We start from the raw sequence: 64,814 nt of genomic DNA, 5'->3' as shown, positions 1-64,814 counted from the left end.
TCTAAAAACCAATAGTTCAGCTCCCACCCAAGAGAACTGTTTTATCACGGGAGAGTTTGCCGGCTAAGGGTCTAAGATTACCTGAAGAGGCTGACCTAGAAGTGATCTGACAGAGGGGCAGGAAGGTTATAAGAGGGCAGGAGCTGATCCATTCAGTGTCTTTGGCCATTTTCACCTGCTGCTCATGATGGAGGAAGCTGCTGTGGGAGCCTGATGAGGCAGGGGAAACTCTGACTACCTGAATTCAGATGGTTGCCTATGGAGAAGGGTGAGCTAGAGTGAGGGGTATTACTCTGAGGATGTTTGATGTTTTTCTACACAATCTGTATTTCTCAGGCAATTAAGTAAAGAGCAATAGTGCTGTAAATCACACTTTTAGCTGGAGTTCTGGAGGAGGATGTGTTTAAGCAAGGGGGTATGTGCTGGTCCTGGATGCCTAAGGGCAGGTGGGCTGCAGGGCTCCATTTCTATGAGGGGGTGACAGATAGAGCTGGTGCCCAAGAAATGTTCAGGAGAGGCCAAGAGAAGCAGCGGTGCTACTGCCTGCTGAGACCCAGGGAAGCTTACAGAACATGGGGGATTCACTGTCCTGACCTCCTCACAGCAGTCTGGTAAGTGACCGGAGGGCAAGGGGAGACCGACCCGATCTGTGACACTTCCCAGGGTCACGCTGGAACTCTGTGGCAGAGCCACAAATTGAACCTAGATCCTCTGAATCCCAGTCCCGTGACCTAACCACAATACCAGTCTCCTTTTTAAATTAAAATCTGCCATTGGGCTACACTGCTGAAGTCTGGCTTTACAGAACAAGAAGTCTAACTGTTTTGTAGCCTTAGGTATTAATTTGCTATTTGTTGCCACTGAAAAATGAATTGGTCTCTTTATTACTCTTTGAATATGTAGCTGCCCCATATCCCACATTATTTTGATCTTTGGATATTACCACCAAATTTGCTGAAAATTCCCTTTAGCCAGAATCATATACTTTTTATTCATTTGAACAGTCTGCCAGGGAAATGTATGACCTGCAGAGAGTTTGATGCAAAAGGGCAACTAAAATGATTAAGGGTTTGGAACGGGTCCCATATGAGGAGAGATTAAAGAGGTTAGGCCTCTTCAGCTTGGAAAAGAGGAGACTAAGAGGGGATATGATAGAGGTATATAAAATCATGAGTCGTGTGGAGAAAGTGAATAAGGAAAAGTTATTTACTTATTCCCATAATACAAGAACTAGGGGTCATCAAATGAAATTAATAGGCAGCAGGTTTAAAACAAATACAAGGAAGTTCTTCTTCACACAGAGCACAGTCAACTTGTGGAACTCCTTACCTGAGAAGGTTGTGAAGGCTAGGACTATAACAGCGTTTAAAAGAGAACTGGATAAATTCATGGTGGTTAAGTCCATTAATGGCTATTAGCCGGGACGGGTAAGGAATGGTGTCCCTAGCCTCTGTCTAAGGATGGAGATGGATGGCAGGAGAGAGATCACTTGATCATTGCCTTTTAGGTTCACTCCCTCTGGGGCACCTGGCATTGGCCACTGTCGGTAGACAGGATACTGGGCTAGATGGACCTTTGGTCTGACCCGGTACAGCCTTTCTTATCTTATGTTATGTTATGATGCCGAGAACAGAGATAATTTGTACATACTGAACTATCTGGGGTAAGTTTCCATACTTGCTTACAAAATTCTTGGTTTATGGAGTGGGGAAAGCCTACCACTTGTTTGAACAGCCACGCTGGTTGTGAAATACCATTTTCTGTCACCTCAGTTACTTGATTCAGTATTTCTGCTGTACATAATGTACCGTCCACTCACAGATGTGAGAGATCCGTAGGTCCACATGGTATAGAGGCAAATCAGGGTCTAAAAGCATCCGTTGTAACAAGGGACAGCAAAACACCTGGTTCTGTGTCATGGAAAGATTGTCACATCCCTCCCCAGACAGAAGTTTAAAGTCCTGAGAGACTCAAAAGTGATCACAACTGTCCAGCTGAACACACTCTGCCAAGCTTATGGTGAGCGGGGGCATGCTACATTGCTTGAGGCACTAGAAATCAAAGGCCGTGTCCCAGGGAAAGTCCAGTACCCCAGAACTTCAGGCATAAGCTCCCATTAAGCAAAGAAAATACTGTGCAAATTATGCTTATGTAGCACCTTTTATGCAAACATCCCAGCACACTTAACAATCAAAATCAAACAGAATCAATCACTGAGATGTAAGCAGCGTGAACCAAGGAAAACAAAGAGCAAGAAGGACTTGGCCAAGCTCCTGCAAGAATGAATTCCCAGTTTAAGTAGCTCAGCCACTAAAAGCACATGATGTTCAAATGATTATCATTTTAAAAACACAAGGGGGTATGAAGAGAAAAGCAACCGGGGGAAGGAGCTGGCAGATAATGAGTGATAAGCAGATCCATCTGGGTTGCAGGTGTCCTTCTGGGAAAGATCAGCAAACCGGGGAGAGAAATAATAGAACATTTCACAGGTGACTTGAACAGAAGTCTAAACAAGGATGGGATATATGTAGACTGGGCAAAACTACTTTTTAAAATAATTGATAAATAATATTGATATTTTAAGCTGTTTTAAATTTTTATTCATTTAAATTTTCAGTTGTGCAAAATTATGGGTTTTAAGCATTTTCTATTAAATTTTCACAATTGTGGGATATTATGGGAGAATCAGACAATTATTTAATGACAGTAGATGTTGAGATTCAAAAATTTAAAGATCTGTAACCATTAAAACACAAGTTGTCAATATCACATGTCAAAATATACAAAGTAAATATCCCTAAATCAGAGTTCTCAAGCAGCATTTTTCTTACTTTGCCTTTGAAAATTTTGATTACAGATGGAAATATTTTTTAATCCGTTTCTGTATGTATGGTGAAACTGACATTTACCAACCTTTAGTGATTAAAAATCTAATCCTTCCAAGCCTCTGTACATGGTGTGAAAACTATGGATAGACCAATGTGTTTGGAGACCATAAGAATCAGCCTGTACCTTTCCCCAAAACTCAAATCAAACAAGAACCAACACTGGTTCTAATAGTAGATGAAGGTTTGTATGATGGGGACTCTATTTTATCTGAACCAGATTGCCAATCCTGACTTCATATGTTTTCTGAGTTCTAGTTCAGAGTCAAAGAAGCAAATGCCAGAGAGGCACAAAAGGCAAAGAGGCATTGGGAAACTTTCTGCATAACCATGGCCACTTAGAGTATACCTGCACCATATGCACATATAGGAGCAGCAGCAGAGATACTGAAGCTTACTGAGAATCCAATAGAACCCCAAAGTGATTAACAGGCCAAATACAGTGTAACAAGCACATTCTTTGATACATTAACTTTCCTCATTACAATACAATGCATTTTATTATTTATAAGCGGTGTGGGCCGAAGGATGTGCTGGCCACCCTTCCCACAGCCCCCATTGGCTTGGAGCAGTGAACCGCAGCCAGTGGGAGCCATGATCGGCCTAACCTGCGGACGTGGCAGGTAAACAAACCAGCCTGGCCAGCCAGGGGCTTTCCCTGAACAAGCGGTGGACCGGCTTTGAGAACCACTGCTTTACAGGGACTCAGTGATTGGTTCTTCTAAAGGAGTATTGGCATCAGTTGGTGGCCCCTGGCAGCAGACACAGGTGGGATGTGGAATACCCCATCTATAAAAGGACTCTAAATAAGGAGGTGGAATTGTTCCAAATCTGCACAACACCTGGAAAGCATCAGATTTTTCTCACTGAACATTCTAGAACTCATGACCTCAGAGATGATTCTCGTGTTTCAATTTGGAGTGAAGATAAGGGATCTCAAGCCCATGACATCAGCTCTACTCATCTAAAACTGGTGCCAAGCTTATGAAATTCTACTGCAGATGCCACAGTATGTTTCATTAGCAGCCAATCAAGCAACCAGTGAACTTCAGCTTACAGTGCACCTCTTTGAAAAACAATCTGAAGGTGCCAATTTTCCAATGTGGGGGGGGGGTGCTCGACCTCTGGTTCTGCCCCAGGCCCCACCCCCACTCCACCCCTTTGCCCAAGGCCACACCCCCACCTGCTTCTTTCTGCCCTGTTCCACCCCTCCCCCGATGCATTCTCGCTCCTCACCTCTTTCTCCCTGTCCCCCCCAGCCTCCTGCATGCTGTGAAACAGCTGATTGCGGCAGGCGGGAGGCGCTGATCAGAGGGGCCGGCCAGCGGGCAGGAGGCACTGGGGCAGAGGGGAGGTTCTGATAGAGGGGCTGCTGGTGGGTGCTCAGCACCCACCATTTTTTCCCCAATGGGTGCTCCAGCTATGGAGTCGGCACCTATGTCAGCACTACAAATCTGGGAAGCAAAGAAGGAAAAGTTTCAAAGATGGCTGCGCCCTAGCATAAGGGGTTTAAGCAGACTACACTTAACTCTGTGGAACCCATTCCCAGCCCCTATTATCCTCAATAATTTGCATGAATGCAGCTGTATTTTTTTAATTCAGGGATATGATGTTGTGACTAGTAACACTAGACATGGTCATGGCAGTATTGTCACTAACAACATATAATAAATCGTCAAATGCCATTATCCTGGATTGCCGCCTTAGCTGAAATTCTCAGTACCAAATGAAGACTTTCTCTGCAATGTAAGCGAACTCCAACGTATCCTTCTCTTCTTTCAGACTGCACATTGTCACAGATTTGCTGATGACGACTTTGAAAAATGCTTTGAGAAACGCTTTCTCCTTCTGTCTTATACAGGGTCTGCTCTCCCCTCCCCCTCACCCCACCTTGTTTTTACTACTAAGGATATTTGTATGAAAAACAAGATCTTTGTTCCATAGCAGTACCTCTGCTCCATGCTGCTTTTTAATTTTTTAAAATATTGATTTAAAATTACTTCCACAACAGCTGTTTGACAAATTAAATCGCTCATAAATATGATAAAATCACAGGGGGCCAAATCCATCACTGATGGAACTCCATTGCTTTCAGTGTAGTTCCACAGCAAGCCATTTGGTTTTGTGTGTGTGTGTGTGTAGTCATAAGATCGACAATCTTTTGAGCTCCAAGAATTCACTGAATGGGTCCTGTTGGTATCCAGGAAGTGTGGTATCCACTGTGAAAGGACCTCCCCCCAGCCTAAGGAGAGGATCCACAGGTCCGTGATCTGAATGGGTGAAAGGCATGCACATTATCTTAGGAGGGACACAGGTGAGTTGGAATACGTGCTAATGGTTGCATAATGTATCCCTTAGTCTCTCTCGGTTTTTGAGGTGACTAGTAACTTATTTGACATTCTAAAGGGACCTCTCTGACTGGTTAGAGAAGTGAAAGAGTCGTCTTTATCACTTTAACAGGTTAGATTGTGAAGCTGAGGTAGACGAGAGCTTTTTGATGTACAATGCACTTTATTCTTTGATGTACATCAAGGAGCCCACTATGTTTCAATGGAGTGTCCCAGCATGTGATCCCCTCTGAAAGCAAACAAAAACTCTGTACAAACAGCATTATGCATGCCATCTGCCCAGGACATGAACTATTGACCCAAGGCTGACCAGAGATACTATGACCATCAGAACATGTGTGGACAGGTCTTAGCTCCTGCTAGCAGCTCCTGATATTCCCAAGTGCGGAATACTACATGGAGAGGTGAACAAGACAAGGAAATCTCAAATTTTGGAGATTACGATGGACATAGGCCTACATAAGGATCTTAGGACAACAATGTTTATTTTTATTAAAGACTTTGCCTTTTCAAACTCTGCACAAGTCTAGTATTCAGGCTCCTTGTCTCTGCAGCTGGACAGCCTTTCCTAGCCCTAGAAACATGGCATTTCACCAGAATTAATTGCCAATTCACTTCTGCATCACCACATAAAAATGAAGACACCTTGAAACAGCTAGCAAATGGGGTGTTCTGGTTCTTCCTCTTTGTCCCTGCTGTTCAGAAAAAAGCTCAGCTCTGTGGTCAGACTCAGACAGACATGTCCATCAGTGCAGGCCTAGTTGATCTGGCCTCTGAGGTTCGCAAGAAGTTCCTATCTAGGTCAAGCCAAAGGAAATGTATTTGTCAGACACTATCACCTACTATATTCTGCTACCTTAATATATCTCAGGGGCTCAGCGACAGAGCTGTGTGATACAGCAGTTCCTGTTTGTGGAGAGTGTGCCAAGGTAGTCTGCTATCGAGGGTGATAGCACTGAGTTGTCAGCCCACCCTACCCCCTGGCATGGCCCTTTAAGGCTTCAGAGGGTCCAACAGATCTATATGAGACTTAAGACTTCATGGAATTAATTGTACTTGAGGAAAGAATCTGGACACTGTAGCCCTCTTGCCCAACCAACTGGGAAGGAGTTGGGACCCGGGGAGCTGTCTCTGCCTTCAGAGCAGGCCGACCCTCACAGAAGGCTACCCTGCTGAACACTCCAGAGTGGAAGGTAAGGGTGTTCAGCTAAAGGGAACTGGGAATTTAAATCACAATCCCAGCTCCAGGAAAAGGGCTGGGGAGGTAATCCCTGCTTAAAGGAGGGTAGGAGTGATTAACCTAAGGCAAAGGGGCCTGGGAGAGAACCCTAGCTCCAGAGGGCTGACAGGGACCTTCTGCTCAGAGGAGGGTAGGATTGACTCACCTAAGCCAAAGAGCTAGGAGTTACTTGTCATCTCCCAGCTGCTGTGAGTAAACTTGAGGGGGTAAAGCTGTAGAGCCAGAGAAGCAGTGGTGAGGAACCAGAGATCCCAAGTAAGGATATTAGAATCCAGAGATGGGGGGGGGGGGGGAGATGTTGACAAGATAAGTAAAAGATAGGAGCAGCCCAGGAAAAATGGCAGAGGGGTTGAAGGAACAGTCCTTGGCTACCTAAACAAGGTGCTAGGGCTGGAAACCAAAGTAGAGGGTGGGCCTGGGCTCCCTTACCTTCCCTCTTGGTCTGGGGAATGGTAAGAGCATCAGAAAGAGAAGAGGTCAAGTACCGTGGGCCCCAGATGCAGGTTGAGGACTGAGCTCAGAAGCCCTCAGACTTTGGGATTTCCTATCTGGGACTTTTCTGTTAACCCGGAAGGGGAACAGACTGGACAGTGACCTGGTTGGAGGGCTAGGCTCTGTATAAAGATAGATGTTGTGACACCAGAATGACTATCGGAGGGCATCAGGCTGAAAAAAAGCCCTGCACCACCACACCCAGACTCAGGGAAGTGGTCTGGAGGTGAGAGGCATGATGACAGGGGGCTATAAAAACTTTGTAAAGTTTCTGGCCTATGTTAAGTTCACTACCCTTCCCTTTGAGTTCTGAATTTGAACCCAAAACCTCAAACCTCAGTCAAAACCATCAAGTTTTATCTGGTTTCCATTCAAAACCACAAAAGTTCCTGAGGTTCATTCAAAACTTTATTCAGATGTTCTTGCTTGAAACTTGACCCAGGTACACTGAAAGATTCATGAAGCTTAGTAAAAGTCATGTGAGCTTTGGGTCTGTAATAAACCCCCAGAGGAGGTGAATTTTGTGCCCAGTTTCTGATTCATTATTAAAGGCTCACATGGGTCTGCTAACTAGTGAGATAGTAACAATCTATGGAGCAATTCATTTCCCTAAATGAGGCTGGAGTCAAAGGTGGAATTCCCGGGTGTGCAATAACATTCTGCTCCATTTGTTGGCATTCGTATGAACAACAGAGGATTTTTTCCAAACATCTGGACAGTGATGCATATTATTAGTGACTTTTTCCAGTGTAGGAATATCAAGAAAGGTTCATATTCATTTGGATGATGTTGAAAGATCTGGGAATGATTCATATTTCCTCAGTTTGACCCAGCCTGCTTCATCTCTGGGCCTTCATTAAATCAGATAAATTAGAAATGGAAAAGGCCTACTCGATCAATCAGATCAGCTGCCTCTCTTACCACTTTCTACAGTTCTTCCACAGCCTTGAGGTTTACACATACCTTTCAGATATTTGTGGATTCTTATCATGTCTCCCCTCATCATTATATAGTCCATCAAGATATAATTAGCTTTTTATACTTTCTTTGTAAATCTCCAGTTTGCAACCATATCCTTCACCAGCTGAAGTGTATCTTTTTCTATTGCAGGAGTAGCTATCACAGCCATTTCTACCATATCCTATTTACCTGTCTTCATATAGCAGGGGAGAGGTTTCTGTGGCAGCTTACAGAACTGTCTCCATAGGAGTCCTTTATCTGCTTTAATAGGGTTGGTGTGAGCCTCCTGATCAACACAGGACAACAATAATATGATACAAATTCCTACAGGGTAGCTGAATTCTCTGATTCTCAGACTGTGGACTCTCCCTAATTGTTTCAATGAGAGTCAGTCCTGAACTCCCCTACATCTGGTCAGCTCACATAAAAGCTGTGTGTTCCCCAGAGTAAAACAATCAATCACTTTAATATTGGATGGAAAGGCAGACAGAGATAAACACACAGATGTTTGGGTTGGGTGGGCTGTTTTTTCTTTTTCCAATTAACCTTTTGCCTATCTAAGGCAGTTTCCAAGGAGACAGAGGAATTGTTCAACCCCTTGATAAATGGTTCTCAGCTGACACTGGAAATGCTCTCCCCAGAGTGGGGCCTCTGACAGCCACATAATATGATTGTACTCAGCAGAGCAATTCCTTAAATTTAGTGTGTGTGTGTGTGTGTGTGTGTGTTGGGGGGGGATGTCCCAGAGATTTACTCAGCTGTAGCAGCTGACATGTTTACCAAATGAGGTTCTGCCATACAGTTCTCAGCAGGACAAACCTCTGTATGGGGTCTGTAGCTAAGCATTATAAATTATTTGGACAAAAGGGAGAAGAGGTTGTTTTTGTGTGTGTGTGTGGGGTAACCTAGTAGCAAGCCATACGCTCCAAACCACTGTGACAGACCCAGCTTTGGTACCCAAACCTGGTCTCCTGTGCCAGGAGCCACTGGTGTCTGGCAGCACTACAAAAAAAATTCTATTTAACCACTAGCATGGGGGAACATGGTGCCTTGTTGCTCTACAGTACTTTGTGCATCCCAAAGAAGAGTAGCATTGATGGACCCTGAAAGGGACCTATCAAGCCATTCTCAGCCAAAAATACCCTCCTGAGAACTTGAGATTAATAGGCATGTACTTAGACTGTAAGATCTTTGGGACAGGAACTGTTTTTTTGCTCTGTTTGTACAGCACCTAGCACGATGGTGTCCTCCATCCTACAATAACAATAGGCACCTATGCTCCCTACACAATGCAGGAGAGATAGGTACCTAAAAATGGGATCCACAAAAGCCTGCATGCTAGATGGAGAGATGCCAACCTGAGGGTGTATCCTAAGCCCCACCCCTCTCACAGAGATAGGCACCTAACTACAGGCTGAAGGCAGGTGCCCTTTTCTGTTTGTGATCTACAGCCAGGAACTCCTCTCCTGGAGTGGAGCACTTTAGGTGCTTAAGCTGCTTCTTAGGAAGGTCAGGCACCTGCCTAATTTGAAACAAAATGGCTAGAAGAGGAGAAGGTGGTACTACCACCCCTGTAACTTTTAGCCCAGAGGTTAGCACACACCTGGGATGCTGGAGACCCAGATTCAATTCCCCCCTCAGCCTGATCAGGAGAAAGGATTTGAACAGACTCCCACCTCTCCTGAGAGTGCCCTACCCACTGGGCTATGGGATGTTCTGAGTGGGTGTCCATGAATCTCTCCTGTTGATGCTGTTTTTGGATAAAATAATTAGCCATTGGGCCACTGAGAGAAAGTGAGAATGATTCCATAGCATGGTGGTTAGTCAACCCAGGTGGGAGTGCAGAGGGACTAGAGCAGGGGTCAGCAACCTTTTGGAAGTGGTGTGCCAAGTCTTCATTAATTCGTGGTAATTTAAGGTTTTGTGTGCCAGTAATACATTTTACATTTACAGGGGCTGGCGGATGGTACCCCAGACTGGCAGCGGGCTGAGCAGATCGGTGGCTGGGACCCAGGCCTGCAGTGGCCTGAGCCGCTCAGCCTGCTGCTGGTCTGGGGTTCCTTCCGCCGGCCCCTGCCAGCCGGGGTCCCGTCTGCCGGCCGGGGTTCCATCCATCCAGGCCGGCAACAGGCTGCGCGGGGCCAGCGGCCGGGACACCTGGCTGGCAGCAGAGTGCCACAGGTTGCCGACCCCTGGACTAGAGCATCCTGAGTGAGGCAGCAGCGGGAATACCAAAAAGCAGAAACTTAGGTGGGTAAGGAACTTTTACAGCAAAAATAGGTGGCAAGTGAGTTTAGGCTCTGGCCTGGGGAGTTAGATGGCACCAGAGCGGAGCAGGGCAATGGTGGCTAAATCCTTTTGGGGATTTGGCTGAGGTGTCTAGTCACTTGAGGCCACACGGAGCTTTTCAGAGCCAGAGTGATAAATGGAAGTGACGCAGGTAAACTGATGCAACCCCCTATCCAGGATCTGGTGCTATCCTGAGGCTGTCAGGAGTAGCCGAGTTCCTTCCTTTCAACAGGCATGTGGTGCCACTTAGTGGAAAGCTGTGAAAAAACTCCGAGTTTATTGAATTGTATCAGCAAAGGGGCCCCGGCTGGTGCCAGCGAAGGGGGAGCAGGGCTCAGGCTGGCTTTAAACAGCCCCATTCCTGAGGTAAATGCTACCGCTCTGCTCTGCCCGCGGTGCTGCCCAGAGCCTTTGCCCCCCGGCCTTGCAGTGACTTACTCGCCCCCAGCTGGAGAGGGGGCTGTGTTTGTGCTGGAGCCTCTGGAAGGTGCCCGGGGGCCGGGCTCCCCTGGCGGGTGGGTGGGAGTGCCCTGGCTAGAGCCGCAGGGTGGCCGTGCCGTGCTGGTGGGGCCCAGCCACTGCTTGGCTCTGGTAGCCGCCTCCTGCAGCCCAATCTGCCTTGTGATGAAGATAACGACGCCTCCCTGGGGCTGAGGGACGGGACACGCGGCCCCGCCAGCCGCCCCCCAGAGCCCGGCCTGTTCACTCTGAAGCCTATTGATGGGAGCCGGTCACGGAGGGCGGAAACCCCAGAGACTCGCCCCGGCGCGGCTCCTCGCCCCAGTCCTGCACGGGGCGGGCACAGCCCGGCCGCGGCGGTGCCTGACCAGACCCGACCGGCCCTGCCTGGCAAAGCTGCCCAGTCTCCCGAGAGAAATACCCGACTCCGCCTTTCACAAACAAGCGGCTCCGTCAGAAGCGACTTGAGCTCCCTCAGCGGCCGCTAGATGGCGCCGGCGCCCTTGTACCCTGGACTCCAGTGGGAGCGGCGCGTCGTGACGCACGCACGCGCGGTGACGCAGTACGGCGGCCGGGAGAGGCAGGCGGGCGCCGCCGGGGCGGTGTGATCATCTCGTCCGGCTGTGGCTGCGCTGGGAGTGAGCGTACTCGCGATGGAGCCGCTGGATCGCTGCGCCCGGCCCCTGCGCACCGCCCTGGTGCGGAGCTCGATGCGGCTATGGCTGCCCTGGGGCCTGCTGGGCCTCATGCTGGGCGGCTCCCTCCTGAAGGCGCTGGGGCCGCTGCCCGACTCCTACATGAGCAGCAAGCGCAACCTGCTCAACATGTGAGGGGCGGGGCTCCGGGGAGGGGGCGGGGCCTGCGCCTGCTGGGGTGTGTACAGGTGGGGGAGGGTGGCCTGGAGGACAGTGCTGGGGGTGACCCTGCTGGGTGGTGTATGGCTCGGGGGGACAGCGGGGGCTGGTTGAGCCCTGATCCAAGTGGCCCCAGCAGGCACTGTTGTGATGGAGCACAAGCTGGCCCACCAGCAGTGCAAACGTGCCTCCTTTCATGCAGGGCTGCAGAAGGATACTAGAGAGTCCGGACACGCATAACACGCTCATCCTGTTGGGCCTGGTTGCTTGTAGGACACAGAGGGGCAGGGGAGCCCGATGCAGGGAGCCAGCCAGCACCGGCCGTCTGTGAGCAACAACATTGGGGGAGGGATAGCTCAGTGGTTTGAGCATTGGCCTGCTAAACCCAGGGTTGTGAGTTCAATCCTTGAGGGGGCCACTTGGGGATCTGGGGCAAAATCAGTACTTGCTAGTGAAGGCAGGGGGCTGGACTCGATGACCTTTCAAGGTCCCTTCCAGTTCTAGGAGATGGGATATCTCCATTAATTTAATTTAATTTAATGTAATTAAAGGGACCTGTGAACCTAACAATCATGCATCAGCCTGCTTGTGCTGTACCCGCGAGTGTTCCCGAGATCCCTGAGGTTCCTGCAAAAGACAGAGATGAGAGAGAAAATAGTTCTGTGTTTTTCCCTTTTACATTGTGCATCTGGCAGCCTTTTGTGTGCCGTCATTGTCGCTCTGTTAGTCTTTCTCCTGTATAGTAAATCAGTTTTGTCTGTTTGGATCTTCCACTCAGAAACAGGGAGACATATTTTTTAAATAGAAAAACATAGTTGTAAAGCCCCAGAAATTGGCAGGGAGACTTGGGGACAGGATCTGAGAGCGATTAGATCAGATGGTGCTGACTCTCCTTCTTTCTTCTAGCTCCTAAAACACATTAAATATTTGGCTAAGCTTGCAAGGTCTTACATTCAGTTTGATGACATTTGTCTGTTTAGTTATATAATGCAATAACTTCTGAATGTTGGAAAAATGGAGGACACTTGAAGCCCCTGCCATATTTTCAAGTATCTCTGCAATTGTTAGTAGATCAAAGAACTGGTTGATGGCAACAATTAATACCTTCCAGCATAACAATACCCCTTGTCTCATCCCTGTTCATCAATAGTTTAATGTGTTGACACCCCGCATGATTTTTCTCCAGACAGAAAGAAGTGAAATAATGATAATGGGCAGCCCCTGGGATGAGGGGAAGGGACAGTAAACAGAGCTCTCGGTTTGGGGGGAATGGAGGATCACACAAACCCTGGGGGGGTGGGGAGGTGAGGAGTGGGAGGCACACAGAATCCCCAACGTGAGCATGCGGGGGAGGTTGCAGAGAATCCCTGGAGTTGGGAGAGTGGCCCACAGGGAACTTGTACAGGAGAATGGAAGGATGCAAAGAGCCCCTGGTGTATGCAAATGAGTGGAGCCTATAGGAGCAGCAGAGTGTGCAACACCCCCCCCCCCTCTAACCCCCAGGTTATTGATATTACTTTTTCACGTTAGCAGTTGTAGTTGCCATGGGGATGTAAATCCGTTGTGGATTGGAGGGCAGGGGAGCTGGTCCAGACAGTCATGAAGAGGGAGGGATGTGTCCACAAGACAGTCTGTTTGGCTGTCACTTGAAAGCTTAAGAACCCCCGTTCTCTAGGGTTCTCGATTAGATGCTGTGGTGTTGGGTGCTGTGTAAATAACCAAAGTAAATAGCTGTGAATGATGTAATTTAGAAACCTCTTCCATGTACACCCCTAATCCCTACCCCTTCCGTGCTGACTTGAAGGCTAATATACTTATACGTTTCCTTTGACTTCTCCCTGGCAGCTATTTTGTCAAATTGGCCTGGGCCTGGACATTCTGGCTGCTGCTACCCTTCATTGCCATCACCAACTACCGTCTCAGCCGAAACGTCCTGGGGACGCTGCGGCGTATCAGCACCCTGCTGGTGGGCACTGTGGCCTGGTATGTCTGCACTAGTCTCTTCTTGCACATAGAGGATTTCACTGGCAGCTGCTACAAATCGCCAGCACTTGATGTGCTGTTCCAGGAGCACCTCAGCAAGTGGCAGTGCCGCCAGGGTGGTGGCTTCTGGCACGGCTTCGACATCTCAGGGCACTCCTTCCTTCTAACATACTGTGCCCTGATGATTGTGGAGGAGATGGCTGTGTTGCATGTCCTGAACACTGATCGGAGCCCACGATTACATGCAGTGGTCAATGCCCTGTTCGTTGCCTTGAGCTTTCTCACCCTGATCTGGGTCTGGATGTTTTTTTGCACTGCTCTATATTTCCATGACTTCTCCCAAAAATTGTTTGGCACCCTAGTGGGTCTATCAGCCTGGTATGGAACATACAGGTTCTGGTACTTGAAATCCTTTTCTCCCGGACTTCCTCCCCAAAACACTAGCTTGAGTTCAAAGAAGCCTAATTGTAGCAGATAAAAGTTTCTGTGTTTCAGATTTTGTTTTAAATACAGGAATATTAGTTTGTCCAATGCTACTTTTTTTTTAATAGTAAAGAGCATATTTAAGGGGATGGGAAGAAAGGCCAGTAGTCTTTACAGTCTGATGCCTGGCTTGTGGCTATGATATGGTTCCTGGTGAGCAAATGTTGATATCACAGAACTGCCTACCGTGATTGGGTATAATTGGCCACCTAACTGAAATCTGAGCAGAGAGGCCAAGGGTTGGATCCCACCTGGAGACTGAATTATCTTCTCCCTTCCTGTGGGTCTTGCTGGGGCAAGCTTGAGGCCCATTGGCGAGGTGCTGTAAGGAAAGCCTGCACTACTGCCTGTGCTCTCTCTACCTGTTCTGTCGATAAACAGAGGATCCAGGATTGACAGAGGTCTTCAGTCTTTAGGGCTGTCAAACCAACACCTTTCACTGATCTGAAATTCATCGTTCTCTTCCCCACCCCCATCTTTTTTTAAGATAAAATATTTCATATGGTCCAAATCTTGTGCTAGGTTTTAAGTCTGACTTTTTGAACACTAGTAGTAAACTTTACAAATGTGCCTGGGGCAGTGTAATGGTGCTAACTATTGCAACAGACTTTTAATTGGCAATCAAAATGCACTTATTAAAGCAGAATGGAGCTGGGTTGTGAAGCCTCACATTCTCAGACTGTTAAATACTTTCACATCCCATAAATCTTAATTGGCCATCTGTATATTCAGCAACGAGAAGAGAGACTTTGTTTTTTGAGACCCAGAGTCTAATGTTGGGTCATAGCTTTAAATTGACTGCTACTCTCAATCTTTGAAAATGAATTCCTAAAAAATAAGTTTTATTGCTTCAGTTGATTTTTAAAAAAATAGATTTGTCCCTTTATTTTTAACACTAATTGTAAAAATAGCAAGGTGGTATGTTTTGTTAAAATGTAATAATAAGACGACTCCTCCCAATTCTCTGTTAATTGGCTTGTACAAAAATGTTAATGATTTAAAAGATTTTTTTTTCAGATGTTATAAGTTGCAAATTTTGTATTTGCAATAAAAAAGCTCTGTTTGATGTGTACCTTTCAGACGCCCTGCGGATTTCTGGCCTCATGTAACAAGTGCACTGACTGGACCCACTGTATCTTGAATCATTCTGTTTATTGGGGATTGTCTGTAATACAGTGTTTACCAAGGGTACTATAGCAATATGCTTAAAGAAATATTTATTCTTACCTTTTTGTTGGCATCAATAAGCTATTTTAATTGCATACTAAGCTGTGGCAAAAAGTGGTAGCCAGTCAAACCCTATTATGATGTACAGATTGGGACGTCTCTGTTCTGTCCTTCATGTGAGATAGACATTTAGCATAATTTTTAGTTTAAAGAAGTTTTATCTTGTTTTACAAAAGGCTTATTCATGTCAGGGTAGACAAACCAAAATCAGTTTTACAGCAGTAGTAGTGAGTCCAGCAGGCTATCAAAAGCTTTTCGTAGCTCATCTGTATGTCTGCTAAACTGTAGCTAGTTCTAATAGCACAGTAATGGACCTAATTTTCTACATTACTTGATTCTGAGGCTAGGTCTACACTACGGGGGGGGGGTCGACCTAAGATACGCAACTTCAGGTACGTGAATAGCGTAGCTGAAGTTGCGTATTTTAGGTCGACTTACCTGGCTGTGAGGACGGCAGCGAGTCGACCGCAGCTGCGCCGCCTTCGACTCCGCTTCCGCCTCTTGCCGCGGTGGATTTCTGAAGTTGACAGCAGAGCCATCGGGGATCGATTTTATCGCGTCTTCACTAGGCGGTAAGTCGATCCCCAATAGATCGATTGCTACCCGCCGATCCGGCGGGTAGTGAAGACATGCCCTGAGTTAAGTGTTTTGCTGCCTTTAGGACAAGGGGTTCCATACCCTGATCTTAATACGTTCATTTTGCCACCTTAATACTTCTTTCCTAGCCAGAGAAGGAGACAGTCCTGCACATACAAACAGGTTCATTTCTCATTTGGGGCCTGATCCTTTGAAATGCGGACGTCCTTCTGTTCCCTTTGAATCAAGTGATGGTTGAGGGTACTCGGGAGCTCCCAGAAGGCACAAAGCAGATCTCAGGATCAGGCTGTCTGATGAGAGTTAGGTTTGAATTTTGGGTTGTTCTTTGGGTATGTCTACGCTTGGAGCCAGAGATGTAATGTCCAGCTCCAGGAGACATATCTGCAGTAGCTCTGTTCAAACTATCACACTAAAAAAAGAAGTGTCGGCACGGTGGTGGGAGGTGGCAGCAACCCTGAGTACGATCCTGTCCAAGACTCATACGTACTCAGGTGGCTAGCTCAACATGCTGCCGCGGCTACACGCCATTTTTAGTGTACTAGATCAATCTGAGATAATGCAGATATATCTCTTCAAGCTGGAAATTACACCTCCAGTTCAAATTGTAGACATATCCGTTGTGTCAAACCACCTTTCAGCTGCTTTATCGGTCGCCTTGTCTACATGACAAAGTTGCATCAGTTTAACTTAAATCAGTATTTAAACCGATATAGTTAAACTAATGTGAAACCCTGTGTGGACACTCTTATTTTGGGTTAGCTTAAACCTGTTCCCAGTAGATTTAAACAAAACTGCTAAAAGCCCAGAGTCTTGGGCAGACACACCCCAAGATCCTGTTCTTTCCTGAACTAATATTTATATTGATTTTATATTCCTTTATACTGACATGAAAGGCCACAAATGGGTTATATCAGTTTTACTATATCTGTTTAAATTATGGGGTGCAACGTTCCCATGTAGATAAGGCCTGAATAGAACCCCAGTATTATTAAAAACTATGCAGTTAAACTGACAGGCTTTTAAAGCTTAAGTTAAAGTTAGCTTCCCCTCTGGAAAACACTATTTTTGTGCAATCTGTGTTTACAAATACTTCCATTCACCTAACCAGTGTGTCATAGTAACTGTTTATTATTATTATTATTATTATTATTACTATTATTAAAATTAATAGCATAGGATATGGAAATGCTTGAAACTTTCCTGTAACCTCAATGCTAGTATGTTAGACAAATGTAACTGATCAAATTCACCTAGGGGACTTACAAGGGGTTGTGTAGTTAAGGTTCAGTTTCTGGAGCCTCTAAAGATAAATTAAGGGCCCACTGCTGCTACTTGTGCCCATGTAGTTAATGGGACTACTTGCATGAGTAAGGACTACTCTGGTGATCAAGTATTGCAGGATAAGACTTAAATTTGTCATTGAGAATTCCAATGGTTTTTGGACAGTAGGGCCCAAATTTTCAAAAATACGAGGTATGAAAATGTATGAGCAAAATGAGCGTTCTAACGTGTGTCCACTGTGCAGACTGATTGTGTAATTGTCTACACATAAATACCCATTTGAGCAAACTATCTTAGTAATACAGCTGCACTTTGTGCGCCTAGAGTGAAAACTTGGCCCCATTGAAGTCAATGGCAAAACTTCCACTGTGGGGCCTGGATTTCATTCCTAATGTGTTTGGAAATCTCGCGGGTAGGTGGCCAGTCTCAGTACAGAGGCCACACGTTTACCGTTGACTTGAAGAGTTCACTTGCTGTGTTCAGACATTGGAACTTTTCTTTTGTGCATTTTGATCATACCACAGGCAGATGATCCCGTCCTTTTCATTTTCAGTGTTAATCTAATAGCTGTCTGTGGAATTCAACGGCAGAAAATCTTCTGTCCACGTATTTTTTCTCTTTATTTATTTAGTTTATATTTACCACTGGAATGAAAATCCAGTCCCTCCACATCAGGGGTAAATTTGCAGCAGAGAAGAAACCTCCACTCTAAACAGCTGGATTTGATGTGGATTGTTGCCAAGTGGACAGATCTTTTCTTTGAACTTGCTGGAAATACATTTGGAATTTGCCTGCGTTTTAAAAACTAAAACCTGGAAAAAGTATTTGAGAGGACAATATTCAAATCTTATAGTCGATGTTGATATGAAGCAATTGTAATCATGAAATTATAACTCATAACAGCCTTGTTTGACTTCCTGAATTAAAGTCTCTTGCCTACATTCAGTATTGTGTCCCCTGTGTCTTTGGAATTATTTAGGGAATTTTGCTTATCATCATCCCACTACAATACACAAATAAAGTAAACAAAATACATTTTCAAAAGTAGCTTTTTGCTTATTCCTCACTCTGTATATTTAAGGTTGTGGCTTATTTTGGGGGTTCTATATAATGATGCCATTAAAAGAAATAACTTTGGATTTTTTGGCATTCCAGATCTCAGAGCTTTCACCTAGCCAAGGACCTGTTAAGGAACGGAAGGACAAGAGGAATAGCAAAATAGGAAATTAAATTAATCCCAAATCTTTTTAAACTTCATATTTCCATTTTCTATAACATATTTTATCTATTTACATCATAATGGGTAAGAACAGAATCCTAGCATGGGGCAGAGGAGAGTTTAGGTCTTTCTTAAGGATCGGGCGAAAGGTCAGATTTTAAACAAAACTGAAACTACCTGGGTTTTGATGCTTTCTCTTTTCTTCCCTAAGTCTCATTTTTTCCCCCCCTGAATTAAACTTTGCTCTCTGGCCTCGCACACGGGGGTTTAGACCATACTTTTGATCTGACCATTTATTAATACCACAACCGTAAAACCTTTTAGTGATGTCTGTGTATGAGTAGTGCAGTCAGGACACCTCCCCTCCTAAACTGCCTAACATTTTGAGTCAACCTCTATTTCTGGAGTGAGCTTGTGATAACAAAATTCATCTGCATTACAATTCAGGGTGATGCCAGATTGTGACCCCGGGTGCATTTTTATGGGCAAACTAGGTGCTGTGATGGTGCATCCAACTTTTCTGAAAAATCTAGGCTTTTCCTGTTAAAAACCAGTTGGGCGTGAGCATTTTCAGTGACTGTGCAGCAGAAGGTGATGGTGTTCTTGTCTGCGATCATCTTTTTTTCCCAATTCTTTGGCATCAGTTACTTAGTCAGTCTCTGTTCACTCACACGCCTCTTCCTCTTTTTATAGCTTCTCCTGAGTGCTTAGAGCTCCATTTATTAATAAAGGTTTTTTTTTCTGTTCAGCATATTTTTAAAGCATTTTGTCAGCCTATCAGGTGGAAGATTGTTAGCATTTGCAGCTCTGAACTATGATGACAATACTCCTTATGAACAGCTGAGGCAGCAATTGTAAAGTTAGACTAAAATACCCCAGGGCTAGCATGGGATGGAAATGTACTGATATTCCATAGGTCTATTCTGCACTGTGCAGAGCTGTACCACAGATGCACTGGATTCCTGGCAGAAAGGGTGACTGTCACTTGCAGATGGCCCAGTATCGTGGTCACACAGCTGCATAGGTCCTGAAACTACAGGTGCTGGTGGTGCTACCGCACCCCTAGCGTAAAGTGGTTTCCATAATATATAGGGTTTACAGTTTGGTTCAATGGCTCTCAGCACCCGCACAATACAAATAGTTCCAGTGCACCTGCACAGCTGCATGTTCTGTTAGGTTGATCCCTGTACTCATTGGTAAACCTAGTGACTCTCGGTGGACTAGATGAGGCTGACGCTCTGGTTATCTTGGACAATGGGCATTGTACACTGTAGTAGCTGGCATAAAGAGGGGCATTGGTGGTAGGCTCAGGAAGAAATTTAGTTGCTGCTTAGACACAGGAAGGATGTTCTGGAGCTAAAACTGAACACAACAAGGATACAATGGGATAAAAGTTGGGGAACAGGGAGAATTGAATATCCAGGATAAAAAATATACAGAAAAACATTTAATGTTAAGGCTCACTGCAACCCTATGTATATTGAGCCATAATATGAGGTGAGAGACCACTTGTACTGTGTACCTCTCTGATGTCTGGAAAGAGCCTTGAACTGTTAAACAAGAGAAGGTAAATATGAGTAACAATCTAATTGATCTATCATATTTCTAAGGCCCTCTATTGATGTCTAATCTAGGTGTATCTCTGCATGAGTAGGAGGGTGGTGTTCCAAATCATGTCCTACAATGTAATGAATTTTAGAGCTCAGAGGGCAGATTCTTAGCTGGGGTAAACTGTCATCGTTCTGTGGAATTCAGTGGAGCAATGGCCGTTTACACCAGCTATGGATTTAATCCCTATTCCATAATGTTTGTCACGTTGAAGTCAAACCTACCTGAACCTCATGCTGCTACATGTCTGTACAGCCTTCCCCTGAAGTATTCCTGCCTTTAAAGAGGGAGAATACATTTACGAGACGTGCAGGTGATATAAGGGTGCCTGTGATGGGCTCAGCAGACCATGGCTTGGAATGTATGGGATGTGTCTGGGGTTAGCTGCATCCTTAAAGAGGGAAACCATGGAACTATAGAAAGGACAGTGCTTTGGAACTTGCCTTCCTGGTCAGGGGCTCGACTGAGCTCTGCACCAGATTCAAGACTGAATCCCTGAAACTTGCTGTCTTTTTGTTTCTCCAGCCTTGTTTTCAAATCAGCTCATTTCCCCTTGAACCCCAGGCTCTGACCCCAAATTTGGGGTCTTGTTTCACCTGCAATAGTATCATGCACCGTGTTACTTTGGAGTGATCCTCAAAGTGCAGCTTCCACATTTTGGGATGGTCTCTATTTATAGATCACAGAAACAAGCACCTGTTGTTTCTTCATGTTTCACATTTGTTAGTAGCTTAGTTGTAGTTTGTATTTATAGACAGTGGCTCTTCAAAGACTCCTGCATTCCAGGCTCCCAGCAGCCTGTGGTCAGAGCCTGTTCTTTCTGGTTTGGTTTGTGGAGCAGTGGGAATGCTATTTTTTTTTTTTATCAAAGTGATTTCATTTTTTAGGTTTATAGGTACACCTCTACCTTGATATAATGCTGTCCTCTGGAGCCAAAAAATCTTACCGTGTTATAGGTGAAACCGCGTTAGATCGAAATTGCTTTGATCCACCGGAGTGCACAGCACCACCCTCCCTCCCCCCCGGAGCACTGCTTTACCGCGTTATATCCAAATTCGTGTCCTATCGGGTCACGTTATATCGGGGTAGAGGTGTAATTCAAATGGTGTTGGGGGTGTGTGTGAGTGTTTTGGGGGCAAGGATCCTCCTTGCTGGTACTTTTGTAAAGGTTAGTAACTTGATATATTGCAAAATATTATCTGGTTATTGTGAACAGATTCAAAGAGTTTGAAATATTAGCACAAGTTATGGGTGACAGTTTCCTTTTATTGCAACAGACAAGAAGGCTGGTCTTAGATTTAAGGCACTGGCCCGAGCCTCGGGAGATCTGGCTTCGGTTCCTGGCTCTGTCACAGATTTCCCAACTGATTTTAGGCAAGTCAGTTAGGGTGAAGGTCTGGCCCTATTGCAAGCAATGGCAAAATTCCCATTGGCTTCATTCACTAGAGCCAGACTATCACTCTTTGTGTTTGTCATCCATCAAACTGGGGATGACAATATTTCCCCATGTCACAGGAGTATTGTGAGGATAAATCCATTAAAGATGAGCTGATGAGCACCATAGAATGCCTATGAAATCATTTGTTTAAACATACCGATTGTCACTCAGGTAAAATCCGCCTGTTATTGTCTTGGTAGCTCTTTCTACTATCCAGTGAGGAAAGGGGAATAATTGGCAAAGCGGTAGCTACCAGGGAACAACTCTGCAGACGCTGGATCACCTCCAAAATCGCTTATTCAAGCTTAAGTGTTTTCACTCTGCCAGTGGTTCAGGCTAAGGGGTGTGTTCTCCTAGAGGTAGGGACTTATACACATGGAGTTGGGATGACATCTCCAGAAATGTTACCTGTTTCTGGAGTGAGCTAGTCTCTGCTCCCTGGTTTCTCAAAGCGGTGTTTGAAATCACCTGTCTTAGGAGAGACACAATGCTGTGAAGCTCTGTGTAGATCTTGACATGGGTCCCAGTACGATCTTATACAACTGTTAGGAACAACTTTAATAAAGAGCAGGACAGAAGAAGACCACAGCTGACTGTCCCCTATGGTGTGTGAAGGACTGGAGAATAAACTGCAGGGAATAGTCCTGCGCTAGTTAAAGGACTGGGGCAGCAGGATATAGATTAGATGGCTGGGCAGTGAAGGGACTTTTCTCTCTAGTGTCTGTGATGCCAAGTGGCACTAGCAGTTCACAACAGGCTCACCTTTTAAACTAAATATATTTTGGGCATCAGGCCTTTTTGAGTCTGGCATGGAATCATAGAAATGTAGGGCTGAAAGGGACCACAAAGGATCATTTAGTCCAGTGCCCTGTGGTGAGGCAGGACCAAGGATACCTGCCCCTGGCAGATAAGAAGGGGTGCAGAATCATGCCAAGGAACTGGTGTGTGTGAGCAGACCAGGGGAGGAGTGGGCATGTAGCCAGTGGGTCTACGAACTATTGTGCATGGATCCACTGGCAAAGGCCCCATGTAAGGGATCATGAAAGGCTATAGTTGCTGCTACAGTCAATGGGCTGTATCTGCATGTGAAATAGCTTTAGTATGTCTTTACTCACATACTCACTTCCCATTATATATGTCACCTGGGCCTGGGTAAATAATATTGTTGAGCTTTGATCTTATGTCCTGGGAAGCATGATGGGTCTTTGCGGGGCGCTCAAGATGATCCCATCTCTCATTCACAGGCGGCTTTCTTAGTCTCACCTGTAAACCTAGCGCTTTTCTCTATGTTGAAATCCTGAAAGTGATTTAACTCTTCATTCATCAAGCTACACGTCATCTTCCCTTATTCATGTGACTTTATCCAAGATGGCTGATCACACCACTGAATGGCCCTGGGTTATAAAGACAGAGCTGAATCTTTGGGGCAATTGTATCCCTGATGCTACTACAATTGATTTCAGAGGTTACCTCAAGGGAGGATTTGGCCCTTGGTGCAGCCCACTGGGCCAAAGGAACAAGTTTTTCTTGAAACTATGTGGCACTTCCTACCCAATAAATTACATTATTTGTACAATCCCTACACCCCTGTGAGGTAGCTGAGAGTTCTTCTCCCCAAGCAACAGATGGGTAAACTGAGGCATGGAGGAGTAAAATGACTTGCCAAAGGTCTCCCAGGGCCAGGAACAGAACCCACTTCCCCTCCTCATACACTAAACGTTGAGTTTTTGCTATTCTGACAAATGCAGGAGCATTTCATTTGCAGCCAAAACATGAACAGAGAAGTAGTTCAGAGACTAGTTTATTGTTTATATTGAAGCTGCTGTCTAGGAAACAAGAATTGGTCAGTGTTAAGGTGAACCGGAAGGCAAAGCAATCCATTTTAGAGTGTTTGAGAGCTACAACCAAAGCTATGTGTACCTAAAATGCTAGACTCAGTATACAGACAAGTTCCGGGCGGTAGCTTCCATTCACTTCCACTTTCCCTGGTTGCTACAGATTGAGTTCCCTGGCATTCTTGCTAAGTGCAGTAAGTGGTAAAGAAATCTACACCAATAAATCTGTGATGAACCAATTACCCATCTATTTTATTTTCTTAAAACAAGATTATAATATTTCCAATATACAAGTCATTTTAAAAAACATGACAGACAGTGTTCGTATAGTGTAATTTCTCATAGTGAAGGATGGGAAACTCTTGTAAATGTCCCTGTACAATAAAGGACAATGTAATAGCAAAACGTAAAGTCACTTGGACATGCTAGAAAACCAACGCAAGAACAAAGGATGTGAAATGCACTCATGGGTTTAATGTATTTATTTCAGACTGAACAAAAGAGCCATCATTTTTGGCCTCAACCAGCTAAAAACCTGGCATTAGTTATATTCAATACTGGAAATGGATTGGTCTGGATTCCCTAGTTCTTGGTCATTTAGGCCCCAATTCAGCTAAACCCTTCAGCACATGCTGAGGTCTAACCCTGTTCACACAAGTGCTTATGCATATGTTTACACCCCATTAAAGCCAATGAGAGTTAAGCATGTGCTTGAAGTTAAGCTTGTGATTAAGTTCTTTGTTGGATAACAAAAGCACTGGTTTGGTGAATTGGGGCCATGGGGCTTGATTCTGCCCCACTGAATCAATGAAAGCTTTGTCATTGACTTCAATGTTGGGTCAGAACTTTATTCGCCACTATCCTATGAATACCTGCAGATGCAAAACTGGGTTATTTAATTTCTGATAGAGCAGTTTCCTTATCCTTGGATTATTCATTCAGTGACTTATCAATATCTAAAGGCCATTAGTAATAGCTGATAAATGTGGTGCATTATTGTTGTGTCCTAAAACAGGATTTTGGAGTAACTCAGATTGGTTTGCCTTAACTCTTGATGGTGTTGACCAATGCTGTAGAGTTTCTTTTGGCATAAGTTTAAAACATGACTCATGTTTCACAACCACTAACATTTGCTATGATTTCCCCCCCCTTTTGATTGATGTCCTGGATGCGAAGTCACGTATCTATTTAGTCTCAAACAGGCACAACACGTGCAGTGCCAGTGCAAACTTCCCCCACTCTGCCCCATCTATGGACCTTGACCAATCCCGCCCTTAGAGGAGCAATTTGAGAGGATAATTCTAGCTCCATGGCCCTGCACTCCGTACCCGAGTTGTTCAGGCTGCCCACAATTGTGTCATGTGGACACTTGTCAGAAACAGACTATGATCCTGCCACTAATTTCACATGAGTCACAAAACAGTCACCAGCTGTTCTTTGAACACTGCGAACCTGGGCTTGGCTCTTATTGGCAACCTAGAAAGGAAAGGCGCTATATCATGTTCTCGCTCCCCTCATCATCTGATCAGTTTTATTCTTGAATGCACCATTTCTGGGGGGGGAGTTTCCCCTCTGACTTGAAAAATGAAGGAGACTAGTAAGGTGTGACAGGACAAGATCAATTGCCAGATAAAATGACGTACACTTACCTTTTTCATTATTGAAGCTTTCAAACAAAACCCACAGAAAAAAAGAGATTTAAAAACCTTTGTTTTGGGAGCCATTTTAACTGGAACAATAGCTGGGAATAGAGATGAAATTGTTTGGAATCTCCAGCTGAAAGTTAAAGTCTTGATTACCCAAAGGACACAATGTATCCACAGCTCACTCATTGCCACAGAAAACACAGATCTCTGATAAATACTAAAAGACCAAAAGTTTTGAAAGTGGCCTCTGATTTTCTGTCCCCAAATAATTGCAGGTTCAGGATTGGAGCGCAAAGAAAAACGTAAAGGCACTTAGATGTCTAAAAACTTGATTGCATCCACAAATCAGGGAGTTAGACTTTTAAAAGCTGAAAATAGGAGGAGCAAAATCGAAAGCCAGGTTGAGGCCCTTTTAAAATGAAAGTTAAAACACATAGGGCTAGATTGTGGCTCAAACTACACCCCCATATAAGGGAAGAAGAATTCTCCTTACACCCTTCTGGGGGCCTTAGTTCAAAGGAGTAAGTGGAGCTACTTGCCTGCTTACTCCCTCCCAGGAGCCTGTAAATGGGCCGGGGGAGGGAATGGGCAGATCCTCGGCATGAACCCCCATCCCCTGCTTACCGGCCTATGTAGCTAAGTCAGTAGGGGGGAGAGGGGTAGCAACTACTGATGGGAAGGACAGCTGTCAATTACTATGCCCAGAAGCAAAATGGGAATTTACTCGGTCTCAGGCACGTCGCCCAGCAGCAATCATGTGGTGTTGCAACTTATGCGCCACCCCTTGTTGTTCAGGGCTGTGCCTGAAGTCCCCATCTAGCCCTAAGGGCTGGGGTGCCACATCTGCAGCTGGTCACTAGTTCTGCCTATCAAGAGCACCTCAGGCGGGGAAACCCTTGTCTAGGAGGGTTCTGTTGCAGCTGTTGCCTGGTTCCACGTTAAGGTTACAGTGATAGGGACAGAACCATTCGTCACCTGAGTGAATAGAAGAGGCTTGCAGATAAAGGCCAACTCATGTGGATCTGGGATTACATTTGATCCTAACTGCTTCTAACCGTAGCAGGACTGCACCATAATGAAGTATGTGCGTTAATATAGGTTGGTTGGAATGGTAATGCTCATCCAGTGGTTCATTGTGGCAGTGCCTTTGCTATCCACCTACTCTCCCCAACAGTCCCTCTGATTGCCATTTTTTACTCTCACTGTCTTTCCCTGGAGTGCTTACTTTAGCCAGAGTCTCCAGCTGATTTCACTGCTGAGTGAATTACTAGGGAAACCAGACTCACTGACACTGGGAACATGCCGGAGTTGTTTGCCTCTTCCACCTTTTCTGAATTGTTTATTTAATCGACATAAAAATCTCAGAAGAGGACCCCTCTGGTAAGCATTACCAGTTAGTGCTCGCTGTTGGGTATGTTTCTATTCGAGTCCAGAGAGTTTCTTTCACTGTGATCATCACCGTAGTACCTAGGTGCCTCCAGCAGTGCATTAAGCTACATAAAAAGCACTAGCGAAGGCAGTACAAACTAACATTTCAGGCAGAAAATGACTTGTTTATACCGCTCTATATTCTATACAATGAAAAAAGTACAATATTTGTATTCCAGCTGGATTTAGTTTATAATTATATGGTAAAATGAGACAGTCAGCAATTTTTCAGTGATAGTGTGCTATGACACTTCTGTATTTGTATGTCTGATTTTGTAAGCAAGTAGTTTTTAAGTGAGGTGGAACTTGGGGGTACGCAAGACAAATCAGACTCCTGAAAGGGGTACAGTAGTCTGGAAAGGTTGAGAATCACTGCTTTACATGGACCATTGGCCTGCTCTAGTGTGGCAACCACGTGTTCCTACATTAGCCATTTCCTTTCAAGCTTTTAAACAAGGGGAGGAAATTGGGAGACTCTTCTGTCTCCTGCCCTCCTTAAAATGTACCAAATTCAGTGTCTCCTATACTGGATACTTCGGGCCAAATTACCACCAAGTTTCCACAAATACACCAACAATATTTGTAGGAATGAGTTTACCCATAAAACATTACACCCATTTGGTCATGTAAATAGACATGTACAGTTGCCCAAGTTGCATGTACAAATGCTGGTATGAGGGTTTTGCATGTACCAATGGAGGCACGTTTTGCATGTACCAATAGAGCAATGCATGCATACACACACATTTTGAAAAATATGGGTCTAACGTCTAGGAAAAATGTGTGCATGAATTGGGTACCTCATCTATGTGCAAATGATTGCACACTCAAACCGAGTGACTGCATGCTCAACTGTATGTGTAACTGATCGTGAAAATACAGAGGAAGTTTGTGCATTTTTGCCTGCACATTTGTCCAAAAATGTACACATTGGTCCCTCATGTTGTTTCTGGTGAATTTTTCATGATTTCATGACTCGCAGGGCGGGGAACCACTGACGTTGCTGTGAAATCCTACGTCTCACAAATGCATAAAGAAACTACTTTTGCCACTTTGTACCAGAGGCGAGGCACAATGTGATTCCTAGCACTTGTGCAGAGTTCATTGTTAGCTACCAAATCTAGAGATGCAGTGCTATTTGCCAGTGATCACTTGGAGCTCTGAAAACTAGGTAGAGGAAATTCTAACAGGCTTAGATCTCGCTAGAAAGATTTGATTGAAAGGGAGGTTATATTGCTTCCATTTGGGCTTTATATCAATCCTTACTGTGCAAGGAAACAGCACAAACCATCTGACAATCCCTCCAAATACTGACCCACTTTGAAATAAGAGTCAACTGATGTTAAACACATTTAGAAATGTAAAGCAGTTACGCCTCCCATCTGGTTTATTCTGGATCTCGTAGTTTTCTAAGCATCAGTAGCAGTGACACCCATTATTCTTTCCAACATGCAAAAGGCACAAGAAAGTGATAAACGTGATTCTGTGCAAAGTGTCTCTAAGAAAATACACAGGGAGAAAATTACTGAGAAGAGCCCCTAACAGAAGAGAAAACAAAAGCGTCTTCAGGCAAGTGCAGAAAAGTTCTGAGAACGCTTGCATTTTTCAGAGTCCCAAGAAGCTCCGTCGGTGAAAGGTGTTTTGCAAATCCAGAAAGGAAATTCAAGGCAAAGAGCTGCAAGGCTAAAAAAAAATCTGTGTCAGACAGAATTCAGTCTGGAAGTCAAAATGATATCACTGAGAAATAAATGTGGCTCTTAGTAAAAGACACACGTTAAACATTTAAAAAAAAAAGCAGGCGTAGAAGGTGGATACATTCTAAGAGAAGCTCATTAAAAATATTTGATTTAATGGAAATAATTTAAAAAATGGATAATTAAATCATTCAACTCCACCTTGATCTTGAACGGCTACTATACCCCCCAACTGGCTGTGTCCTCTCTGCTTCCAGGAAAGACCCCAGATCACAAGAGTGTAACAGTTTCTAGAAGAAGAACGGCCCCTCTACTTGCACCTGTGAAATGTGTGATGCGGCCAATGTACATTTTGAAAACATAAAGGTACAGCACAGAGTATCCAAATCCCATAGTTTAACCTGGGGTTTTGAAAATTTTCCGGGGTTGCCATCTCTCTTCCACCGGAATTTGCCTGCTCTGGAGGCAGTTTCACTCCATGACAGGTGTGTAAGCCCAGTAAGTGCCCGAGTGTGACACTCACTGGTCGCTACCGTTTAATACTTAAACCTAAAAAAAGCCATTTATAAGTTGACTTATTTTTGTGTCTTATTTCCTTGCAGTATAAGTTTCTACTTCTAACTATGGAATGTTACATCAACAATATAATTATTCATACCTTGTTTCAAATTTCATTACAGTTACTGAGGATTCATCGTGATTTCACACAGCACAGAGACACCAAACTAAACACCAAACAACCAGCATTAGATGTATTTTTTCTTTAAATACCAATAAGCGAAATATCCCATTCCCCCCAGAGATCCCATAAGGAAGGAGGCTCCAAAGAAGGAGGGGGGTTTCCGTTTGACAAGCCTGAAGGCATTGGGTACCACGGCTGAGAGAAGGGTGGTGTGTATGTCTCCCAAAACTTTCCTGAAGGCAAAGCGTTTTTGTATCCTGTCAAAGAAGGACTGTAGGTTGGGTCTGCTGCCATCTTCCCAGTATTTCTTAGACAGTCCTAGAAACTTGAGGCGGTGCAGGGTGGCTCCCAGTAGGATGTCGGCCAAGGTAAAGATGCATCCGCAGAGCCAGAGTTCGCACTTCTGCCCTGGAGAATTAAGCCACAAAAACAGACAAGATAAGAACACGCTGCTGTTTGGAAAATTGGGGCCTGGTCCAAAGCCTATTGAAGGCAATGGGGAGGCTTTCCATTGACTCCAGCAGGTTCTGGATTAGGCTCGAAGTACCGCTGCAGAGTTAGAGTTCATTAAGAAGCCGATCTTCTCTAATGAGTTTATTAGGAGTTGAATTGGGCCCCAGGGAATCTTAAAAAGCAGGGCTGTGAGAACTTGCTGAATTTAGAACTACTCGTGAACCTTCTCTGGGGGCTCGTTATAGATGGTGGTTCCTTATCCTGCTTCCAGTGAGGTGAGTGTCAAAACACGCTTTGCCTTCAGTGGGACCTAGTAAGTGTCCCAACTCCAAATGAACAGCTGTCCTATGCACTCAGGGACAGCAATTACCTTTGTCCTTGGCTGCTGGTTGAACATAGTGTGATGTTTCACAAATGAAGGAGGCCCCAGGATCACGGCCAGTACCGTTCCCCATTTTCTATATTGGTGACCTTAGAGCTACTTGGGAATCCAAGAAATTTCTTACAGAATGTGGGACTCAGCATAGCTGCTGATCCAGCACCTCCAGCTTTTCCTGCTGCCTCTTTAAACTCATGACCTCTGGTGGAAACTCTATTCCAAGACACCAGATTTATCAGCACTTCTGTGCGGGGAATAAGATTTCAGGGGGAGGTAATATTTAATGCTGACATGGGCTATGAGAACAGATACCAAAGGGTTAAAGGCTCCCAGTCACTGGCTACCCTCAGCAATAATAGCACAGGAGAAATGCTCTCGAAGAGAGTCTGTGATGGGATGGAGGGACTCCTGCATCAGCACTGGCCAGGAGGGAGTTAAAACACTTCCCCAAACATCCTTCCATCCCTGTACCATGCTAACTGGCAGGGCCAGTGGCAGAGTAGCAGGTGAGCCTTATTAGTGACAGCAGTTGATTCCCTTAAGAGTGGGGTTACATAAACTCACAGAGGAGCAAGGATTAGAGCTGAGGGAAGGGGGGTGTCTAGGCAGGGTTTCTGTCTCTCCCTTTAGGATTTTTAGACGCTCTGAATCCCTTGCTATGTTCTGTAGCTGTGGGAAGCTTTATTGTTTGACCCTTGGGCGCAAATGATTGGAAGTTAAATGCTCTTCATACATTTTTCTAAAATTAATTAACAGGCAAAATCTCTAGTGCTTCTGAGTGCTGGGGCATGAGTAAACTTCCAATAAAAAACCATTGGGTGCAGTACAGAGCCAGGGAGCCTCTCTACAATAATACACCAGTGTGTGTAGCAGAGCACTTAAGAGCAACCCTACAATAACAAACCAGGATTTGCAGGGTACGAGTGCTCATGAACAGACCTGCGATGACAAACCAGTGATCCTAGCCTGTAATGTGAGGAGCTACCCTCTGCTATAAAAGGCTGAGCTTTATTATGAGGTTAAAAGTTGTCACACACCCTGCAGGATACGATGCTAGGCCACACTTCCTATGGACTCGCACACAGATGCAGGGATGATTTTTTTAGGAAGAGGGAGACAAGAGAATAAAGCCAGGCTAGATTACAGCAGCATCTGTGCTGTGCTGACTTGCAAGCTATTTCTTGTTGTTAGGTAAATAAGTAAGTTATCCTAAAACCTGCCTCAGTCATCTCTGAAATATCGCAAACCCTACATGTCCTCACTAATCTGAGGAGGTACCAAAGGGCTGACAATAGGAGAAAGGGAAAGGCTAAGTAGAACAGCAGACCCAGCCCTGAACAGGCCGCATTTGGGGGCCTGCAGGGCAATAGTGGTGTACTCCTAGAGCTCTGGGTTCCTGCAGAGCATGTAGGGCAGTGGCATGGGGTGAGGTCCAATCTGCTCATTAACTAACAGTTCTGTTTGTCAGAAAACAAACCTACTTTGGCATGAACACCCCCCACACCCCCATCCCTAGCTTGTTCTTCCCCACCTTGCAAGCACTCCAGGCTAGGACTGTGTCCTGAATTATTCCTGCACCGTCATGATTCTGTGGTAAACATTTAAATGAGGGCGACTCTCAGCCCGATTCCACCTTCCGAACAAATTAGAGCATTGGCGCTAACAACAGAGAGAGAGCTCCTGTGGATCAAAGGGAAGCCTAGTATTTCCCTTCAGAGGAAACCTGATCTCTGCCCTCTTTACCCTTCCTGAGCCTGAACGGGGCCATTGGAGAAAATCTGTCCCCTTGCTCCAACCATGAAAGGGAAAAACAATACCCTGATGGGGGTGGGGGAGGGAAGATTTGTGAGCTCCCCCTCCACTGGCGTATGCTCCCCTATCTGGGGATGAAGATGCTGCCCCCTCTGTGGTAGTGTAAAAACAAGCATGCACTGAATCAAACCTTACTAGTCGTTTATTATTGCTGTTAGTTATTGCATTATTAACCCAATCTCTAGCAGTGTGAATGTCCATGCACTTTACAGAGAGTAGGGAAGACACAGTCCCTGCTCTGGAAAGCTCATTATTAGGCGAGTGGAGCAGAAACAGACAATTTATGGCACTGCCTAGGCAGGGAGCTGCAAACAAGTGCCTACCTGCTTTGAGAGGCTGCAGCAATGGAGCTAATGTTAATTGCAAGGCCTGGTTTTTGTTGGCTTGGCAGACACGCAGAGCAGGTGTCAGCACTGGTGCCTACTGGCACAAGGGGTTTTACAGCACTGTAGGCCACCATGGGGGAGACAATCTCACCCCAAGACTCAGGCCCATGTCTATAATGGGCCAAGCCTCAACATCCCAGATAGCATGGAAGTTCAGATTGAGGTTTTTCACGTCGGTCCGTTTCTAGTACAAAGCAGGGTGGCCGAAGCCCAGTGTGTGAAAGCATCGCCCAGTTTGTTCTAGGCCAAAGGGTGGCAGGTCCCAGCCCGTGAAGCCCCATCTGGATCCAAGTAGCCGGGTAGCTGGAACGCTGCGCTTCGGGCCCTGTAGCCTCAGTGGCTGCAGCTCTGGACTGAAGATAAGGGCCATTGCAATGCAGCTTGTGGACCGTTGTCAAATCGTTGGCACCAATTGGATAAAGTTTGGCTATGAAATGGGAGATAGGGACCAACCCTGTCTAAGTGGGAAGGAAACAAAGCGCCTTTGAGTGACATTAGCGGCGACCCTGGGCTTCATGCCCCAGAAATCTCCCATCAGAGAGCACCATAATTAGTACCAAGCATGAGTGTGTCTGTTAATGAGAGTATTATCTGACATGATTAGCAGGGTAGGCACAGACTCACTCCAGTGACTACATGGCTTTCCATAATCCCCGCACCTGTGGGGTTTGCTGGGCCTGAACTTGATAGCTATTAAGTCCCCATGTTGCTTTTGACTGGGAATGACACAACTCCCATCACAGCCAGAACCAGTTATCTTGCCCTGGAGAGTGAGGTGGCTGCAGGAATTGTTGCTTGACTAACCAGTTCCAAGATATGTTCCAAACCTGCAACCCACGAATTTCAAGCCTCCTCAGACCTGCTTGTCACACTGCTTAGAACCACTTTCATTGCATAGTGTCTGAGAGCCTGCTGGGTGCCTCACAGAAGTGACAGTCCCTGCCCCAAAGAGCTTATAGCAGGGGTAGGCAACCTTTCAGAAGTGGTGTGCCGAGTCTTCATTTATTCATTTTAAGATTTCGTGTGCCGGTAATACATTTTAACGTTTTTTTAGAAGGGGTCTCTCTCTAAGTGTATATTATATAACTAAAACTATTGTTGTATGTAAAGTAAACAAGGTTTTCAAAATGTTTAAGAAGCTTCATGTAAAATTAAATTAAAATGCTGATCTTACACCGCCAGCCTGCTCAGCCCGCTGGTTGGGGGTTCAGGGCAGAGGGCTGGGTGTTGGGGGGGACTCGAGGTCAGGGCAGAAGGCTGGGTGTGGGGGGGGGGTTCAGGGCAGAGGGCTGGGTGTTGGGGGGACTCAAGGTCAGGGCAGAAGGCTGGGTGTGGGGGGGGGGTTCAGGGCAGAGGGCTGGGTGTTGGGGAGGACTCAAGGTCAGGGCAGAAGGCTGGGTGTGTGGGGGGGTTCAGGGCAGAGGGCTGGGTGTTGGGGGGGACTCGAAGTCAGGGCAGAAGGCTGGGTGTGGGGGGGTTCAGGGCAGATGGCTGGGTGTTGGGGGGGACTCGGTCAGGGCAGAGGCCTGGGGTGGGGGTGGGGGGTTCAGGGCAGAGGGCTGGGTGTTGGGGGGGACTCGAGGTCAGGGCAGAGGGCTGGAGGGTGTGGAGGGCAGAAGGCTGGGTGTGTGTGGGGGGGTTCAGGGCAGAGGGCTGGGGTGTGTGTGGAGGTGCAGGGCAGAAGGCTGGGTGTTAGGGGCAACTCGAGGTCAGGGAAGAGGGCTGGGTGGTGTGTGGGGGGTGCAGGGCAGAGAGCTGGGGCTGTGGGGGGTGCAGGGCAGAGAGCTGGGGCTGTGGGGGGTGCAGGGCAGGGGGCTGGGTGTGCGTTGGGGTGGGGAGGGGCACGGCAGAAGGCTGGGGTGCTCCCAGCCCCCTGCCCTGAGCGGCTCATGGCAGGGGGCTGGGAGGGATATGACCTGTTCCACCCGCAGGCCCGTCCCTACCACTCTCTGCCTGCTCTACGGAGCAGCCAGCATGCTGCCGCTCGGCTCTGCTCCTCGGGGGGGCGGAATGCACCACGTTGTGCAAAGAAGTGGGGGAGGGGGAAGCTTGGCTGCCGCAGGATCAAGCTTCTGCCTCCTGCCCCCGCAGGGAAGAGCGGTGGGGAGGGGATCCCGGCCCCCTGCCCCACTCAGCCCCCCCCCCCGCTCTCCCCTGTGGGGGCAGGCGGCAGAAGCTTGATCCTGCGGCAGCCAAGCTTCCCCCTCCCCCACTTCTTCGCACAACGTGGTGCATTCCGGCCCCTCCTCTCAGTGGGCAGCAGCGTGCCGCTCAGAATCGGCTCGCGTGCGGTAGGGGGCCGACCCCTGGCTTATAGCCTCCGTGGTACTCATGGCAGTGAAAGTGGGTGGCTAACAGAATGAAGGGGGCCGGACAAGGAAACAAAAGATTAAAGGTTATTAAGAGAAGGGCGATTCCTATGAATCCTTTATTAGGTATCAGTGAGGCTCTGTTCCTTTCACTGGCAGCATTGACCTTTGGGATGGCTGTTCAGAGTGGCAATCCCCAGGGGCTTCCCATATTCCTGGCAAGCCGTTTCCCTGTCTGTTGTACAGCAGCTCAGTCCCAGATGGAATCTTTCTCTGCTCACATGCCAGGGTCCCTGCGGGGCGGAGCAGACGCCCTGTTGGGCTGCTTTGCTCTGGTCTGGTAATTGATAGCTTTCTTTTCATCAGGCTTTCACGCTCTGTAATTGGGAGTTAAGTGAATCTTTCAGGCTTCTGCAGGCATTTTATGTAGGACCCATCAAATATCTGCCCTCCGTGAGCAGTACAAACACACTGGGTTTTCCACTGATGTTCCCGTCAGTTTCAGCACAACTGGGGACTGTAATGCCCCCGTCCCAAAGTCTCTGTGGCTGGTCAGATGCTGGTGGTTCCTGCTGTGGCCTGTGTGCTCATTACAAAGCATTTATTGAGGGACAGCTGAATCGCTGGTGTCCTTGGGATTAACCCTGCTTTTCAGGAAGCGGTCTCCTCTGGAAACCCAGACACCGGAGACTGGGGTACTACATAAATATCAGAACACAAGGGGAGAAGAATGGCAAAATGGAAGAGAAGGAAAGCACAGGAATTGCAGTGTGACCAGTGATGTATATGAATTGGGATGTGTACTTTCTGATGGTCAGAGCATGGGATGTGCAATCAGGAGGTCTGGGTTCTAGCCCCAGCTCTGACACTGACTTGCTGTGTGACTCCGGGAAAGTCACTTAATCTCTCCATGGGTCCCTGTCTAAAAGGATACTGATCTGCCTCACAGGGGAAGGGATGGTATGAGCCTTAGTCAATTGTTATTTGTGAAGCACATTAGGTTCCTTAAATGGAAAGCACTATAGAAGTACAAAGATTTATTGTTATTTTTAATGGAAATGTCACCCCATCAACCTGTTGTCCCTGGCCCTAAACATTCAGTGATAGATGATCAGAAATACCTGTGAGCAATTGCAGGCCTAATTTGCACATTCAATTTCCTTGATTGCATGCAAAAATTGCCCATTTGTATATGTAAATAATTAGTGAGATTTATAAATGGTCAATTGTGCGTGCAAAAATCCAGAATATAAATGTGCATTTACAAAAACTTTGCATGCATATTAGGTGTACAATTGCACATGCATTAAGAACATAAGAACTTCCACACTGGGTCAACCAATGGTCCATCTAACCCTGTATCCGTGTCTTCTGACAGTGGCCAGTGCCATGTGCCCCAGAGGAAATGAACAGAGTAGGGTAATTTTGTGTGATTCATCCCCTGTTGCCCAGTCCCAGGTTCTGGCAATTGGAGGTTTAGGAACACCTGGAACTAAGAGCCATGGATGGACCTATCCTCCATGAACTTATCTAATTCTTTTTTGAACCAAGGTATACTTTTGGCCTTCACAACATCCCCTGGCAATGAGTTCCACAGGTTGACTGTGCATTGTATGAAGAAATACTTCCTTTTGTTTGTTTTAAACCTGCTGCCTATTAATTTCATTGGGTAACCTCTAGTTCTTGAGTTATGTGAAGGGGTAAATAACTTCTTATATCATTCATGATTTTATGTATCTCTATCATATCCCCCCTTCGTTGTCTTCTTTCTAAAATGAACAGTCCTACTTTTAATCTCTTCTCGTATGGAAGCTGTTCCATACCCATAGTCATCTTCATTGCCCTTTTCTGCGATGGGCCCTTTTTGAGATGGGCTGACCAGATTTGCATGCAGTATTCAAGGTGTGGGTGTACAGTGGATTTATATAGTGGCATTATGATATTTTCTGTTTTATTATCTATCCCTTTCCTAATGGTTCCTAACATTCTCTTAGCTTTTTTGACTGCTGCTGCACATTGAGTGGATGTTTTCAGAGAACTTCCATGAGGACTCCAAGATCTCTTTCTGGAGTGGTAACAGCTGATTTAGATCCCATCATTTTGTATGTATATTTGGGATGATTTTTTCCAATGTGCATTACTTTGCACTTATCATTACTGAATTTCTTCTGCCACTCTCCTTAAGTGATAGGTTACAAACCATAATTAGTGGGAATATTTTTCTCCTTTTTTTTTTTTTTTGCCATTTGCAACCATAAGCACTGAGGCCTGGTTTACACTACAGAGTTAGGTCGATGAAAGGCAGCTTACGTCAACCTAGATCTGTAAGCGTCCACACTAAAATGTAGCTCCCATCAGTGTAACTCGCCCACTACGCTGACGTAATAACTCCACCTCCGTGAGAGACGTAGCGCTTAGGTCAATGTAGTTAGGTTGACCGAGTGTCAGTGTAGACACTGTGCTGCTTACATCGACTGTTGCTGTCTTTCAGAAGCTGTCCCACAATGCCCCGCACTGACAAATCGACGCAAGAGCTCCCGGCAAGGACATGCACCGCTGACACAAGGAGTGTAGTGTGGACATTCAAAAGCGATGTAATTCCTGCAGTGGCTGGACGTCGATGTAACTTAGGTCAACTTAATTTTGTAGTGTTGACTTGCCCTGACTAGCTTACAATATGCTATCACTTTGGACCTTTTGTGTGACGCCCCCATTCCCAAGGCATTTCACAAACGAGTCACTGGGAGTGACTAGAAGCTTCTTGAATTAAACAAAGCCGATGATTTACAAAGCCATACACCAAAGCCTGCACAGGCCAGTGCTAAAATACACTGACAAGGCCACTTATGAGAAATGTCTTGTTTATGCGGAAAAGGCCCATCTTTAATCCCCCACTGCCTGAGCAGCGAAGGCTGCTCAATCCCTCTCTGCAGAGAGTGCCCTGCTGTGTAACCAGGGCCGGCTCCAGGGTTTTGGCCGTCCCAAGCAGCCAAAACCAAAAAAAAAAAAAAAAAAAAAAAAGCCGCGATCGCGATCTGCGGCGGCAATTCGGCGGGAGGTCCTTCACTCCCAGGCGGAGTGAGGGACCGTCCGCCGAATTGCCGCCGAATACCTGGAACTGCCGCCCCTGTCTGGAACGGCCGCCCCAAGCACCTGCTTGAGAAGCTGGTGCCTGGAGCTGGCCCTGTATGTAACCCATGAGCACAGGTTTATTTAGCTCTTTCTAATGCAGCGGTGTATTTCCAAACCCTACTCAATGCATCTGAGCAGAATTCCTTGTTCCCTTCCTACTGCATGAGAAGTGGGACTGTTCCAGGTGTTTTCAGATACGCTCCTGGCCTCCCTGAAGTTGCTTCACTGATCGTAGTTCCATACAAGCTTCTTTGGGCCTCACACACAAACTATTGTTACTTTGCAATGGACTCAGTCACAACTGGAGCAGAGGAAGTTCCTCTGCCCCACCCCAGCTCTGTTGTTTTCCAGGGTCACGGTGTAATGTCAAAGCAGCTCTCACCACAACCTCGCTTCCCTTGTAGGCATGTTCGATGGGAGGTGGGTGGAGCAGTCGATCTGAATGGCGAATGACAAGCCACACCACTGACATTTCATCATAGCAGTTGAGTGCAATTACTCCTCTGCCTCTGAACTTTCATCTGGTTTCTTGGGGGGTTCATTATGCGGTGTCATCACGCAGCCAGCAGAGGGGAGTGAAAATAGGGAGAGAGAGATGTGTGGAACCATGTAACCCGGGCATCTCAGATCAGCAGGGAGCCCTTAACCCTTTGTGTGCTGCACCACACAGGTGTTACTTCCCAGGTGGTGCCTCCCAAGGCATCAGAACAATGTCACCTCAGGGATAAGGGTGATTATGGTAAAGAGAAGGGAATGCCTCACAATAACCTCTGGATGAGAGGGTGTGACTGTTGTGACGCAGCAAAGCTACTGCTCTGTACTGGGCCAGCGTTTCAGCAGTGCCTTACAAAACACCTCACAAAGCTGCCTACCTTGATACTCGAGTTTCCGCTTCTCCAACTCGGCTTCAATCTGGTCTAGCACCATTCCCAGCTCGCCAAGGATTTTCTTTAAGTAGCTCACATTGTCGTGTTCCAGGATCTTGGCCTAGATAAAAGCCACAGGTTTACACTGAATGGGTGGCCTTGAGACCATACGTTCCTTGCGCAGGTGCTCTTGGCACTAGAAAGGGTGCAATGCAGAACATACACAACACCTCCTAAACCCCTTTGTCATTCTAGTTATTCAACAGCTGCAGGAGGAGTTCACCAGACTCTGGAGAGAAGATTCATGCATGTAAAAGTGACCCCCTGCTGACACCTACTCAACCATGGGGAGGCAACTTCCATTTTAGCCCAGCTCAGCACAGTTCCTACTAGCTTTGGCTAAGAGAAAGCAACTCCTAGCCCAAGGTGGCTTCCAGCTCAGCAGCACAGCTCCTCAAGGCTCAGCAAGGGGTGGAGGCCTCCCAGGTGAGACTAGCACAGCTGAGCTCTTGCCACTTTGGCCCCGGGAAGCAACTTCCCGGTAAGAGCAGCTCAGCAAAGATCTGACTGGATCAGCCAGAGAAGCACCCTTTGGGCTCACATAACGGAGCTGCTTCCTGGAGACCACACAAGCCCCAGCTGGCATCCCAGTTGCAGTAAAATTCAGGATGTCCCATTGTGAGTCCAGCCCCAGAGAGGGGTGAGGGGAAAGAAAGGCTCTACTAGTGGTTTCAGCTCACTTGGGAGTCTAGTCCCCAGGTGGTACAGACACAACATCAGGGTGACTTGGGAGGAAATATTCAGCACTTTAGAATGGACCTGGTCTCTCAGTAGTATCAGGGCCCCAGCAATGGGCGCCCTTGACTGTTCTTTGGGGTCCATCCTCCCTCTCCCTCCTAGAAATAAAGTCCCATGTGTTGCTGTAGATGTCTTACCATGAGTTTCTTCTGCTTGGAAAGGTATGGCTCAGTCAGCTGGGGCTCCCCTTCGTAGTCCAGCTTCATCAGCTCCGTACTGGCATTAGCTAAGTGTCCTGGGGGGAGACAGAAGGACAGTTCGGGGGAGCTGTTGCATCCTCTCGCACTGTGGATGGAAGGCTAGTTTCAGCAGCGGTGATGCCGACCTGGCACTGTGTGAAAAGAGCCTCATTCTGGCTATGAAACTGTCATTCTCCCCCCAATCATTACACCCGGAAAAGTGGTTTCTACTGCACCCCTGTCTGTATAGTGGCCTCAATCAGCCTTGGTGCAAGGAGATGTAACTTTAGGTCTAACTTCAAGGGTTGTACCACCCTGGGTGGGGGGCAGAATCCAGATCTTCTTGCAGCCAAAAACTGCAGCTGCCCATGGACCTTGTGATTGTGCAAATACTGGTAAAAACATGAAGGTAGATCCCCAGGTAAATTGAAATCAGTGTACACCAAGTAAGGATCTGGCCCATTAACTTTCACAGTAAATATTTGCCGAGACATTTTGTTCAGCTCTGGTGGGTTTACCCTTGGAGAGTGTAATTGATAGGGATTTGCGAGCATCATCTAGAGAACAGTTTGAAAGCAAGGCTGTTAGTCTATAAATCACCTTGAGGTGCAGTTCATTTGTGTAAAAAGTGCTACGTGAATATGCAAGAACTTACAGTACCAGAAAGCACGTCAGCATATGCTTAAATCCCATTGAAACTGGGGCTTTTCTCAATCTGGGCCTGTCAAGCGAAATACTGTTCTCAGTCACGCTGGTGGTTTCAACGCAGTTACTCTGGATTTTACAGAAGTGTAACTGAGAACTGAATCTGGTTTATTAATAATAATGATCACTGATAATTAATAAGCAACAGCCTGATTTAAGCTAGAGATGGGAACACTTTCCATTTTGAGCAAGAAGCATGGCTAGCTCCATTGTACCAGGAAGATACGTACTACCCCATCAGTAAGGAGTACTAATAGCCTCCCTGGGCACTTCGATGGCCTAAGCCTGACCCTGCATGCCTTTGGGATCCCAAACTCCCAGTGAAGTTACTGGGATTTGGGGATGTGGCAGGAATGCAGGACTTGGCCTATAACAAGGATCGGCAACCTTTGGCATGCGGCCCGTCAGACGGGCCGAGGGATGTGCTGGCCGCCACTTCCCGCAGCCCCCATTGGCCTGGAACAGTGAACCGCGGCCAGTGGAAGATGCGATTGGCAGAACCTGCGGATGCTGCAGGTAAACAAACTGGCCCGGCCCGCTAGCGGATTTCCCTGATGGGCCACGTGCCAAAGGTTGCTGATCCCTGGCCTACAATAACAACACCTTAAGTATAGATAGATGTACAGCAAGGTATGCAGTGCACATTCACCCTTCCTCTGAGAATCACATATCCAGGACACTTTGCTTGTGGTAGCTGATGATGCAGTGAACAGGTTACTAGATTAAAAACAGACACCTCTGGAGGCTCCTCAGTGAACAAGATAGCCCAGTAATGACTCGCTTCCCCCTCGTTTTCATGTGCCTCCCTTAAATGATCACTGGTAATTATGACAACATCAGTGGTTCAGCAAGAAGCAGGGCTAGTCTATAAATCAGCCTCTGGCTTTCCCTTCATTCCCCAGCACAGCCAGAGTGATTAATGCCTGTACAGTATCACGGCCAGCCCACTGCTCATCTCCTCGAGAGGGGTGAGGTGTACCTGGCATAGCTGCCTGGGGTTGGGAAGAGGGTTGCGAGTATGATACAGATATTTCCTTATCCATCCCCCTCACTCTGCTGCAAGTGAAAGCTGGACCTGGCTTTTTATCCAGGTCATGGACTAATTTTAAGTTTCAGAGTAACAGCCGTGTTAGTCTGTATCCGCAAAAAGAAGAACAGGAGTACTTGTGGCACCTTAGAGACTAACAAATTTATTAGAGCATAAGCTTTCGTGGACTACAGCCCACTTCTTCGGATGCATATAGAATGGAACATATAATGAGTACTTGTAAGTACTCTCACACTTCTTATCACACTGTCTGTACTCGGCTAGCTTGATTATCACTTCAAAAGTTTTTTTTTTTTTTCTCTTAATTAATTGGCCTCTCAGAGTTAGTAAGACAACTCCCACCTGTTTATGCTCTCTGTATGTGTGTATATATATCTCCTCATTATATGTTCCATTCTATATGCATCCGAAGAAGTGGGCTGTAGTCCACGAAAGCTTATGCTCTAATAAATTTGTTAGTCTCTAAGGTGCCACAAGGACTAATTTTAAAGAATAGTTATGCTATTTGGTAGAATTGGTAGTTTCTGTGCAAGAAGAACTCAGCCGTGGAATACAGAGTGAGTTGCAGGCAGCACTGGGCCATGGGCAGAGCTGTGTATGGGGAGCCTAGGACCCAGAATAGCAGGGCATGCTGCTGGTCAGGATTGAGATGATCAGTAAAGCCCCCCATCCTCCTTCTCTCTACCTCTCTCGCTAGCTCAGGAGCCCCGGGGACCGGGGAAGATAGGGATGGAATCTGCCCCATGTTTCCCCTATACCTGGCTCAGTTCAGTTCTTTTACTCCATGATTTACATATGCTTCCTACTGTGGATCATAAACAACTCAGAGAGAGAGAGAGTTCTTCATTCATCACCCAAAACTTCTTTAACGAGAGTCAAGGTTGACCATCAGGGTTTCGTGCCCTTCCAGAATGTTGAGTGCACCTAGACTTAAACCTCTGAAAACCAGGAAATACAGAGTTAAGGTGCGTGCCAGTCCCGCCCCCAGAAACTTAACTCTTTCCTCTACAAGGGATGCCATAACACGCCCCTGGCAGACATCATAGCTCACTATCCTTCCGGATGACATGGAGCATGAGACAAAAACTCTCAGTCCATGTCCTTGCTAAGGCAAAAGTCACATTTAAGGTGGGCTTAGTGATCACAAGCTGTCTCTACCTGGCCTATACCCAACCACTTCACCTGCTCTGCACAAACCATCCCAGAGATGCCAGCTGTTTCCACCCTTTGACACTTGTCCTAAGGATTCCCTCTAGAACATCACCTGCACTTATCCCTGCCCATACTGTTATGTTTGCTATCAGAAGAATCTAAAGAGCAACTAACTAAAGACACAAAAACTAACAGAAAATATTGTAGTGAGTACGTCAGAAGCAGGAAACATGCCAAACAGTCAGTGGGACCACTGGGCAATCAAGGTGCTAACGGAGCACTCAAGAAAGACAAGGACATTGTGGAAAAGCTAAATGAATTCCTTGCCTCAGGCTTCACTGTAGAGAATGTGGGGGAGATCCCCACCCCCAAGCCATTCTTTTTAGGTGACAAATCTGAGGAAATGTCCTAGATGGAGGTGTCAGTGGAAGACATTTTGGAACATATTGATAAGTTAAACAATAATAAGTCTCCAGGACCAGATGTTATTCACCCAAGAGTTCTGAAGGGACTCAAATATGAAATTGCAGAACTATTAACTGGTATTTAACCTATCACTTAAATTGGCCTCTGTACCAGATGACTAGAGAGTAGCTAATGTAATATCATTTTTTTTAAAGGCTCCAGAGGCGATCCTGGCAATTACAGGCTGGTAAGTTTAATTTCAGTACCAGGCAGATTGGTCGAAACTATAGTAAAGAACAAAATTATCAGACACATAGATAAGCATGAAAGGTTGGGGAAAAGTCAACACTGCTTTTGTAAAGGGAAACCATGCCTCAACATGGTTTCCCTTTACAAATCTGTTAGAATTCTTTGAGGGTGTCAACAAGCATGTGGACAAGGGTGATCCAGTCGATACAGTGTATTGGATTTTCAGAAAGCTTTTGAAAAGGTCCCTCACAAGACTCTTAAGAAATCTAAGCAGCCATTGGATAAGAGGGAAGGTCCTCTCATGGATCAGTAACTGGTTAAAAGACAGGAAGAAAAGGGTAGGAATAAATGGTCAGTTTTCACAACTGAGAGAAGTAAATAACAGCATCCCCCAAGAATCCGTACAGGGACCAGTGCTGTTCAACGTATTCATAAATGATCTGGAAAAGAGGGTGAACAGTGAAGTGGCAAAACTTTAGGGTGACCAGATGTCCCGATTTTATAGGGACAGTCCCGATTTTGGGTCTTTTTCTTATATAGGCTCCTATTACCCTCCACCCCCGTCCCGATTTTTCACACTTGCTGTCTGGTCACCCTACAAAACTTGCAGACGATACAATTACTCAAGATAGTCAAGTCCAAAGCTGACTGCAAAGAGTTACAAAAGGATCTCACTAAACTGGGTGACGGGGCAACAGAATGGCAGATGAAATGGAAAAAAATGATCCCAAATATACATTCAAAATGATGGGATCTAAATTAGCTCTGGAAAGAGATATTGGAGTCATTGTGGATAGTTCTCTGAAAACATCTGCTCAAAGTGCAGTGGCAATCAAAAAAGCGAACAGAATGTTAGGAACCATTAGGAAAGGGATCGATAAGACAACTGAAAATATCATAATGCCACTATGTAGATCCATGGTACTCTCAGATGTTGAATACTGTGTGCAGGTCTGGTCACCATATCTCAAAGAAGATCTATTAGAATTGTAAAAGGTGCAGAAGGGCAGCAAAAATGATAAGGGATATGGAGCAGCTTCCATACAAGGAGATTAAGAAGACTGGGACTGCTCATTTTAGAAAAGAAACAACTAAGGGGAGATATGATAGAGATCCATAAAATCATGAATGGTGTGGAGAAAGTGAATAAGGAAGTGTTATTTACCCCTTCACGCAACAAAAGAACTAGGATCACCCCATGAAATCAATAGGCAGCAGGTTTAAAACAAACAAAAGGAAGTACTTCTTCCCACAACGCACAATCAACCGGCGGAACTTGTTGCCAGGGATGTTGTGAAAGTCAAAAGTATAACTTGGTTCAAAAAAGAATTAGAGGAATTCATGGAGGACAGGTCCATCAATGGGTATAAGCCAACATGGTCAGGGATGCAACCTCATGCTCTAGGTGTCCCTACATTTCCAACTGCCAGAAGCTGGGTCTGGACGACAGGGGATGGATCACTTGATAATTGCCCTGTTCTGGTCATTCTCTCTGAAGCATCTGGCTCTGGCCTCTGTCTGAAGACAGGATTCCATTGGTCTGACCCAGTATGGCCATTCTTCTGTTCTTACACTGGTACAAATCCCCATGGCAAGAACATACCATTTTGCTCCTCTTGAACAACCCCCATGGCTCAGCACAGAAATAAGGAGTCCGGGAGCTCTCTGGATTCAGATGCACCTCTCCTCATATCACAGAGCAACCTGCTGCAAGCAGTCCTTGCACCAGGCAATACACTGTCCCTAGCACAGTGCAGGACAGTTGGGGTGCATACCAAAGAATGAGCGAATGCAATTCTGTGGGACACAACACACTGCAGAAAATGCCACATTGACCAAGTCATGCCTCTTACCTGCAGCCCAAGGGCAGCCCTTGCTGAAACATACTTGCTGTATAATTCAGGCACTTACCAGCTGGTAAACAGTAAGCTGGCTTCAGCCTTAACAATAGTGGTGGCATAGTCCCAATATCATAATAAAAGCTAAATGCCATGTCATCCCCCAGCAGGTTCATCCCAGCCCCAGTGGACTTCAAATGATTTTCAGCTCTTCATTTTCTCTTCTGGATTCCTGTTAGACTGCCAGCATACGTACTTTTTAAAGCTTTCCTGAACACTTGCTGCTGCATACCTTGTGCCTGCAGCTTTATCTCCATCAGATCAGCAGTTTGTGTTGTGTTCTTTTCACCCTCATTTGCCTTGTGCATACAAAATAGACATTGCTGGGACCTTTACAAGAGCTGAACAAATGGTTTATTAATTACAAAGTCTACCCTTGAAATTCTGTACATCTGTGCCCCTATGAGCCCCTCAATGCCACTGTCATGTAACAGCAACTCCTATCAAGCCTGACAAACTCACTACACCTAACACATTGCTGTCATGATATTTATCTACAAAGAATGTTGTGTGAGATATCAAACGAAAGCCAGTGACACACTGGTCATTTATATCACTTTGAAGTGTATGTATTAACACTATATTAGGAACTACCAATATTATGCTTTAAAGTCTGTGACCAGAAAAAGGGAGAAACAGGTTTTCTTCCAGACAAGAGGCAGGATAGTTATCTCCCTGTCTCTAATGTAACTTGAGCAGGGTGATGCCAGAGACAACGGGTAGTTCATTTGCATCAGAGGTAAACAGGAGGAACAAATTAACATGAGGATGTGAACTCAGCATGGGATAGGGTGACCAGACAGCAAGTATGAAAAATCGGGATGGGGGTGGGGTAATAGGAGCCTATATAAGAAAAAGATCCAAAAATCAAGACTGTCCCTATAAAATCGGGACATCTGGTCACCCTAGCATGGGAAGACGCTGGAGTCTGAATGCCAGGGGTTCATCCTGACAGTGGTGACAAAGACGATAAACTTGGGGGGAATATAGAGAGAAGCAAAAAGAAATGTTGGTGATCCACCACTAAGGGAACAAAGAGGTCAGCACTCTTTGGATCCATGAACTCTGGATCCCCCACCATATGGGTTGGTGATGCTAAGAAGTAGTGGTAGGTGAGAAAACTGCCTTAAGACAAGGCTTGTAGGCTGCCAAGTTTAGTCACTCAAAAGCTCATGATACTTTTGTTTTCTTTGTAACCAGTTTGTTCCTATTATCCTTGCTCATTATTACTTAGATCTCTGTCCACTGTTAATAAACCTGTTATTCATTTTACTATAAGTTCATCCCAGTGCAATGTTTTCACGTAAAATGCGAAACCTCTGCCGAGCCAACAGGCTGGTGTGTATACGGTCTCTTTGGAGACAGCAGACTTGGGAATCTCTGGGAATGTCCAGTGGCAGGGGCTGGACACTGCAGAGGAATGCACTTCTAGGGGGGGTTGGGGACAAGGGTGTATCAAGTGTTCCCTGCAAGGAAAAGAGGGCTAGCAGAGTCCTAGGGAACTTGGTTGGCTGGCTAGCAACCTGGGGGTGACACTCACAAATCTCTCTCTTGCTAAGGCAAAGGGGTAACAAGGTCACCTGGAGTTCCGGTCACCCCAAGAAAGCATCCCAACATCTATCTCTGAAGCAAGGAGTACTTAGTCGTCCTGCCAGGGGAAGTTCTCCCTCTAATGAATGTGCCATCCCAGGAGCTGAGGAGTTCAGAATTATAATGGTAAATAATGAATGGCTTTAATTGTATGTTCTTTCATCCTATGTCCCTCTCTCTCTGTTCTGCATCTCTCTCCCACTGACCAGGTGACTGCCCAGCAGCTTCTGTCCAAAATGCATCCTGGCTTCCTGGTTCTGCCAACCGCTGATCCAATGGACTGGTATAATCCCAATCTTAGAGAACTTCTTTTAGGCACACGGCTGGAAGCCTTTTACTTCATTTTCTGTGCACTAAGTTGTGGTCAGCCAACACCATTGTCATCAAGTCTTCATAGACACACAGCACAGGGAAAAGAACCCACACTCATGCTTGCTTAGATTTTACGCTCTTTGGGGCAAGGACCATCTTTGTATTCTGTGTTTGTCCAGTGCCTAGCTCCTAGGGGCTACCGCAATATAAATAGATACTGATAATCATAACTGTGCTCCAAAACCACAAGGTGGTACTCAGTAAATTGCAGTAGTGGCACTAACTTAACCAGTAGAAGGGACTGCTAGCCACATGAGCAGATCAGCTTCCACCCATTAGAAAGCAATAGTGTACGTGTGCACATAGAAACACATACATGTGATGGAGTGCAACCATCTCAACATAAGAAACCCACTGATGTCAAGAAAGAGCCCACCATACGCACTGACCAATAGGAAGACTTGAGAAGGGAATGAGATAGAAAAGGAGGTGGAGATAGGGTTACCATATTTTGTGCCTCCCAAAGGAGGACACTCCACGGGGGCCCGGCCCCGCCCCCAGCCCCGCCCCAACTCCGCCCCCTCCCCAAAGTCTCCGCCCCCTCCCCTGCTTCCCGCGAACATTTGAGTCGCGGGAAGCCTGAAGCAGGTAAGGGGGAGTGTGGGGGGAGGAGGCGCGGTCCAGGCTGTCCCCGGCCCTGGGGTGCCGGCCTCGGCCCACCACCCCCGGCCCGGCCTGGCACCGCCGGCCCGGCCCCCGAGTCCCCGGCCCGGCTGGCGCCCCCGATCCCCCCGCCGGAGCCCCCGGCCCTGCCGACCCGACCGGCCCCGGCCCCGCCAGAGGCCCCGGCCCGGCCGACCCGACCGGCCCCGCCGGAGGCCCCGGCCCGGCCGACCCGACCCGGCCCCGCCGGAGGCCCCGGCCCGGCCGACCCGACCCGACCCGGCCCCGCCGGAGGCCCCGGCCCGGCCGACCCGACCCGACCCGGCCCCGCCGGAGGCCCCGACCCGGCCCCGCCCCGCCGGAGGCCCCGGCCCGGCCGACCCGACCTGACCCGGCCCCGCCGGAGGCCCCGGCCCGGCCGACCCGACCGGCCCCGCCGGAGGCCCCGGCCCGGCCGACCCGACCCGACCGGCCCCGCCGGAGGCCCCGGCCCGGCCGACCCGACCCGACCGGCCCCGCCGGAGGCCCCGGCCCGGCCGACCCGACCCGACCCGGCCCCGCCGGAGGCCCCGGCCCGGCCGACCCGACCCGACCCGGCCCCGCCGGAGGCCCCGGCCCGGCCGACCCGACCCGACCCGGCCCCGCCGGAGGCCCCGGCCCGGCCGACCCGACCCGGCCCCGCCGGAGCCCCCGAGCGCCCAGCCCCGGAGCCCCCGGCCAGGCACCGTACCGCGGGCCCAGCCCGAGCCCCCGGCCCGATCCCCGAGCACCCGCACCGCCGGCCGGCATGTCCCGATTTTCCCGGACATGTCCGGCTTTTTGGGCTTTCCCCCCGGACGGGGATTTGGAGCCCAAAAAGCCGGACATGTCCGGGAAAATCCGGACGTATGGTAACCCTAGTGGAGATTAACCTGAGGTGCACAGATACTACAGTGATGGGGCCTGATAAGTAGCCCAGATAGACCGATACTGAGGGGTCAAGGAACCTTCCCGGAGTAACAAAGGGCGTTTGTGGCAAAGTCAGGAATAGAATGAAGGGGGCCTGTCTCCCCACGTCGATTGCTATACAATCTTTTCTGAGGCAGACTCTGCAATGATGGAATTGTTAGTGCGGGGGGCCTGAATTATTCTTCCATCAAGGTGGAAGGCCAAAACTGAGTTCAATGTGGTTGAGAATGTAGGGGAAATGATCTCTCCGTTAACATAGTGTGACCTTCATTTCCCCCAGTAGGGGGTGGGTCCCACTCTTTATACATGCACAGTGCTCAAATCCTTTCTATGACTGCTGTTGTGCTCCGAGAGTGTTGACCTGGATTTGGTCTATGCACAGCCCTGCAGTGCTCTCTGTCCCTAGCACAGCTTCATGGTGCTCTCTGGGATGAACACTACTTTCATGTACACTGTGTTCCCAGGGTGAAAACCTGGCCATATTGACGTTCATGGTAAAACTCCCATTGACTTCAGTGGGGCTAGGAGTTCACCCCCTGTGTTTAGCACTGTGGTTAGAACTGTTTCACTGCAATTCCCCCTTTCCCTTTCACTTCACTGACAAGGTAAGAAATGTTCGTGTGTTTCTCAACAGTATACTGTAAGCACCAGTTTGTTCTGTGCTTGACTCTTCCTGGTATAATTCTCATCAACTTGGTTTCTCATCCTTGACTCCATTAGCCTTATTCTGGATTTAAACCGGCTCCACTGAGAGTACAATTTGGCCCTATGTGTGCCAATGGGATATTTGCATGAGCAGATTGCACTTTGTAATACTCCCTTTACGTACTTAGGGCATGTCCTGGATGTGAAGCCTCAGGACTGAGAGCAGGAGGGAAGTCTAGGTCAGATCACAAAAGAACTTCAGTGAGGGTGGAAGGGAGAAGACTTCAAGGTGCCTGTGGCACAAGGAAAAGGCAGGGTGGAGATGCAAAGGCCAGGGCCGGCTCAAGGCACCAGCTTGGCAAGCAGGTGCTTGGGGCGGCCACTCCGGAGAGGGGCGGCAGGTCCAGCTATTCGGCGGCAGTTCGGTGGACAGTCCCTCACTCCTGCTCCGAGCGAAGGACCTTCCGCCGAATTGCCACCGCAGATCGCGATCGCGGCTTTTTTTGGCTGCTTGGGGCGGCGAAAACCCTGGAGCCGGCCCTGGCAAAGGCACATATGAGAAGATGGAGATGGGGCGCCCATATGAGAAAAGGCTGTGACTGCATGTGAGAGAATCCCAGCTAGATGGGGATGGGACACAAACAGCAAAGACTCTGAGGAAAATCTGGCAGAGAAGGACATCATCAACAGCAGACATTTGATTGTCTGTGATACATGAGCCCAGCTTAATTCCAGATCCTAGGATGGGCTTGTCAAAGGTTAAAAATCTTGTACTTGTAAACTGTGATCCATGAGCAATTCTGATCCAGAGTCCTTGAGAGACAATAACGGTGGGGCCCTCCAGTGTCATTCTGACAAAGTCACTTCCCAGAGGAGAACCGTACTTTAAGAGTAGTCCTTGCAGCTGAGTTATATTAAGTATCGTCAATGTTTCATGAATGCTTGAAGGTCAAGTACACAGTCTTACGTCGCTTCATCCAGTGTCTGTAATTGAATCCCTGTGCAGTCTCCCCCATATGACCTTTAAATTATTGAAAATAATAATGAAATAGCCCACTGGAGGTGTGGGGAAGGAGAGGAAGAAGGAGAGCAGGAGAGAGCGCACATGAAAAGGAGCAGAGCAGCAGGGAGAAAGTATGCATGAAAGAGAGGGAGAAAAAGAGAGATAAGGAGAGGGAGGAAAGAGAGGCTGTGATTTGGACACTGGATGTGGTCCATTATGATATTCCCCCTCCTGCTCAAAGAGAAAGTACTAGGGCTTCATGGGAGGCAGTAGGCAGTCTTTGGGAATAGAGTCCATTCCCCAACCCACAGGCAGGCCACAGGGCTAATATACCCTCCACCCCCTCACACACACACTCATGGCTGCTATTCCACCTACCTGGGCCCTGCGGGCCATTGGATCCTACAGGCCTCTTCCACACACAGCCCTGCACCCATGCTGGCCTGTTTAGTACTGGTGTGGATCCCCCTCCATGGTGCAAAGAGGGGCAGATAACCCTTTTGTGGCCAGGACTCCAAAGTCTGTACTCGCCAAAACTCACAGCACCACTGGGGCGTAAGGTTCAAAGGGCTGTCTTAGTCCTCAAGAATGGACAACACATGTTAGAATGGAATGCGCTCGGCAATCACGGAAACCCGGGCCCTAAGCGTGTGCAGTGCATGCCCTGTTTGGCACAGTCCCTGGGCTGTGATGTGAGGGATAACAATCTCTCCTAGCTGTGCCCCCTCAGCAATAACAGCTTATGCATCCGAATGCAATATGCTTTATAAAATAATGAAGGGCGCAGCATGTCCTCCACCCGCATGTATGAATAAAACATCTGCAAAGGGCCCAGTAACTGACAGCGATAATGTTGGTCCTGGACACGTGGAGGCTGATCCCTCTGAACTGCGACTAGACGGACTAAATACCCTCTGTCTCAAAGGCTGCATTTGATTTCTCTGTCTCCTTTCCAGACTGGTTGTTTGGAATCAGAACCACTACACCATAATTATCTCAAGTGAATAACAATGCCATAGAAAGCCGTAAAGAGGCTACTCACTGGCTGAGCATCTTAGTTATGGGTAACTGGCAGAACGTAGTGCCTGGATGTTAGCCACTCTGGGTCAGGTTCAGTTCTGGCTTAAAATAATGCAACTCCACTGAAGCCCAACAGACTAGCACCTGCTTGCGCCAGGACTGGCCCTGGCCCTCTGGGTTTTTATGTCTGTATCTATTATGATGAAAGGGCTTTGACAGCAGCTCTTCTTGATTCTGATTCTGGGTCAGGGTTTCGTGCGTAGCAGAGCAGCTACCTCGCTGCGATCTATTGAAAGTCAGCCTTTGACACAGTAACGATACGGCAGCGCCGTGGAGCCTCGGTTGGCCCCGGATAGCCGGCCCCCCCCTCCGGGGGGTAGGGCTCGGTGAGGAGAGCCATTCGTGTCGGGACCGGAGTGCGGACAGAAGGGAGCCGCCTCTCACCCGTTGCGCACCGCATGTTCGTGGGGAACCTGGTGCTAAATCATTCGTAGACGACCTGATTCTGGGTCAGGGTTTCGTGCGTAGCAGAGCAGCTACCTCGCTGCGATCTATTGAAAGTCAGCCTTTGACACAGTAACGATACGGCAGCGCCGTGGAGCCTCGGTTGGCCCCGGATAGCCGGCCCCCCCCTCCGGGGGGTAGGGCTCGGTGAGGAGAGCCATTCGTGTCGGGACCGGAGTGCGGACAGAAGGGAGCCGCCTCTCACCCGTTGCGCACCGCATGTTCGTGGGGAACCTGGTGCTAAATCATTCGTAGACGACCTGATTCTGGGTCAGGGTTTTGATGCTGACAGTGCACTCCATTGCATGCTCAGTGCCTGGTCATGAGAGCAGTCCTGCAGCTCCCATTGCAGCAGGTTCACAATCCCCATCTGCCTCTCTGGTGGTCACAGGGTACAAATATCCTACAGGAAAGAGACAATCATCTTGGAGAGGATGATAAGCCCCATCTGGGATCCTGTAAGCAGTGCCCTGGGCAGCACTCTGCGGGAAGATTATTGTCCTAGAGAAGGGGACCCAGAAGGAAGCAAGGGTGATACTATGTCTGGAGGATCTAATGGTCCCATCCTGGAAGGTGCTGGCTACCCTCCATCTTCTCACTGTCTCACAGGGAACCAGGGATGCTCCTCACTACTCAGCAGTTGATTGTGAGTAGAGTTGTGCGGGAACCGGAATTTCCATTTTGTGAAATGAAAAATCACAATGTTCCATTTCAAAAATGCCAAAATGGAATGTTCCAACATTATCGAAACAAAATTTTGACATGATCCCCTGGAAAATAGCAGGTTCAACTAAATGGAATTTTCCAATGGAAAAACATTCTGTCCAAAATGTTTCTACCAGCTCTAGCTGTAAGCTACGGGGAATGGTCAAGGGTTGATTCATCATGGGCAAAGGAGACTGAGATTTTCAAAGTGGCAGGATTTCCATTGTTTCACAAGATATATTTTCCACCCTGGCGAGGGGCACAGTGTAAAATGTGAGTGACTTGGAACTCATGCAGAATGGCTTTGAACCAGAGGGAATAAACATCTGGAGTAAAGCTCCCGGAGAAAGCAACTGAAGTAAAGAGCATACAGGAGTCTGAGCGACACCTGACATTTGCTTCCAGAGAAGCCATTGTATTGGGTCAGTAAGCCACTAGACTGTCTCCTGTTCTTCAAGGAAGAGTTCTGTTCTGTCTTCTGGGCACATCTGTTTGAGCAGGCCCCGATGGAAGGCTGAAGTCACTGAAGGTGAAATGTAGTCACATGACCAAATGATGCGCAGTAGCTCAGGGGAAAGAACTGCTGCTGCTTTGGTTGATTTACTCTGCATCTCCTATGCCCTTGTGTTTTTAAATGTGTGTCAACAGCACCTGTCGGTGTGGAGTTTGCAAAAGGCCAAGATAGAAAGAAATAAACATCCCACGCCATGCCACTGTTCACTAATGGTAGGCAGCCCTGCTAAAGAGGCAACTTACTGCGGATTTCAGCTGTAGCGTACTTTGGAATCATGGAGTCAGTGGTGAGCTCGGGATGGAGGATACAGCCGTGAGTGTAGACGTCCATGGGCAGTGAGTCCAGGAGCTCTCTGTACTGCACCACTCTTGTGTGGAGAATGCTCCCGGTGTCGGGGATCAGCTGGGTAACATTTTCTGAAACACGGAACAAAAAGTTGGCATTGGTTACAGCTATGATACATCAACTTGTTTCCATGTGACTTGATTGTCCCCAGGCCACTGGGATGATCAAAGATTGATTTAGGCTGGCTCATTACTTCCTGTTTTGTGACACTGGTTTGTGTTTAGCTTGTGCTAGTTCTGATTAGAGATGCAATCAAACCATTAATTGAAACACCTTCCTGGAATGTTGGGAGCTCAAGTGAAATTAACCCCAGAGCTAAGCCTTCCTGGTTTTGGTTGGACTGGTCCCTCTTATGCACTGGTTGATTAGGTTGATCATGCACAGTATGCCCTCCCTCGCACCCACTGAGCGTAAATGTTCAGGGCGTGGGTCTCACAGTTAGTGAGTATCTGCAGCTCTCATTGACTTCAGTGGTGGTTGCAAAGTCTCTGCATCTCTAAACATCAGGTGCTGAGTTCTGTTCCCAGGAAAGCAAACTGGCACCAAACCTGTACCCTGTTTAAAACCTAATTAAACCTCATCACCTCCCTCTGAGGTGGGTAAGTAAGTGCTATCAGCAACAATGGGAAGGGCTTGTCCCGAGAGATAAGTGAACTAGCTATTCCCTAGGATAATATAAATCTAGACTCTATAAAGTACTAGTAAATGCACTATAGAGAACATTCCTGGCTCCCAGGGATCAACTGGGTGGGACCAAGCAAGGCCTCTCCATTGATAGTTTTGGGGATTCTATCAAATTAAACCCTTTCCCACTGAATTTTTCAGATTGAGAGATTTTCACAGCTTCTAAATATGACGTGGTTGAGCCAAAGTCCCTCATGGGGCTGCTAGTTTGCCGTTCACCTTCATGCTGCCCTTGGACCAAGTACAAGAGACTGGATCCCAGCCACAAATGGGGACTTTTCAGTTGAGAACAATCACCAATGAAATGAAATAATACTAATACAGACTCCCTAGCGCGCATGCTTCCGCGTGGCTCCCAGCCAGCATCGCATCAGTTCATGCCGAGGTTTCCCGGGCTGGAACCCAATGCATTCAGAATAGCCAGCTCTTCGAGCAAGGCTATTCAGTAACCACACTGAAATGCAACAGCTCTGGCTGTGGACCCACTCCCTTCAGCTGGTGTTGGAGGCATTAGCTCACCGGAATGGCACCTGTTCTCCCTGTTGGTGGCTGAACTAACTCCACATATTGGCTTGATTGCTGCTGATGCCATGTTATATGTGACCTCACAGGGTATGGCTGGTAACTAACAGAGCTAGGCTCTGCTTCAAGCCTGTAACAAAATGAAGCCTTGCAGATATTTATCCTTAGTATAAAAAGCACTTCCAGGACTGAAACATTTTTATGGGGTGAGTGATTTGTCTCGCCAGCATCAGCCTCTAAAGACTGGCATTGCCAGCAAAGCCAGAATGGGCTAGAAATGATTCCAGAGCTTGTTAATATGGCTAATAGAATTGCTAACCAGGGTCAGAGCACTTTTTTCCCCTTCCCACCCCCTGCCCCAGCACCATGGCAGAGCTGTAATTATCTATTACTCTAGGAGCTGTTCCATGTCACTGGATAGGGTCAATGCCTTCTGCTGGTGACAGGATGCTACCACATGTGCGTCGTCTGCCCTCATTTACATGTGTCCAACCCTAATGGGGACAATGTAAAGTCACATCTGTAAGGGGGAGCTCAGTGGGGTTGCATTAATAAAACAGAATATAGCCTGCTGAGCCAAGTGTCTGAGAAGAGTCTTTCAGACTGAACCAACTCTGGGTCCTGGCCTGGTCCATAAGCAGGAACCTCTGGGAAGCTAGGAGGGTTGGTGACAAGTGGTCCTTTGCTTTGTCTAAGATGCATTGGTTGAAACTTTGGGGATTCAGCAAGACCAGCCCGTCCAACTAAACCTAAAAGAAGGCCTCCGAATGAGTGGGGAACCTTCCTGCTTTTGCTGAATGCCTTCTATGAGCAGCGTGAGAATGGAGTGCTGGAGCCGAGGAGAGGAGGACAGCCACCGATCTGCCAAGACTCCCTTGTTTTTGGAATCTATTTTAAGATGGTTTTTAAAGTCTCTCCATTCCTAAGGTGACAGGCTTTGTTGATGAGTGTCGTGATGACAGAGTTAAAACCTCCCTCCTAAGCCTTTGAAGTCTCCCGGCTTGCTCATCCCAGTCTGACGGCCCTGAACTGGCCAGCTCTGCTCTGACAAATGAAGGGAGCTCAGGAAAGCACTGGTGAGTCATTGCCTCAGCAGAGAGAGCCGGGCCCTCTCTCCTTGCACCCGTGGGGTGAAGCACCAGGGCAGGGCAGTGTGCGGGAGCTCGCCCTGCCACTAACCAGGCTGCATTTGCTCTGGATAGAAAAAGAGATTCAATCCCCAGGGCTGGCAATTCTATGCTACTCACTAGCACTGCATTCACATAACACCAAATATAAACATCTCCCCTCCAGCCCTCCTTAACAGCTGCCATCCCCTTTCATTTCCTCCAAACTGGCAATATACCAACCTGTCCTCTGACTGCAGTCACTAACCAGCTCAGCCCTTGTGCACTAAAAGCACCAGCAAAGCCCTTCCCAGGCACATTCCAGGGAGAGGAACATCAGAGCCCGGTGCTACTGGCCAGGACACCAGAGCAAGCTGCTTTTGGCAGGCTATGAAAGCTTCGCATCAGACAGTGTGACATCCCACTAGGTGGCAAAACTCTGCAGGACTATTAGGTCTAAGCAGAGGTTGAGCAAAAAACACAACTGGCATTGATTTTGCCAAACCTCATTGGCCCTGGCTGGGTCAGAGCTAGGCCCCATTTTATCCAAACTCATAAAGGTTGTTGAGGTGGAGAGTTGAATAAGTGGTTCCAGTTTCACCACATCTCTGCACATGCACTCTCATAATGACAATGTATAGAAATAATAGAGTTGTCACAGCTGGGGATGGTGAAGAGGCCTGGAACACAGCCCAAAACTCAAACCAAATACAAAAACTGTAGTCCTGCTGGGGAGCCTGGCTCATAAAGGAGAATGGGGACATGAGGGCCATGAACTACAACTCCCATGAGGCACTGTGGTGACATTTCCAAATTGCAATGTTTGGTTTTCAACTGCAAGTTTTAAGTTTCGGCTGTAAGCTTTTTGGTTTTGGAATGTTTGGTTGTCAAAGAAAAGCTGAACTTTTCCTTGAAGAGCAGACACTTTTCACCAACAAAAAGAACGAGGAGTACTTGTGGCACCTTAGAGACTAACAAATTTATTTGAGCATAAGCTTTCGTGAGCTAAAACCCACTTCCTTTTCACCAACAGTTTCCTTAAGCCGAAATCCAATTTTCCATCAAAACCCCATTTTGATGATGAATTTTGACCCACCCCTCCTTACCTCCTGTGAAGTTCTTCTCCATGTAGTCAATTATCTGGTTGTAGTCGCTGATGATGTTGTCTCCGTGGATAATCACGGGCACCTCCTCCCCGAGGTTGAGACGCATGAACCAGGGCTCTTTGTGCTCAGTCAGGGGCATGCTGACATCCCGCTCCTCGCACGGCAGCCCCTTCTCCGCGATGACCAGGCGGACCTACAGCAGGAAGCAAGGGCAGAGAAGTTTCATTGCTGCCCACCGGGCACTGCATATGGTCTCCCATACCCACAAGGTCTACTGGACAGTGATGCTCAGCCACTTGTGGCTCTTTGGGGCCCTGTGTTGCATTGTAGAGTTCACAGGGCTGATTGGAGCTCCTCTTACCAAAGGGCATTCAGTAGAGTGCCCATCCTGGGATTATTCCTCGAGCCACCTGACATGTACTATGTAGTAGGACATCAGGAGGAGCCCTAAACCCAACATACCAGAGTCTCTGGCATCTCTCCCAGCAGCCAAGAAGGAGGTAGAAGGCAGAGGAGATATTTTGTCACACAAACTTATTATTTATATTATAATTTCTAGGACCAGCCATCATGGAGCAGGACCCTGTTGTTCTAGGCGCTGTACAACACAGAACAGACAGCCCCTTCCCCAAAGAGCTTACAATCTAAATATAAGACCAGACAACAGATGAATACAGACCAATGGGGGAAAGGAAACAATGAGACCATATTGACCAGCACGATAGGCAGTAGTCTCTGCACACCAGCAGCCAAGTGTTTTGTAGGCCTGGCAGCGAAGGAGAGCTGTAAGGAGGGTTTTGAAGGTGGATAATGAGTTGGGTTTGTGGAAGTTTATGGGGAGCTTCTCGTAGGCATGAGGGGCAGCTTGGGAGAAAGTGTGAAGGTGCTCATTTGAAAATGTAATGAGTGATGGCAGCTGGCATCACGGGCTGATCAGAGACAGGAGTAATCTCAGCATGCTGTCCTCCTCTTGTGCCATTATGTTTCATCACAATGGTGCCTCTGAACACGATATCCCTGAGACACAATGACACGTCATGATGCCCACATTGCAAATCTAGGACAGGACAGTATCAGATGATTGTCGGGCACCTCCCTTACATGCTGAAGTGGCTGACGTCACTTATACACGGAGTATCGTTGCCACAGCAGGGGAAGGCTCACTATTTTCCTCGCTCCTGCCAGTCAGTGCTCCCTTGGGAATATTTCTGGTTCCAAAAGCAGAGGAGAGTGTCATGGGGAGAGGAAAATGCAAATGTTCAACAGGGAGAATCCTGCCACGTATTGTAATCCCCTTCCCATTCCCTTTGTTTTCCTAGCACTAGCTTTTCTCTCTGTCCCTCCATGCGGTCAGAGAGCCTTATACTCCACAGCGCCTGCTCTGTGAGACAGTCTCCATCCATCCCTCCACCTTGCATCTCCTTCCTCCTTTGCCTCTGTTTGCTCCCTGACTCCTATTATTTATCCCTGTGAAGGATTTGGGGTGATATGCTTTGTATGAAGATGCTGTACATAAAGGTCCCTCGTATCCTGTAGCCTGTAGCTTCTCTCTTTCCTTTCTCCTGGCCCTCGTTGCTAGAGACATTTTGCATTATAGAAGGGTCTGGCTTTGTGAATGCTCCTGTTATGTGGTTAGAGCAGGGAGCTGGGAGCCAAGACTAATTAGTTCTGATGATTTTATGTTTTCTTCCTGGTCATTGATAAAAATGTTAAATAGAGTAGGGCCAAAAACCGATCCCTGTGGAACCTCACTGGAAACACACCTGCTTGATTACAATTTCCTGTTTACAATTATATTTTGAGACCTATCAGTTAGCCAGTTTTTAATCCGTTTATTGTGTGCCATGTTAATTTTATATTCTAGTTTTTAATCAAAATACCGTGCATTTGTCAGTGTGGCAATTAGTGTGCTTGTGTGTGTATCTGCGTAACAGGCCTTGTCTCTGGGAGTGTGCACATTTCTGTGTGCTTCTCTGTGAGGATGGCAGATACCCGTGTGTGTTAAAGCAAAGCATCTTGCTGATGTTCAGCCATGCATTGCTTGCACTCCTTCTTGGAGCAAAAAGTTTGGACTAATCAGATCTCTGTGCTTTAGCTCAGACTGTGTCCTGACTTATCACTATCAGCTGGTAAAGGCCAGTGAATGCTTATAAAGCCCTTAAGCTTCTGTGTGATTGGATTTACGGTTTTATCACCCGATTATCAGTCGCACTGTGAGAGTGGTGTTTTGATCTGCCAATCTAGTCCCCGCTCCCTTCCAACACTGGGATCTGCTGAGACAGGAAGACATACTGCGCATTTCTACACCACCCACACTACTCAGCAGTTTCACTCCTGGGGAGCACGACTCAGACCCTTTGTCCGGCTTCTCCATCTTTCACTGCTCCTTATGTGTTTCTCTTTAAGGTACAGACAGTCACCTCTGGAAATCTTCCTAAAGCTGCCAGAGAGAAAACACTGCCATACCTAGTACAGTTCAAATGCTTGTCTTAGGGTGATGGAAGGCACCATATTGCTCCCATCTGCCCAGATGGTGCACATACAGAGCTACTGGATCTCATTTAGGGATGCTCCCAAATTCTTGTTGTATGACCCCAGTTCCCCGCTTCATGGGCTGAGCAGGTCTAAACCCAGGGTCATAATAAATAATATCACCTAGATCTTACACAGCACTTTTCAGCCAGAGATCTCAAGTCACCTTAGAAAGGAACATCAGTATCATTACCCCCATTTTACAGATGTGGAAACTGAGGCAGAAAGAAACCCAGCAGACCACGGAACAGAACCCAGCTCTTCTGAGTCCTAAGCCTATGTCCTAATTACAGAGCTCCTCTGCTTGAATACAAAGTCTTCGGAGGATCAGTGCCATTTAGAGTCATCCTCTGACACCACGGAGCTGGCTTAATAGCTCCTTTGCCAAATCCCTCCTTTCTGCTAGTGGAGGAGGTGTGGCCTGGAAAAAGGGAAACAGCCAATGCCACCAGTGTGTGAGTGACCCCCAAATGCTGCATCACCCCCATGAGGCCATTGGCAGGTGGTACAGGGATCAGCCAAAGGGTCCATCCCAGAACACACCTGACTCAGGAGCACCATGGAGACACAGGTGGCTTAAAGAACCTGCATGCCCAGTCCTGAGCTGTTCTGTATATGCATTCCTTACATCTGTATCCCACCCTTTACATGGCTTTGGGACAGCAGGCTTGGCTTCTTCTTCTGAGTCGGGGAGGTCAGGGGTTTAGATCAGTGAGTGTCCCACCTTCTTTGGGCAGCTGTGCCAATTTTCGAGTCTAGGCCCTTGGCAGTACCATAGTACCCATTGCCTCCCATTCAGCTGTGCACAATCTAACCTGCCAGAGGGGCTGGGCTGCTACAAAACTGACTCCCAATGCAGTGAGCAGCACACGCGTCATGCAGGTTGAACTGTGCACAGCTGAATGGGAGGCAGGCAGTGAGGGCCTGATCCTTAGGGTAGGGAACAGTCAGGGAGCCTGGAGTACCAGTCACAAAAACATGGCCGGTCACACTGCCCATCCAGCTCTTTTAGAGGCACCCAGTCCTGTTTCATTTGCACCCTCACATACAAAATTGCACTGAGACTTGATTTTTGTTGTTATTTGTCAGATCTTCCTAGGCACATGGAACATGAACCAGTTATATTTTTCCAGGCACTCAACAAATTGCCCTGATGCATGGTATTAATACCAAGATGTTTGTTTTCTACTTGTTCTAAATAAAAATAACTCCAGGGGTGACAGGTGGGCTGTGACATGGGACTGGGAGATGTGAGTTCTGTTCCTGACTCTGCCACAGACTTTCCATGTGAACTTAGGTAAATAACTAAACCTCTGTGCCTCAGTTTCCCCATCTGTAAAATTGGAACAATGATAGCAACCGCACAGGGGCAGGAGGATTTGAGATCGAATTAGTAACACTTGCAAAGTGCGTCCAGATCCTCACATGGAAAACATTAGAGAAGTGCAAAGTCTAACGTGTATAAAATGCATTGGCCAACATTTTCAAACCCACATGTTCAATATTAGACCACCAAGCCCATATTTAAGGTTCTGATTTTCAAAGGTGCTGAACAGTTGCAACTCCCATTGACTTCTAGAAGAGTTGTGGGTGCTCAGCACCTCTAAAAATCAGGCCACTTAATTTAGAATCCGCAATGAGAACTTAGGAGTCTAATTTTAGACATGCAGGTTTTGAAAATGTTCACTACTATGACTTAAGTAGGGCACACTACTAAAAATCCCCCCCAAAACTGGTGTGACACCTAACAGGTGCCTAACACACAACTTCTGAATTAAAAACAAACAATCAATTGTTTTCTTACAACTAGAATTTGCTAAAAATAAAACTTTAAAAAATTAGCATTTTAATTAGAGCCTCCAAACAAAGAGTTTGCAGAACTAGCAATTAATTATTTACAGGATCGACAATTTATTTTTTCCTTTTAACATAAAACAAGTAAAAGCCGGTACCCCTTGTTTTCAGATTCCTCTCTCTCTGCCCCTGTGTTGCTGAAAGGGAATTAAACCCAGAAGGGACAGTGCTGGGCTAACCGGTCCTTCCACTGAGGACAATTGCCCCATTCCCCTTTTCTAATCAATGAGCCATTAAGAAGCCAGTGGTCTGGTCTAGAGCTGACAAGAGAAGCAGAGCTTGCAGCAGGGGTCACCACACAGGTCCAGCAGGTACGGTGCCAATTGTGCCCACTGCATCCCTGGCACAGCAATCTGCTACCCATCATTACCTGACAATAGTCATCAGGTGCTTTGTGTTTCACTTCCCATCCCAAGCTCTCAGAGCATCTTCTAAACATTAAGGAACAAAACCTCACAGGCCCACAGGTCGGTGGGTGCGATTATCCTCGTTTTGCAGATGGGGAATTGAGGCCTGGCGTGGGGAAGTGACTTGCCCAAGGTCACACAGTGAATAAGTGCCAAAATCACAAATGGACTCTAAGGTTTCTATTCCCAGAGTTGTCCATTAACCACTAGACCATGCTTCCTCCCTGGATGTGGAGTAGGCTTCCACTCAAGCTAAGAGAGAGCCACCATGAGCTCAGACTCCATTTCAGAGACCGGAGTGGAAGAGGATTCTTATGATAATAAGCACTGGCGTGCTGGGACAAGCCTCTCTCTACAAAATAACCTTTGGTGCATTTTGGTTCTGATGCAAGCAGCAAGCTCGACAGCCCTGGAGACGGATCTCCTCTAGTCACAGAACATGTACAGCATGCACAGCAGCAGGGCAGCCTTCCCACACACAGCGCCCTCCACCAGTGTAGCTCCACCCTGACTACAGGTCAGGAACTGCATCTAGGCTAAGAGAAGAATTCATTCTATCAGGCTTATTCAGTGCTTGAACTCTCAGTTGAAGCTGCCAAGAAGGAGGGTGTTCAGACTAATTGCTATGGCAATTTTTATCACATAGAAACCTGATCTGCTAGGAACTGGACTAAGACCCACCAACTCGTTTCATACAAGCAACACCAAAGAGCTGTCGGAAGGTAATTACTTTGGGTTACAACTGACCTGGGCTGGATTTGAACTGATAACCAAGCTGTGAAGTGCTCACTAATCAAAGCAGTCCCCTGAATCTCCATGTCAGCTGCTGAGAAACCACCTGTAATAGCCTGCAAGGGATTCGGCCACCAGATCCAGCGACCTTGCCTAGCTAGACTATTTCTTTGGAAAAATCATAGGTCTGGGTTCCAGATGTGCACAGCTGTATAAGAGCCACTGACAATACATCTGCATCCCAGAGACCTAGGGTGAAATCCTGGCTCCACTGAAGTCCAGGGGTGCTTTGCCATTGACATCAATAGGCCACAAACTCACCCCTGAGGTCTGAGAGGGACCATCAATTAACGGCAGAAGGTCCAAGGCCTGGTTTAGAAACACTGGGCCAAATTTATACCTGGTGTAACTAACCCAGCTGGGTTATACAGGAATGAATCTGGTTCTTTGGCTTGCGCAGGTTACCCTGCTTCCCTCCCCATCTTCCCCAGCTTGTTTCTGTAGGAGACGGTCTTATGCTCTGGCCATGGTGCTGAATGGGGAGGCTGGACCCAAACCTAGAACAAGGAACCCCAGGTGTTTCCTTTCATGGTGCTAGATCAGGTGGCCTGGCTGTGCGGAGCATGTCAGAGTACTTCTATCATCCGGCATCTGCCCAGAAATTTGAAGTTTTTTATAGTGCCAGACACCTTGATTGAAAGAAGAAACATTTTCAAATTAAAAGCCTACTTCACAGCAATGAGGGCCAAATCAGGGTTCAGCAGATGCTCCCCACGTCTTAGGGTTTGCCCCTGGAATCCCACCATATTAGTCAATATTCAACAACCTTGGCAGCAAGATGATTGATCCGTGTAATTAGTCAGGGAGACAGGGGATTGGAAACAGCTTTACTCCTAGAGGACTTTTAACAACACCTCTAACATAAAGGAAATTTCCTACCAGAAAGAGGGTTTGAAGGATATTTAGATACCTGGCATGGATTTGCTTTCTCCATTACACTTACATATACAGTACTATGCACTGTAATATTTAGCAGGTTGTCTTGCTAGTTAATCCCTAGTTACAGTGAACATGTTTCAGGGTGTTATTTCTTTGCAAGTGACTTTAAAAAAATCAGATTGGGATTTCAATAAATAATATGAGATTGTGCACTGTGACTTTAAATGTGCCCTATAGTGTTCATGGAGTGGTTCTGGCAGAGGTAGGGCTAGGTCTGGATTGGTTGTAGAAAATCCTGTGTGAGTGGCTGGTTAACTGTTTCCCTCCCAACGCTGGGAGACAAATGAGATAGATAAAGATAGAAATAGTAACCTCCCAAAGGGGACATTGCAATGCAGGGAAGGAAGGAAAGATGGGAGTCAGATTGTTTACCCTAAAGACTCAGCTCTGCTAATGCAGAATAAACACCTTAGTTAGAAGAGAGGGAAGAAAGGACTCAACATTTGTAGACATCTGGCTGCACTGTGTGCCCTAGGATTTCTCTGTGCATACACACAAACCTGTCCTCCCCCCTCCTTGCTCCCCCCCACAGCCTCACTGAATGTGCTTGGGGTGAAGGGAGAACATTCTGCTCTCATGGGAACCCAGGGCCCTTGCAGCTTGAAAACTTTATGTTCACCTTCTCCACTATGAATAATTCAGTTCACATATATAATGAATGTAAGGAGAACAACTGGGGCTGTTGGTGACTAAGAAAATAAGGTCAGGTTTGTTGAACGCTGGCTGCTATCCTGAGCTGCAGAATAGAACATTCACTATTGACTGGAGAATATGATTGATTGTTATTTGTTACTAAAATCCGTGCATGGCAGCTCTGAACTGACTCAGAGAGTCGAGGGAACAGGATTTCAGTAGCATTGCTGCAGCATTAGGAGCAAATGCATTGTTTGGCACAGTGCTGAGTCCGCTTTTCAAATCCATGGATACAATTCTGTACCAGGATGTATAGGAACTAATGGTGACCATTGTACATATGGCTACCGTCCCCTCTCCCAACACCAGGAGACTCCTAGCTAGCCAATATTTCAATGCAATTGTCTTTGTCTACCCTTCTCCCTCGCAGGTGAGATTCAGGTGTTAGATGAAGCAGGATCATAAATCAGAAACATCTCCCAGTACAAAATCTGACCCCAGAGCAAAGGCAGAATTACAGTGAACCCCCCCCCCCCACTCCTGCCACCCCAGACAGAGTCTGTCAAAATGCAGAAATACAGGCACAAAACACACCGCTATTTAGATATTCTGGTTGCCAGCTGCAACCCTATTCATCTCTGAATAGCCAGTCTACTCATCCCACAAAACACCCATCCAAGCTCTTCTCCCAAGTCAGGGATATGCCCTGGATATTGGAGGTGATTCTTCCCTGGGAATTCAGCACAGCATTTACCTTTTGTGAGCTGAAAGACTGGGTCCAGTGATACAAAACCAGCCTATCCTTGGATCTGAGAGCGGGGTCTGTTGGGTCCTGGCTGTCCTCAACCTCCGCAGATTTCCCTGCATCATTCTCAAGAGCTGAAATGGGCCACCAGCTGCAGTTGGTGGGAGTAGCATTGTTGGGAGTCGCCATGACAGCCTGAGATTGGAAGAACAGGGGAAGGAGAGAGCAGCAGCAGCTGCACTATCCAAGCATCACATGGGCTCATGGAAACAGCATCATTACTCAAGCAAGTGGACTGAATTTCATTACACGCTCGGTATTAGGTGTGGGACGCCAGGCAGCAGAATCAGAATCAGGTCTGATTTTACAAAAGCAGGGGATTGTGTGTGTTAAATCACAGCCCTTTACACTCAGGCCAGGGCTTCCACTGAAACATACTACACTGGGCATGCATTGTTTCATTGGAACAGAGCAGAAGCAGTCCTTGCTACCTGTGCTACCCACTCAGGAGTCCACATGCAACTCCAAACCCCACATCTCATTAGGAATGTTTTGGCAATTGATACTAACATTTGGATCACTTTATATTTGATAGATATTGAATAAACTGATTCATAAATAAATGCGGTCTGTAAAATGTCCAGCAGGTGCTTTCCTACCTACAGCCCTGTATGGAACAAAGAAGCAAGGATTCGTCAAATGGTCTCGTGTTTCTGTATGTTCCGATTAACTATTAATTAATTATTATGATTTATTTGTATTGCGGTAATACCTAGGGATCCCAATGTGCTAGGTGGTGTACCAGCACAGAACAAAAAGACAGTCC

The 64,814-nt window shown here is 47.0% G+C and overlaps 2 protein-coding genes across 2 annotated transcripts; one reads left to right on the top strand and one right to left on the bottom strand.

Moving 5' to 3' along the window:
- Positions 1–11,054: 11,054 nt before the first annotated feature.
- FITM2 (fat storage inducing transmembrane protein 2) lies at positions 11,055–18,043 on the top strand. The gene is made up of 2 exons (XM_054046009.1): positions 11,055–11,499; positions 13,373–18,043. Exons 1-2 carry the CDS (start codon positions 11,327–11,329, stop codon positions 13,986–13,988), a joined length of 789 nt encoding a protein of 262 aa, XP_053901984.1. The 5' UTR covers positions 11,055–11,326; the 3' UTR covers positions 13,989–18,043.
- A 5,381-nt stretch (positions 18,044–23,424) lies between these two features.
- GDAP1L1 (ganglioside induced differentiation associated protein 1 like 1) lies at positions 23,425–64,208 on the bottom strand. The gene is made up of 6 exons (XM_054046300.1): positions 63,998–64,208; positions 56,087–56,279; positions 52,566–52,739; positions 38,921–39,018; positions 37,992–38,106; positions 23,425–29,056 (listed from the first exon to the last, which is right to left on the bottom strand). The coding sequence occupies exons 1-6, from the start codon at positions 64,175–64,177 to the stop codon at positions 28,713–28,715; spliced, it is 1,104 nt and encodes a 367-aa protein (XP_053902275.1). The 5' UTR covers positions 64,178–64,208; the 3' UTR covers positions 23,425–28,712.
- Positions 64,209–64,814: the final 606 nt, after the last annotated feature.

Source organism: Malaclemys terrapin, chromosome 12 (genome assembly GCF_027887155.1).
Source record: "Malaclemys terrapin pileata isolate rMalTer1 chromosome 12, rMalTer1.hap1, whole genome shotgun sequence".
Classification (NCBI taxonomy): domain Eukaryota; kingdom Metazoa; phylum Chordata; order Testudines; family Emydidae; genus Malaclemys; species Malaclemys terrapin.
Note: the sequence above shows the minus strand (reverse complement) of the source record. Positions and strands in the feature narration are given on the sequence as shown.

What these genes read in the sequence shown, in the direction of transcription:
- FITM2 (XM_054046009.1), top strand. Translation starts at nt 11,327, where the DNA reads ATGGAGCCGCTGGATCGCTGCGCCCGGCCCCTGCGCACCGCCCTGGTG. An exon ending in AAGCGCAACCTGCTCAACAT is followed by an intron (nt 11,500 to 13,372) that starts GTGAGGGGCGGG and finishes TCTCCCTGGCAG; the next exon opens with CTATTTTGTCAAATTGGCCT.
- GDAP1L1 (XM_054046300.1), bottom strand. Translation starts at nt 64,177, where the DNA reads ATGGCGACTCCCAACAATGCTACTCCCACCAACTGCAGCTGGTGGCCC. An exon ending in GGAGAAGAACTTCACAGGAG is followed by an intron (nt 52,740 to 56,086) that starts GTAAGGAGGGGT and finishes TCCGTGTTTCAG; the next exon opens with AAAATGTTACCCAGCTGATC. An exon ending in CGCTACAGCTGAAATCCGCA is followed by an intron (nt 39,019 to 52,565) that starts GTAAGTTGCCTC and finishes GTCTCCCCCCAG; the next exon opens with GACACTTAGCTAATGCCAGT.